The sequence below is a fragment of the Pempheris klunzingeri genome, chromosome 17 (genome assembly GCF_042242105.1).
Source record: "Pempheris klunzingeri isolate RE-2024b chromosome 17, fPemKlu1.hap1, whole genome shotgun sequence".
NCBI classification, from domain to species: domain Eukaryota; kingdom Metazoa; phylum Chordata; class Actinopteri; order Acropomatiformes; family Pempheridae; genus Pempheris; species Pempheris klunzingeri.
In genome coordinates this window covers 5,022,051-5,086,396 of record NC_092028.1, presented here as the reverse complement: position 1 = coordinate 5,086,396, position 64,346 = coordinate 5,022,051, and the positions used below count along the sequence as shown (strand labels likewise).

The 64,346-nt window shown below is 42.7% G+C and overlaps 2 protein-coding genes and 1 long non-coding RNA gene across 3 annotated transcripts; 1 reads left to right on the top strand and 2 right to left on the bottom strand.

The window, feature by feature from the left end:
• Positions 1 to 39,127: 39,127 nt before the first annotated feature.
• On the bottom strand, positions 39,128 to 42,808 carry LOC139216589 (ADP-ribosylation factor-like protein 4D). The gene is made up of 3 exons (XM_070847753.1): positions 42,670 to 42,808; positions 41,164 to 41,895; positions 39,128 to 40,143 (listed from the first exon to the last, which is right to left on the bottom strand). The coding sequence occupies exons 2-3, from the start codon at positions 41,605 to 41,607 to the stop codon at positions 39,979 to 39,981; spliced, it is 609 nt and encodes a 202-aa protein (XP_070703854.1). The 5' UTR covers positions 41,608 to 41,895; positions 42,670 to 42,808; the 3' UTR covers positions 39,128 to 39,978.
• Positions 42,809 to 46,355: 3,547 nt separating this feature from the next.
• Positions 46,356 to 49,904, top strand: LOC139216590 (uncharacterized). Its single transcript, XR_011585569.1, has 3 exons — positions 46,356 to 46,445; positions 47,662 to 47,728; positions 49,836 to 49,904. It is a non-coding gene; the product is annotated as an uncharacterized lncRNA (long non-coding RNA).
• Positions 49,905 to 54,275: 4,371 nt separating this feature from the next.
• LOC139216705 (transmembrane protein 106A-like) lies at positions 54,276 to 64,010 on the bottom strand. The gene is made up of 8 exons (XM_070847914.1): positions 63,960 to 64,010; positions 60,493 to 60,660; positions 60,051 to 60,114; positions 59,387 to 59,540; positions 59,084 to 59,224; positions 58,771 to 58,814; positions 58,246 to 58,299; positions 54,276 to 54,912 (listed from the first exon to the last, which is right to left on the bottom strand). The coding sequence occupies exons 2-8, from the start codon at positions 60,656 to 60,658 to the stop codon at positions 54,792 to 54,794; spliced, it is 744 nt and encodes a 247-aa protein (XP_070704015.1). The 5' UTR covers positions 60,659 to 60,660; positions 63,960 to 64,010; the 3' UTR covers positions 54,276 to 54,791.
• Between the last annotated feature and the right edge of the window lie 336 nt (positions 64,011 to 64,346).

The following is a 64,346-nucleotide window of genomic DNA, read 5'->3' as shown; positions in this document are numbered from 1 at the left end:
AGACATAAAAGACCTGTCTGCCCGCCCCTCTTGCTCTCTCTGTCTCTCTCTTTCTCTCTGTCCGTCTCTCTCTCTCTCTCTCTCTCTGTAGCTCCATTGGACATGCTGTCCCCAAACCTATTGACTATATCAGTCAGTTTTTTTCTCCATTCTCAGGCTACTTGCCAGAGGTTTGGTTTGGACAAAGGATTAAAACTCACAATATTTGACTGGAAAAAACAAAAATTTGAGAAAGTCTGAGAAATAAATTAAAACAATTCAATGTTTCTAGTATTTCCTAGCCAGTAATCATCTTGGGACCCACTATGGACGTCCTATCCCTGGCTGAGATAGGTGATAAGTGTATTTATACTTCACATGTTGTACGTTTCACAGAGGAGAGGAGCGAAGCCAATAGCAGAAAATGCAGCCAAGCTAAGATCCTGTGTTAAGACAAAGCAAAAAACCCTGGGAGCACTGGGAGCAGTTTGTGTGCATTCACACAGATATTGAATTGTGTTTAGCGCCAACTTCAACTTGACACGTATAGTAGGGGAGATCTTTTGGCACTCAGTACATACTAACCAGTGCTGGTAACCTACATACTAGATGCTCAGAGGAATGGGAAAATGCAGAGTGAAAGGGGACTGATTGATGCAGAGGAAGATGGGAAAAAATAAGCCCTGGAGCATCATCCTTCATACTTCATGGACCATGAAACCAGGCTGTAATTAAGCACTTTCTGACATTTCCTGTCAACATGCAAACATGTCATCATGTGACTCAACTCACTGTGAAGTGGCACCCAGTGAGTACAGCAGCAAAAAAGACATGCAAGTGTTTTTAGAGTCACTTTAGGAACAGTAAATGGTAAATGATTTGTATTTGTATAGCACCTTTCTAGTCATTTCGACTACTCAAAGCACTTTTACATCACATCCTCATTCACACATTCACACATCATTCATTCAGGAGGAATCTAAGATGGATTCTTTCACACACATTCACACACTGAAGTTGCTTCAGGGAGCAAGTTGATTTCTCAAGTTGGGCAAGATCCTGGTCCTGGTCTTGCCCAAGGAAAACTTGAGAAATCAACTTCTGCTACTGCAATCTCATTTACATGAATTACTTAAGCTGTATGACGTACCAGCAGGGACGGCTGTGGACCAGTGGTAGAGCGGGTTGTCAACCAATTGAAAGTTTGAACAGTTGATTCCTGGTTCCTCCAGTCTGCATGATGAAGTATCCTTGGCCAGAATCCCAAATGGCTCCCCATTGTGCCTGTGTGTATGACTGGTTAGACTCTGACTGATGAACAGGTTGGTACCTGCATGGTGGCCTCTGCCATCAGTGTATGAATAGGTGGGTGTGAAGGTGGTGTTACAGCACTTTGAGTGGTCGAAATGACTAGAAAGGAATATACAAGTAAAGTCTGTTTACCATTTAGAACAAGCTCGATGACACTTCAGTGTATACCAACAATATGTGAAATGACAAAAGCAACATCATTTGGTAAATGCCATCATCGCAGCCAGCCAATGTAAGAAAAGGTCTCTAATGTATAACTGCACTACTCCGTATTTTTGGCTGGCCCAAGCAGGGCTCTGTGCCTGCTGGGTGTGTGAATAGGCAACTCTTTGGTAGCATGTTAGTAATGACTTTCTAAGGGGTTAATGTCACATGTTGTCTTTACAGCTGGTCTAGCTCCGTTAAGACTCTACGTAGCACTGTGAATGAATGACCCACACAGCATAAAACACATAAAACTGGTGATTAGTTTCAGATAAATACAACAGCAGCAGCACTGGAAAATATGAGCAGAGCACTTGTTTTGTATTTATTACAGTATTTTCTTTTAATCCAGTCCAAGTGAATGTTGGGGAGGAAACCTAGTATGTATCTAAAGCTACTAATTGACAGATGACATCATGCAATAGTCATTTGTTCATAAAAGCTCGGACTTTATCACAAGCAGGTCTCCAAAAACCTCTCAAAGCCAGAAAAGAACAAATATTTAAAGGTCATAATGGGACCAGCGAGGACATGAGTCATGCTTCACCAGCATGTTCTGTAAACATGATCCTGGTGGGCTTGTCTTTCTCGATCTTTCTGGCTGTCTCATTATCCTGTTGACTTGATCATCTTGTTTAGCAGCAGAACGTTTCTTCTCCTGGGAGACCATGTGTATCTGCACACCTCGGCTCCTCTTTCCCTTTGGCTGGCACTAATGTAATCTGCTCTGCCACAGGGTCTGACTTAAATATGTACAAGAAGCACTCACACTCACACAAATAAACACAAAGATTACACCCAGCCATTATCTTGCTGCAGTGGAGCCTCGGTGTGGTCTAATCACAGGGAGACGAGGGTGACTTCCCCGCCCCAGTCTAAACACTGCAGAAAAATGACAGATATTTTTGGCATCTGTGTCAACGTTGAAGGTGAGGACACTGTTGTAGAACGAGCCACACACACAAACACAGTTATATTTTTGTCTGCTGTGCAAAGGCTCATGTGTAAGGGTGATGTAGGACTTTTTCTTCGACCTCCCTGTCATTGTTGTTCTTTTTATGGCTGTTATGCTAAATGTTAAATATTGCTTCACATACAAAGACGTGTTTAATTTATGTGATTTAATCTTTGATACAGTAAAAACAGAAACTTCCTGTGAGTTCATGTGTGTGCGTCTGGTGTGTCCTTGGAAGTATTAGGTTTAAAAGGGCTTTTATTGAAAACTTTCCAGCGAGTCAGACCCCATCAGGCCCATCAGACGTGTTCATCTAGAACATTGGGGGTGTTTGTCCCATCGGAGCCATCTGTCTGGCCTTTTCTCACTGGTCATATCAGGGAAATCTCTCTCTTCCCCACGTTTCCCTGCTTTTATCACTTCCAAAAATAGTCCATCTCTCACTTCCTCCATATTTCTCTCTCTCTCCATCTCCCCTCCAGTGCTTCTCTCTCCTTTATCTCATCTCATCTCTCTCCTTCCCTCCCCTGTGCCTTCACTGTTCCCCTACGTTCTTCCCCTCACTCTCTGTATTTGATTTTCCCCCTCCCACCCGCGTCCTCTGTCCTTTTATCACTCTACTGCTGTACATTTCACTCTCATCCTCTGTCTTTCCCTCCCTTTCTTGTTGTTTCCTCTTCCTAATTGCTGTATTAGCTATTTTTGGCATCTTACTCTCCTAATTACGACTCCCCCTCCTTCTCTCTCGCTCATTTTCCTGCACAGAAAGAAGAACTTGCCACGAATATACGAGCTTGCATTAAATCTTCACCATCTGAGTGCCATTGCCTGGAGCTAAACAAGCGAAGCCTCTCTTATTGCACATAGTCTTATGATTTATGTCTGTCTTTGCCCTTCTGTGAAGCTTTTGTAACTCAGTGTAATGTGGATGCATTCAAGCCTCATCAATGTTGTCTTCACAGGCACAGAATGAACCCCTGATTGGCTGTCACAGGCATCATGACTCTGTCTTTGTGAGTGTTTGTGTGTGAAAGTGCACTTGTGAGAAGTCGCTGTGTCTTGGTACAAGAGAGTAGTAGTTCATTAGAATAGTAAATCAGCAGTTCACCCACACATCCTTGTGTGATATAGGTGCTAGGCCCATGAGAGGCTTGATGACATACTGATACATAGTGCTTAACACCAATACAAATGCTACTACGAACAGAAAAAACTTGTGTTAACCCAGAACACAATTCTGTTCTCTGCAAGCCTTATCTCTTTTGTGGAGCCGTTTATAAGCTATTAATGCACAGATGTGCTCAATACTCTTACCTGGTTGTGTCAGGGCCTCCACCTCTGGCCTGGGCTAGTTGGTCGTTTCCCTCTTCCCCCTCCCCTTTCTCTGCCTGTGTGTGTGTCTCTGTGGCTGTGTGTTACAGGTGCGAGGAGACACACAGGTGGTCATCCTATCAACCAGCCACGTTCGCACAATAAAAGCCAGTCAGCCCACTACTCAACGCCGGACCGTAGATTTACATGCCGTCAGTCTCCCCAGCTCTGTACTTCGTGTTTCAGTGTTACCTTGAGATTAAACTAACCTTTATTTCTCTGTGCAGTGATTGACCATTCCGGGGCAGAGGAGAACTTTATTGATGGTCAGCTCGTTAAGCAACTTCAGATCCCCACACAGCCTTTGCCTTCACCCCTGGTGACTCGAGACCTAACTGGAATACCACTGACCCAGGTTATTTCCATGACCGTCCCAGTGTCGTTGGTCTTGGCCGGGAATCACCAGGAATCCATTAGCTTCCACATCCTCGACCATTCAGACCCTTCGGTGGTGCTTGGATATCCGTGGTTACTGAACCACAACCCGCACATTAGCTGGACCCGTAGCGAGGTTGTCTCTTGGAGCTCCGACTGCCACGCCCACTGCCTGCGCTCCGCCCTAACTCCATCTAACCCCCTCACTAATCCTTCTTCTGAATCCATCAACTTGGTCTCAGTTCCTACAGAATATCATGACCTGGCCCAGGTGTTTAGCAAGGACCGAGCCCTCTCACTACCACCTCACCATCCCTACGACCATCGTGCCATCGACCTGCTTCCCAGGGCCACGCCTATACAATCTTTCCAAGCCAGAGCAGGGGGCTATGGAGGATTACATCCGTGACTCTCTTGCGGCAGGGCTTATTCGGCCATCTTTGTCTCCGGTGGGAGCCGGTTTCTTTTTTGTGAGCAAGAAGGATGGTTCCCCCTGACCGTGCATCGACTACTGGGGGCTGAATAATATCACCATCAAAAACAAGTACCCACTACCCCTCATCAGTTCCGCCTTTACCCCTCTCCATGGTTCCATCGTTTTCACCAAGCTCGATCTCCGAAACGCTTATCACCTCATCCGGATCCGTGAAGGGGATGAGTGGAAAACAGCCTTCAATACCCCCCTGGGCCACTTTGAATACCTGGTCATGCCCTTTGGACTTACTAATGCCCCAGCAGTTTTCCAGGCCCTGATTAATGATGTCCTCCGGGACATGATTAACCGCTTCGTGTTTGTGTACTTGGACGACATCCTGATATATTCTCAGACCCCCGAGGAACATACCCGTCATGTCCGGTCCGTTTTGGAAAGACTGTTCAAGAACCGGCTCTTTGTGAAACCGGAGAAGTGTGAATTCCATGCCACAACTGTTTCTTTCCTGGGGTACATCATTACCAAGGGAGAGGTACAGATGGACCCTACCAAACTCTCCACGGCCCGCAGTTCACATCAGAGATCTGGAAGACGTTCTGTACCGCCCTTCGGAGCCACGGCCAGCCTGACGTCAAGATACCACCCCCAGTCTAACGGCCAGATGGAGCGTGCTAACCAGCCATTAGAAACCATGTTGAGATGTACCACCTCAGACAACCCTTCAGCATGGAGTTCCCTTCTTCCATGGGTGGAATATGCCCACAATTCCCTGGTGAACTCTTCCTCTGGACTATCACCTTTCCAGTGTTCCCTGGGTTATCAACCACCCTTGTTCTCCTCCCAGGAACAAGAACTTGCTGTGCCTTCCGTTCAGGCACATTTGAGAAGATGCGAATGGACCTGGAGACGGGCCCGGACAGCCTTGCTCAGGGCCTCTAATAGAATGGAGCATCAGGCCAACCGGCGCCGTGCCCCTGCACCCTTCTACTCAGCAGGACAGAGGAGGTTTGAGGATCTCCCCCTCAAACTCGAATCCCACAAGTTGGCTCCCCGGTTCATTGGCCCTTTCACCATAGAGCGGATCATCAACCCCAGTGCAGTTCGTCTGAAATTACCCAGGACTATGCGGATACACCCCACTTTCCACGTGTCCCAAATCAAGCCTGTGAAGGTGAGTTCTCTCCGACCCACCCTGGTTCCAGTAATCACCATCTGCTCGCTCCGAGTGTCCGTCGCCTGCCTTGCTCCTGTCCCCATCATCTGCCCGCTCCGGTCTCCGTTACCAACCTGCTCCCGCCCCCGTCGTCCGCTCTCTCCAGTCTCCGCTACCTGTCCCCGTCATCCGCTCGCTCCAGTCTCCGACACCTACCTGCTCCAGCCCCATCATCTACCCGCTCAAGTCCTCCAGGCCGTCAGTTAAGTAGCCCCTCCTTCACGACTTGGTCCCCAGCTCTCTGGACTCTATCTGTGTTTTTGTGTTGAGGCTGGTGGTATTTTTGTTGCGTCCAGTAGCGCATGTGTTTTTCTGTGCCCATATTTGTGCCTTTTCAATAAATACTCTGAAACCAGTAACTGTGCACTGTGTGTTTGTCGTATGCACTTGAGCCTCTGTCCCGCTCCATAACAGGTTGGTCAGTTACAGCATTCTGCATGTTATTTCTGTATAGCAGACCATTGCTATAGACCATATTAATCTGCAGGAAGAAGTACAATAAACTTTGTTGAGAAAAAGGTTACTCCGTCAGAAAACACGTGTCAAACTCCTGACCTCTTTAGTAAGCAGCCAGGTAACAAGTGGGATAATGTACAGCGGACTGGTCATTATTGCAAAACCTTGCAGGAAGCTTATAAGCTTCGATGGCCCCAACATGTGGTTATATCTCTGAAGAGGTGCGTGTCAGCTACATGTGAAGGCTCCACAGCTGCACCATGACACCTTAATGCACCACCATGAATTTAGCTGGATATATTTTTTTATTTCCTTCACACTGTGAAGTAAGTACTTGTGCAATGTACTATGAAACGTTAAAATGATCCAATACATTTCTAAAAGTAAGTCCATTATTATGAAATGTAATTTTATCCTGCTTCTTTTCACAACAGGCAGAGTTTCCTGCAGGTTTGCATTTCTTTCATTTTAGCAGTTTTTATTTTAACAGCTCATTGATGCTTTCGTCCATAATGTCCAATGGCATCATAAAGTTTCTGGCTGCTGCTGTGATCTGAGTGACATCCAAGCCTGTAGCTGTGTCTAGCCGGTTTGTCTCAATTCAAACTGCTGGATTTGATTCGAACTGTCTGGACACATACAGCCACATTTTGTACATATGTGTGTGTTTGAGTGTGTTATCAGCAGGACAGATGAGCTTCAGGCTACCACACATACTGTCTGACACAGTCCTTCTCAACACAACCTTATGTGACTTCCTAATGACCTTTTGCCTAGTGTGTCATTGTGTCTGTACACTGATCACTGGTCGTAATTCAACACAGATCAGATTACCTCATACCTGCCAGACTCCTGGATTAGGGAGTTCCTGGAGCCAGAAAGATCAGGAAAACCCATCCTAAATCACCATGACGTCGGACTTCCTGACTGTCCCCAGTTGATCCTGCTCCTGATGACAGTTTTAAAGTATAGCTTGAAACTGCATAGATGGAGTAACTCTATTTCCATATGTTTTAAGTTTCTGGTTCTTATAATTCAAACTCTTTCTAGTGAAAAACACACATTTGGCAGTGATGTCAGAAAACAGAAATACGTTTGCCTTTAAGCTATCCAGACTGCAGGCAGAAGCTTGCCTCTTTGGCATTAGCTGACTGTTACTTTGGGCAAGGCTTCATGACTGGTGACGCTGGTAGTTTAATACCTGGCCTGGCCTTCCAATTGGCCCTGATCTAATAAAGCACTGGAGTCACTGTCAGTAAGCCAGGTTTCCAGGATTAAAGAGACACAGGGTTCACACCTTGATTTACTAAAGGAGGGACTGGCTGAAGCCACTGTGAAGGGGTTGGGATGAGTCAGGTGAGTCTAAGGTTGTGATATTGAGCTGGAAAACAGTACATTGCTCCTTTCAGGTTGAGACTGAGTTGCTGCCCCAAGTGAAAGAGTTCAAGTATCTTAGGGTCTGGTTGAAAGTGAGCTGTATATTAAACTGGACTGTCCTGGTGAAGAGGTAGAGGAGGGGGGAGCTGAGTCTAAGATTTGGGATGAACCAGGCTACCAACATTAGTGTGGAAGCACTTCTGCAGGATTTACTTAGGCAGAAAAAGTGATTTAGCTGCTGATGTCAGTGCCACTGGCAGCTCCGTGGTGGCAAATGTTGTGTGTGACATTTCTGAACTCAGAAATATGAACGTATTCATGTTGAGTTTTAGCAGCATAGCTGTATGAATGGCACTTAGTTTGGTCAACTAGTGTTGGTGTGTACGGCTGAAGAATAAGCTCTGAAATGCAGTAGGGATGTCAAAGTCAAACAATTGGTCGGTATGTCAGTTGGTCAGTCCACCACTTTGGTCTAGACTGAAATATCTCAACAGCTGACAGATGGATCGCCATGAAATGTGGTGCAGACATCCATAGTTCTCAGAGGACACTTCCTACTGATTTTGGTGTACACCTCACTTTTCACCTACTGCCACCATCAGCCTGATATTTGTGCTTTTAAGTTGAATATATATTGAAAATGTGTCTGAATTTGAGTTTGAGTTTTTCCTTCCCGAAGAAGGAGGGTCATAAAGGGCAGGTGATGCCTCGGACTGATCCACCGGACTGATCCTTTGGCCTCATCGACTGCTGGACTCTTTATTAGATTGTTTGTTCGCTTACACTTGTTTATTTCAGTGAACTTTGTAAAGCACTATGAGACACTCTGTTGTGATATTGGGCAATACAAATAAAATTGAATTGAATTGAATTGAATTGAATTGAATTGAATTGAATTGAATTGAATTGAATTGAATTGAATCGTAATAAAGATGATCATTTGTGATCATCACTGTACTTTGTGTTTAGTACTAATTAGCATGTTTGAATGCTAACAGACACATCCAGATGATGAACTTGACATTGCACCTGCTTATTATCAGCATGTTAGCATTGTCATCGTGAACATGCTAGTATGCTAATGTTAACATTAAGCTTAAAGCACTGCTTTACGTAGTAAGTACAGTATCACACAGCGTGGCTGCAGACTAGCCTCTCTTTCTCTCACAACTTACAAATGCTCACATACGCACACATTCCTACAGAACGTTGTAAAACATTAGAATATCCAAACCATATTTTTGTGGTAAATACTGGTCTATTGTTATTGATATAAGTTAATAAGAAATGTGTATTTTTTTCTTTTGGTAGGCATGTAATAAAAGGAATATGAACATCATGCTGCAATAGTCTGCCTCATGTGTAGGAGACAGATTAATAGTTTAAGAGAGACTAACAACCTAACTTTCCAAAGTAGGTAACCACTTACTACCAGCATCAACACATGCACATACATCATCATCCACGCACATACACACACACTCATACAGGCCATACTTTGCTTTTCATCAAACACAGAACCTATTCATGTTAGTCAGACAGGTGTGTGACTGCCAGACCCTGCGCAGTCCTCTTTCCTCACCGCATTGACGTTGCAAAGTGTGTGAAGCCACGACAAAAGCTGTAGAGGCACCATGGAACCACACACACACACTAATGACATGATTACCGGGAAGGTAATTTTGGAACATAATTGGTTCTGAAACTCTGACAGGTTACGCTGGAGTACAATGGAGCTTATGTGTACAAGATTGAGTGTGTGTGTTTGTGTGTGTGCTGATGGTCAAGAATTGTGGCTTCTCCTCCTCCTCTTCTTCTTCTCCCCCAGGTGTGTCAAACAAAGGGGTCTCTGTTGCAACACAGGCAGCAGCGAATCACATCTGCAATAAAAATCATGAGCAACGGAGATGAGAGAGAGTAGAAGAGCATACATGACAGAATGTTCATTCATTTCTCAGTCACGTAGCAGTCGCATCACTCTTTCTGAAAGACCATAAAAGTTCTCTGACTATTATCCCGCTGCTATGCTAAGAAAACACACTATTTCCTCCTCTGCTATAAGTTCTTCCTCTTGCTCTCTCTTATCAATCGCTCCCTTCACTCCCGTGCCTGTCCACCACTAATACTGAATTATAATACATAAACACAACAATAATTAAGAAGTAATTTCTCCTCATTTAAGTAACACCAGCGATTGTCCATCCAATGAGAATGGTGGGATGAGAGCACATCAACCAACCGACTTCAGAGAAGAAGTCAGCCCTAGATATTTGAAATCGGGTGTTGCTAGGAGACGTGTTGTTAACTTCTGTGGCGAACGACCGAAACATGTCATCACCATGTGTAGCCTACAAACTAGGGGTGACCCCAAGCAGTTGATTATTTGGCGATTTGATCTAAGGAGCTAAGGAGAGTATATCAGCTGAAAAAACGCTGAATTTCTTCCTTCCAAATACGTTCAAAAGAGCCTGGACCTCGTCGTCCGTCCACTTCTCATAGCTTCTCTTCTTTTGCTCCATTTTCCAAATGATCAATACACAAACGAAGTGAAGCTGAAGTTTGCAGCCACACTGGCTTAAACACGGAAGTGCGGAACGCTGCAAGTGTGTTCCACCAATCAGCGTTCTTCAGCACACAGTCACGCCCCTCAAGAATTCCGGGGAATCTGAAAAGTTCTACCCCCCTACTTAGTATTTTTTTCAGGGAAAATTTGGGGTTGAGGGAAATTTTTTCCCTGGGTAGTTTCGGTGGGATCGTGCCGAGGTTCAAAATCCCGGGTAAATGAGAAAAGTTCCTGTGGTGGAAAAGGGGCTATTCAGTCGACAATAGGCAACACTTGACAACCAGATTAGACGATGAAAAATCACACAGCCAAACACTGAAAAATACAAACATAAAGTCAATGCTTCAGTCAGTTCATTAACAGCCCATTAATGAATTATTTCTGTAAAAAGAATTTGTATTTTGGAGGGGACTGGCCAGTTGTAATGATGATAGAGGTGCTAAATGATTTGATATGTGTTGTTTGGAAGGCTATGACAAACAGCACATATACCTGTATGTGTCTTATCTCAGTCTTCTAAATATGTTTTAACTGGTAATATTATTGATTGGACCGATGTTATTAATCACAGTGCACACAAAGCTCACCATCTGATGGCTGCATTTGAAAATGCAAATCCTAAGAACTGGACAAACTCTTTCATACATGATACATACAGTCGTTTTTGGGCTTCACCAGACATTACTAATAATATTTTCTCTTTTATTTTGTTAAGTGGATAACTTCTCTGATTTCAAAGTTGTTTTGATGTGCAAAGATCTGAGGTTAAAGAAATACCAAATGAAACGTGGCCTGAGGCAACACATGAGCTGAAACCCACTCAGCAGTACATCATGATTTACATACTTGGCTGCTAAGCCTTTGGTCTCTTCCACCTTAAGGCTCTATGCACTGAGCTTGGCATTCAGACATGAAAATGACATTGATCCCAGTATGTGTGTATGCCCGAATAAAATCAGTAGACCGTCCCCCACTCATTTCCTGTCATTCATTTATCATTCATGTCCAACTTTAAAGAAACATCAATCAAAACTCTGTTTTACATTTGCAAAAAAAATCATATAATCCACTGGATACAGGCAGAGAGGCTATTTACTGCACCCAGAGCAGCCTCAATACACCAGAATGCAATGCAGCTACAAGTGCTTTGATTCAGTGAAAAAAAATCAGCAGTTGCACACCTGGCACATAGCAAAGCAACGACTTAATGTGTTCTGCGGTGCACCGAAGGCATTATGGGAAACGTAGGAAATCACAAACAAGAAGTAAATGGGGGAAAGTGGAGGATTCCATTTTTTTTGAATTGGCTTTAGTAAATATCTATTCAGCAGTGAGAATAAAGTGATTCCTCTCAGTGCTGCTGTTCATTGTTTGGCTCCGTGTCTTCTTACATAAGCTCAAAGCCAAACAGAAGCCAACACTCCCACCGCTGATCCTGCACGACACACAGGGCAGCCTGTTTGTTTTCAAAGCACACAGGGAGTTTGTTCCAGTTACAGACAGGAAATGCAAAAGTGTAACAGTATCTGGCAAGGGTCACTAGTGTGTGTGTGTGTATTATGCTTGACCCTGCCTCTTAAAGATGCTGTTTCAAGACATGTAATGCTGCTGTTGAGTTCAGTTTTTATCATCATCCAGGAAGTTGTGTGCCTTTGAATATGACAGCGTCTGTTGGTTAGTATTGGACGCAGACTTTTCATCTTTGAGCATTACAGCCTCACAGAGTTGTTAGTGTACCTCTCTAAGCACAAGATTTAGGAAATGTACTTTGAAAACATCTATTTCAAAACATTAGGTTAAGGCACAGGAAAGATGGTGGTCTCAATTAAATGTGGAAAACATCAATGCTGACTTCGAGCATGGGAAGGGAAGCACTGACAGCAACTAAGTGTCCAAATGACTATGCCTCTTATTCCTGTGGAAATAATCTGTCTTTTTCTGTGTGTCTGTTCGAGTGTGTTTTCCTGCTTGTTAAATCAAGGGTGAATATGTCAGAGACAGTCTAGACTGTTTGGACAGCCGAGGCTCATTTTCCACTCTACTGATGTACAAACCAGACTGCCACTGAGCCAACAGGAAAAAGCCATCAGGCACATTACATTTTAGCATCAGTAGCTCTTCTTTGCCTTTTACATTAGCATGCCACATTTCCAAATGATGTGTAACAGTGATTTAGCAAGATTAAATGTAGATGTGGCAGAATTTAGAGGCTCAATGAGAAATGGCTTCATGCCTGCTGCTGGCATTGCAGAATAACTATTTTATGTGATGGTATCACCTTACACCATCATAAAACTAGAAAAATTTTACTATTCTGAAGAAAATGTGTGCATGCTTGCCGCTGAAAATATGAAATATGGTTTTTATAAGTAACAGTGTAGTGAAGTGGAGGTTGAAGATTCAAGTACAAGAACTGAAAGCATTTACAATGTCAGGTAAAATGTTGGTGATACATTGTGGTTGAAGTTTCAACCGAAGTGAAAGTCCTTAAAGAACCGAATGCCAGTAAGACCAAAGTATAATCTGACAGAAGATGTCAGTTAAATGGGCTGTTCTTGTAAAGCAGCTTTTGAGACATTTAGACGGCTCAAAGTGCTTTTACACTAAATTCACACAGAGGGAATCTAAGTAGGAGGACGTCATCTTTCATACACACATTTACACACCAAAGCTATGCTTTAGGGGCAGGTTGGGGTTCAGTGTCTTGCCCAAGGACACTTCGACATGCAGACTGGAGGAGCTGAGGCTCGACCTCTGAGACACAGCGGCCCAGTTGGAGTGCAAGCTCAGAAAACAGTGGAGTTAGAAGAACTGTTCTTGTTAAAGGTGAAGACTTGAGAAGTGAAAGGAATTACAGTGTCATTGGAAGGAGTAGACATTTGGAGACCAAGAGCCAGAAGCAGCTGAAATGACAGTTCACGTTGAAGCGGTAAAAATAGTTGAAATCTCAGCTGAAGCAGAGGTGCTGTAGACAGTTCTAGCGGGTGCACTGTGAGCAGTTGAAGAACTGACAGGTGAAAGCAGTTGTCAAAGTCTCAATTGCTTTCTCTACATCAGGAGAGGTTTAGCTTGTTTCTTCTGTTACTTCACACAGAGCAACTTTTAATCTGGAGGTGACTTTGTGAATGTGGCCGAACGATAAAGAGCACTTCAGTCAGTGATGGGAGACTTCAGAAAAGTACCTCTAACTGATGTATCTATACATATTCATGGTAAGCATTTAACAGCAACAAGCGAGGAGACTTCAGCTTCATTTGAAATGAATGAATCAACAAATACTTTGTGCTTCAGACATGCAAGTGAGTAGAATTTCCTCATTTAGCTGTTGCTGAGCAGATTCCACTGCATACTATTCTGGTGCCCTCCTTCCAATCATGAATGATTGATCGAGCCAGAGCCATCATGTCTCGCTGCTTTATGGTGGACAGAAATTCACACTGCTGGGATCAGCTAAAAACCTCTGTCTGACGTTTTATACCAAGTATTACACATGGTGGTGGTGGTGGTGGTGGTGGTGGTGGTGATGGTGGGGGGGGGTTGTCAGACACTGCTTCTGATTGTCAGACACTGCTTCACTCACTGGAAATAGTGCACAATGTTGCTTTGTTATCATGGATCTGTGGTTTCAAGGACTGTAAGGAGACCTGGGAGTGCTTGTGTTCACATGCACCACTGTCTCCTAAACTTGCCGTCTTGTGAGCCTGTATTCATGTACCCAAAGAGCAAAGCAATATTCTGAATCGTGCTGCCTCAGTGTTTGTGTGCATGCCTATATGCTTCATGTGCGAGTGTGTGTGTGTGATCTATTAGACCTCTGCTCCCGGTGTTCTCTCCAGTGCTGAGTGGAGCTGTGGCACGTGGGAGCTGGACTCCTCGTGACTGTTCTCGCCCGTGGCATCCTTTCAGCAAGACACAGCAATTTATGCAACCACTCTCCATATGTATTGTATGTGTGTCAGTGTGTGTGTGCCTGCATGCAGTGAAACTGTCCTATACAGCATGTCGATGTGGCACAGCAATTGTCCATCTGTTAGCTTTTACAGATAATGGTATGCATTGTCTGGGGTTGTTCAACACCTCATAAAATGTGTACATGTGTTCCTGGTGTGGAGGGAAGATAGACAGGGAGCAGGCAAGGGGGAGGTGACACAATACAGATAGAAAGAAAGAAAGAATGAAAGAAAAAGAAAGAAAGAGGCTAAATTTCACACAAATGAAACACTGGAATAGTAATGTGGCATCTGAGAGACATCTTGGTCCAGACTTCACAGAAAGATGTTTGTACTGGATGCAGAAGTCGCCTAAACTTGAATGTTGATACCGTATTTACGGGCTTCCAGTCCTACCTGGGGAAATCTAGCGATTTATGGTAATTGCAGTGTTCATCAGAGATCTTAATCTGGAGTAAATCCACCATATCTGTGGTTACTGCAAACCACCTCCTGTGAAGACTAACACCGAGCTGCTCACTTTCTTTGCCTCCTTATGAAAAATGGTGGGGGCAAATTTTTTCACAATGCACTATGTCGGCCTGACCCCAAACTCAAGAGTAACTCTTCTCATTGCAGGTTATACTGGCAGGAACAGCAGAGAGATCAAAACTGTAATTACCATGAAGAAATGTAAGCTTCATTTTTCTGCCATTGACCCCCCCTACACGTGTGTGTTCACACGCCAAGTTTAGGTTTTGGGATTAGTATATAGAGAGAGAAAGAGTTGGAGCGGTGCTTCAAATCAAATCTAATCCAATCAACTTTATTTATGTGGCACTATAGCACACAACAGTCATTCCAAAGTGCTTTACAGCACTCACTGAAACAAAAGAAGGAAACAAGCACAATAGAAGAGAAGGAAACAGGAAGAGGTCATTAGTTATTCTCAGTGGTGCAGATTGAGTATTGTGATGAGCCCTGAAACTAGATTGGAATTTTTCAAAAATGCAGTGTTTAGCCAGGAGGGATGACATTTTGTCATGCAGTGCTTTTGCGAGGATTTTTCGAAAGAAAGGTGAGTTTAGAGATTGGTATGTAATTATTGAGGACAGTTTAGTTGGAATAATGTCGAGACAACAGGTGAAGGTTTTCATAGGAATTTAGACCTGTAGGGTTTTGAGGAATAATACAGTAGAAAGGTTATTTACAGACGGACTAAAATTAGCTCTGAATAAGTTTGGAAGCACGCAGGCGGTGGAGGCAGAGGAGGTGATAGAATTTAACACACTAAAAAGTACCCTGGGTTTAAGATAGTTGTTAATAAGATAAAAAAGTATTGAGCAGTGGAATTATTATAAATCCTTCATAATTTGAAATGATATTTAGAATTTATCCTGCCTCTACCTGTACTTTTCCCTTCTGAATGCTCTCCTTATTTCTCTAATATTACTGGTTAAACAACGGTAAGGCCAAAGCCTTACCTTTTTTTTAGTTTCGATTGGTGCAAATGAGTCCAGAGTAGTGGAAACAGTTTTTGTTGAGCTCCTCTATGCTCAGGTGAGATGGTGGAGCCTCGATACCAAACCTGGTGGCAGGGGAAGAGTTTAGAATTCGGGAGCGAAGGAGAATAGGGCGAACAGCAGAAGCACGAGGCAAATCAAGGTAAGAATAATTGTCCTGTGATCAGATGGTCTATCAGTTCTATCACAGGGCTGAAGATTAAGAGACTTAAAGGAGGACTGGATTTAGGGTGTGGTCTTTTAACATGAGGTCAGCCAAATTCACAGATTGTTGAAGATCAAAGGATTCAAGCAGAGTTTAAAAAATTGCAGGCTTTAGGGGGGACAGAAAATGTGGATTTTAAAATCTCCAAGCCAATCCCAGCTGGGCCCTAACCCTAACCAGTCAATCACAGGGCCAACCATTCACACCTACGGGCAATTTAGAGTCACAAGTTAACCTGCATGTCTTTGGACTGCGGGAGGAAGCCGGAGTACCCAGAGAGAGCCCACACAAGCACAAGGAGAACATGCAAACTCCACACAGAAAGGTCCCAGGTTCAAAACACCCAATATTCTTTTTGATGTCACAATGTAGCAAATGACACTCATGGTGATGAACCTACAGAGAATTACAAATTGAATCTTCTGCTCGATGGAGCTCTATAGTGACTTTAAGCTCATTTTTTAGCTGTTGAGCTGCAACCTTCCTGCTCTGGTTCACTGTAACCATGCATGTAGCATCTCATAGCATTGTATTTGGCCACAGCCAGCTGTACACTACCTGCTTAGCAAACAGACAGACACACTTAGAGACAATCTGGGGAATGCAGCAGAGCATTTAGCAGCTAAAGAGTCAGGAGGTGGTGGAGACCAAAACTAGAGCTTGAAGAGAGAATACTGACTTTCGTCCATCAGGTGACACCAACACCATTCTAAATGAATGATAATGTTGCTCTGTAACTGCTACCTGTATGAATAAGCAACCATTGCTAACAAGTTCACCATATCAACTCAAAATGTGATTGTATGTCAATATTGTGTTCACTATTTATTTCTGCTGCCCCCAAGTGGCAAGCAAAAATCACTCATTGCAGGTTTATGACTGAAGCATCAGAGGGTGAGATATCTCGACTTTTACTCCCAAGTTTGGTTCAAGCTCCACCACTGGATCGTACAACTCCCAAAAATGCAGCTGGATACCATCCTTCAGTAGATCCCATAGGCTGTAAAAGAAGCAGCTTCCACGTCTCACAAGCGAAGCCGATGCAGAAGTCACTTAAAACTGCATTATTTCTAATGGCCAGCCTGCATGGAAGTCTATGAGAAAATTATTTTACTTCTCATTTGATTTATTACCTGGGTAAACATTTTCCTAATACGTTTATGCTGCCAAGTCTTCTTCAACCAAGAAAGGAAATTAGCATATTTCCGTCAAACTATTCTTTTAATATTGATGAAAAACATTTTTCCAGTCAGTTTTGTCTCTCTGTTTGTGTCTTAGCTCCAGGTCCTGCAGGGTTAACAGCCTCTCCTGTGTTTTTGTAAATCCTGGCATCCTGACAGGTGGAGTGGAAGCTTTTCAGTGACTGCTGATGAAGACAATACTACACATTGTGCTGCATAGTCACTTAAGTCACTTTTGTTTTTGTCTGCTGTGAACGTGTAAACCTGCTGTAGATACAATGTTGGGAGGAAAAATCAAGTAAATACCCATAAAATGTAACAGCTGCACGGTTTATTCTGGACTCAGACCAAAGTGTGACTGCCAATGTGTCACACTGCTCCACTCTATCATTTTCTAGACTGTGCACAGAGACAACCGGCAGTTACAAGCTGAAATATGATGACATTTGAAATCACAAGGCACAATGGGGCCTTTGTTAAGAATAATCAGGTTTTTGTGGCTTCAACTTGTTGCTACTTCAAACTCCAGAGGAGAAAGGATGTCAGGGGGGTCATGGCTTTGTGTGTCACCTGCTTGTTGGTTTGGAAAGTGATAGCTGAGTTGTGCTAAAGGGGCCACGTTACTGCTTTTTACTCAGTCTCCAGTGCCTTCCTTTAACTTCATTCAGACAGGATGTGCCCCATATGAGCCACAAAAAGGTTCATTTTCCAAAGTCTAAATAGCAGTTTGAGCTGGATGTGTGGCAACATGCCCACAAAGATGATGCTAACAAGCTGATGTTAAACCATGATGTTGTTTACCATGTTCATCATCTTAGTCATTAGTATTAGCGTGCTAACATTTGCTTACTAGGGTTTACCCAAGTGCAGCTGAGTGATGGACCAACCGACTGACATCTACACACACTGCTGCCTTTCCAGTCATCGACAACATGAGGGAAATCTGTGGAGCTACTCTATGTTCTATCTCTCTATCTCTTCCACTGTGTCCAAAAACTATTAAAACACATCAGTGAGCCACCCTGTTGGACTTGGTGATGTGTTCCTTCATCACCATGGACACACACACTGTAGTTTATTTTGACTCGGTGCCACACACACCGTCCAACTCCAGTGAGCAGCTGTTTGAGGAAATAACGGAGCCTTTTGTTACTAATGAAATAATATATTTGTAATCTGTTTTTAAAGATTTGCACACAGTGGGGAAGTCATAAAATATTGGCAGAGTATGATATATTGGCATATTGACACAAAAAGGGCTTGGTTTTAATTAGATTTGTTTCATGTAATGACAAGTTATTTTTGTATCATTATGAAACTCTTGTTGCTCCACAACGTTTCTTGTTAGAACATGATGAGTTGGCATGCATATAAAAAAACAAGTGACACATATGTGGTAATCTTTATTTTGTATGACAGAGGAAATACATCTCAGTTATAGTCAGGTTTTGTTTTCTGACTTTAAACAGAGCTCTCCATGCTTGTCTTGCTATGACTGTTTCTCTCTGTTTGTGTCCTCTTCTGTTTTTCTCTCCACTCTGCACTTGTTGTGTTACTCAGTCAAGGCCGTCACCTCCTGTTTGGACTGGAACAAGTAGCTGCAGAGCTGGTTTCTAAATGTGACACACTCAGTGTACTGTGCTGAGAAACAGATATCACAGGAATTTTTAAAAAAAAAGTCTGTTTGTTGTAGTTACAATACTTACAATATGAAGTTATGAGTGCACTTTATCGAAATATTACATTTGGATATCCAAAGCTGCTCCCTCAGTGGAAGGTCAGTATGATTATGATTCATCAACACAAGTGGTCGTAGAGCTGTATCAAGACAAGCAAACAGGACAAACATTCAGTATTTTTCATCCTGTTGTTGTCGACAGAGTCAGCTGTGATATATAGCTAAGCACTCAGTAGAGTCCTTTGCATTGAAACGTATGAAGGTGCTCGGCTGTTATATGGGAAATACACACTCATCATCAGCCGCTCCTGTTAACCCCTTGAAGGTCCTCAGAAATAATCACGTTAAAGATCCTTACACACATAAATGTGTATGCATAAAAACAAGCCATAAAAATGTTAAAAATCTTTCTTTTTTTTAAAATAGTTTTTTAGACCAGCATCAGCCCTAATCATACATATCAAATTTTAATTAGTTTTTTTAAAAATTAACCCTTAAATTGCCATGTTTTTGTCATGATGCGCATCATTTTATGGTCTAAAATACACAAAAAATACATGAAAAAAATTGAGAACTCTGAAAAATTCACCATCTCGCAAAATTATAAGCAATATGCATGAAAAACTGATAAAATATGCTAAAAATAAAAATCATAACACACTAGAAAGTGCTGAAGACCCTCAAAGGGTTAATAACAGAACAGAATCCCAAATAGCATGTCTGATGTCTTGTATCAGCTGTTTTCTGTTCGAAAGCAAAATAAATCCAAAACAAAGCTACAAAAAGGTTCCTTTTCCAACCTGAGCAGGGTAGAGTACCCAGCCCAGTATGCTAGAGTACTGACAACATGATGCTGACAAGCTGATTTTAAACCGCTTTGTTTACCATGTTCATCATCTTAGTCGTGTATAATGCCATGCTAATTAGCATTTAAGCCAAATACAGCTGAGTGGTGGACCAACCAAGCGACATCCATGAAGCCATCATGGCACAGACACTGCTGTCTTTCCAAATGTTAAACCACCGCCAACATTAAAGAAATCTTTGGTGCTATTCATCACTTTTGGAGGCTGTGTATTGACTGATTCAATGCTTTAGGGGGGCATTGTGGGTAGACATAAGTCTATATTGTCATTGCAGTCTGAACTAAGAATCACATCTGAGCCATTTTTTTAACTTTTAGCTTCTTTACACAAAGCTCCTCAGTGTAACTTGTTACTAAGGCTCCAATGTCAAAGTTTGGAACATGGCCCCAGTGTGCTTTTTTGAGGACATGGGAAAGTAATAGTGTGTGTAGTAGTTCAGTAGTTTGTGTTAATGCACAAAAGTTAATACCCAGGACCGGACTGAAAGGATGAAGGGTAAATGAATGAGGAGGGGATGGCAGGACAGCAGAAATATGCAGTATTTGTGTCCCCCCCAGACCTCTTCCTTCTCAGTCTGCTGCCCCCCTTCCTCCTCCTGTCCCACACATAGTGGGCACCTCCTGCTGAGACTGCAATTACTGTCGGAGATTCAATTAAGATGGCGGTGGGGTGGGAGAGGTAATGAAGTGTATAAAACACACAAACAAAAAAGGCCTCTGGCTGTGGAAAAAAGTCCTCCTCTGTGTCCTCCCTCCCTCCCTCTCTCGTCCCTCCTTACATCTCGGGCAGAGTTCTGCCTGGCTGGGTGGAGGCTAAACAAACGGCATAAAAAGTCAGCTCTCCTGCACACAATGCAGGTCGAGTGTTTATGAGCAGGCTCATTAAATGTCGGGGCTCTAATTGCAACAGAGGACAGGCACAGAGCAGAGGAGAATAGGAGGTGTTACCTCTCACTGAGTGGCCATAAAACTGTGGCGTCAGGGTCCCTCATGTTAGCACCTCTGGGATTTAAAGGTTTCAGAGGCCAATGCACACGTCTGTCACAGGAGAGGGATTAATGTGACGTCCATGCCATTTGGAGATGCATCGGGTGCAGGTGATTTAGGGTTTATCAGGGAGCGCTCGCAGAGGACGAAGCCAGCCTGCAAACCTTTTGTCTGCTGTGTTGTTAGCTGGCCTCGTAGTTCTGGGAGGAAACCAAGCTAATCACTTCCACAGGAGACAGGATGTCTCACTTAACAGCAGGAATGGCTCGGCTGAAAACAATGCAGCAACGTTTACGAATAAAGTTTCACCTCTCAAAAAATTGAAATCATAGAGTGTCTGTCTGTCTGATCACATGTTATCACTGGTCAAAAACAAGAAGAGGGCACCTACTTCATATAAGTGTGTGTGCATTAGCCAGAGATGAATAGAAACAGAGACATACACTAACATATTGCTAATGTGTAAATTATGGTTCAGTGCAGAGGCAATATAATTAGCTTAGAAGCCTCATGCTGGGATTCCCCAGATCCTCCCTGCCCCCTCCCACTGTCACATAAAATGCTTCGTTCTGCAGTTTGGCCCCAGCTCGGCTTGTTATCACAATCGAGCATTAGTTGTGTTTTAAAGACCTGCAGTCAGTTTGATATGGACTTTTCACTGTTTTTGTTTTGAAGAACAGGGTGAAAAAGTACAACTTTGTCCTAATTATGAAGTGATGTTTCTGGGATAGAAGCCAAATGGTTGTTAGTGTTTCGGGTGATGAGCTTATGAATGGATTTCATGCTTTAAGTGCTAGTGAGGATACAGACTTCATCTAGTGGTACAGTCTGAAAGGTTAAATCTTGGTCTCCACTTGGAAGTTCCCTGCACGGATCCAAGTGCATCTAAGTGCTGGTTTGGAGCTGAGGGTAAAAATAAATCTCTCGGTAAATTGTGGCAGTAGAAACATCATGAAATGATGCTTTGAATTCAAAAATAACTGTGAAATCAACCACTTGATGCTACAACTAATGGAAAAAGCCCAAGATCCGTAGAATACTTGTATAAGCACGGTGCAGCCATAAAAAACATGGGCATGTTTCATATATTCTAATATAAAAAGAATGAAACAACAACAATGAAACTTTACTTCTTATTGTTACCAAATCCCATTTGCAGACCCAAACTAATGATGAATCGATCGTACAAACAAGTATTGTGTGTGTATCAAAGGCTGATATATCTCTTCTTCTGTGTCCATCAACTATTAAACACACATTAGCGAGCCACACTGTTGCACTGGCTGACACGATCCTTCATTACCGCAAACGCACACACACACACACACTGTAGTTTAGTCACGGACACACCATCCTGCTGCCCCAAATACTCTCTAGAGCAACACTTTTGAATTCATCCACCTCTGAAAATAGTCCCCAGATGCTGTTTCGTCACTGCAGCTCTTATCAAACAAACAGGAGGAAACAGCACTTGTTGTTGTTGTTGGCTTTTCACTTCAAGTACAAAAGGTCTCCTCAGACAAATGAATTACAAAGGACGGGGGATAAGCTGAAAAGTCTGTTTTCTGCTTTGTTTCATGTTGCAGAGGAAGATCTGCACACTAAGAGCTCTGAAGCTGCTGCTCAGCCTGAACAGTTGTTCCCATGAGCATCATTCAGTTATAACCCAAGTGAACAGACATAGATGTATATTAGTAACTGTATATATTGCTATTAGATTATGAGATATTAGTGCTGGCACTGATCTGATGCGCCACAAACAGCCACTATTGTATGTTAGATGTGAGGAGAGAGCATCTTGGATCTCTGCTGTATAGTGGAGAGAGAGACAAAAAGCATGTAAAGAGGGTCAGAGAGAGCAAAACAATTGATGTGACTTTATCATCACAGAGTTCTTCTGAACTTTGTCTTGCATCCCAAACTGTTCACTGTTTAACAAAATACACCATGTACCAGACACCAAAAACAGCTACCGCAGGCACAGATTCCATCAGACACTGCTAAGTGGTTGCAGTACGATCAGTTTAGTCACTCCCTTTTAGTGCTTCATCCTGACAGGAACACTGAGGCCTACTTAGATCCCAAACTTTGATTTAACAGTTTGACAGACTGAGGAACTAAAGAGCTCCGCAGTCTGGACTCTAAATCCTCTGACTGCTGGTAAAAGCTGATATTATTTAAATAAAATGTTGTAATATTACCTGCCGGAGACAACATTCTTTAAATGAGGTGCAAAATGAGAAGACAGGGAGACAGACGGAGACTGTAGGTGGAGCTCCATAAAGCTGAGCTTTGTATCTCACAAATCAATCTCACAAATCAGTCTTACCTTTGTTTTAATCCACTCCGTGTGTGTGTGTACACAGCATATATGCGTTCATTGGATTACTGTATGTGTGTGTGTGTATGCATTAATACTTGTACAGCTTATTTCCTGTTCTCAAACACACACGTCCTGTAACACCAGTACTTTTCTTCAGCCGTGTGTTTAGTGTGTGAGCTCATTTATTTATCTACATTTTGCATAAACACACAAGTATGTCACCTGCTGTATACAGAGTACATGTATTACATCAGCCTTTGTTAGCGGGAAAACACACACACACGCACAGCTGATAATAAACTGTCTGTACAGATAGTCTAGTGCTTGTGAAACCTGTTTACTCAACAGAGAAGTGGGTAATGAGTGAAAGTGTGTGTATGTGTGTGTGTGTGTGTGACAGAAAGAGAGAGAAAGAGAGAGAGAGAGAGAGGGAGCCATACAGACACATTTATTGCGGTTTCATATCATGCTGAGTTTTGTCAGTATTCAAACAGCAGCAGAAAATATGGCACACTGAGCAAAACAGAATCAAGCTGAGGCTCATGGGACACACGAGATGAAAAACAAATGGTGCAGCTGAAAAACCAGATGTAATAGTCATATTGGACAGTGTGTCCACTGGATAGAACACAGCGTTAGGTCAGGCAGAGCTCTGACGTCGGCGCTTTTATTCGCACTCCATTAGCAGCGGCTCATTCATCCACTGCTGCAGTTGACTAGCAATGTCCAGTCATCCTGTATAGCCATTAGAAACCACCACTACTCACTGTTCCTCTGCTGTTCTGCTGATGCAGCTCCCTCCAACACGTCAGTCTCCACCTAATGCGCTAACTTCTTGTTGAGTGTGTCCACATTAAGCCGGTTACATTTGTAAGCTCATCTTTTTCACTCTGTTTCTGTAAGACTTTGTTTTTCTTCAAACCACCATACTGAAAAAACCTGGACTCCTCCAACAACTGTTATTGTCGCCTCTCAGGTCAAATCCCATCTTGAGACTTTTCAGTTGGTTTCCACAGAAAATATAACACCAACTCTGACCTGAGAGGCAACAATAACCTGCTGTTCTTCTCAGATTCTATCTAATCAGCATCTTCAACCCTTCTTGACCTCAGCACTGCCTTCAAATTGGTTAAACACGGGATAAACTTCAAGATCCTACTCGCCACCTACAAGGCTCTCAACAACCTGGCTCAGCTCCCCCCTCTCGCTCCAGCCTCCGCCGGCATGCTGATGCCTTGGGTCGGCTGATGCTCCACGAGCAAGTGCTAATCCTTTGGTTTTCAGCTGTCACCCCCTCTCTATGGAGCTCATTACTAATCCACATCAAAATCGCCCCCACACTGTCATCATTCAATAACACAGTTCAGACTTGCCCTCCCCAGCTAACTCCCCCTCCCCCCCATGTTTTATTTAATTTCATGTTTTTATTCCCTTGCCTTCCGTCTTTATTAAAGAGTTTTTGTCCTACTGCATGTAAAGCACGAGGATAAACCTTAAAAAGCGCTGTGTGAGTCTGATGTATTATCATTAGTGGTACTAGTAGCAGCAGTAATGAGAGGAATAATAGTTGTATTGGCTTAAAAGAGTCTTAAAGTTAAAGAATGACAGTGGTTAGGATTGATAGAAAAGTGGAACACATGCCCACTGACCACCTCAGCATTCACCCCCTTGCTTTCATCCTCTATACATCGAGGACGCTCTGCTCCATGCATTAGCTCTGACTTTGACATTGGATGTAAATTCAGCCAGGCTGGAAAAACATAAGCACTTTAAAGGGACTCAGCGTATTTACATGTATGACGCATTTCTGTGGTGCACAGAGCCATGAGAATAGACAACACAGGCCAACATTTACATTTTAGATTCCAGGACCTTGACAAGGAGCAGAAGCTAAAATAAGTACAGTATGATAGATGAAACGTGTACTGTGACAACACCTAGAAATTAAGAGAGTAAAACAGACATTAATGATTTAAATGTGCGGATACTTATACTCCAGGCTTTGTACAGATCAGAGAAGGCCTCAGACAGATTGAGGGCTGGTTGAGGGGCTGTGAGGAATGCAGACATATTCCACCAGTCGTGCTGCAATCCTTGAATTCCAGACATACTCCATCCACCCTCTGCTGCACACCTGCTGCTGCTCAGCAACAACAACAGTGGAGCAGGCTAAGCCCGCGGGGCCGGCTGCTGCATCAGGCTGCTGCTCACACACGGCCTGCTTGTCACATTTATTCAGAAAGGGGTTAAATGGGTGAATATTGTCTCTTCATCACTATTTACCAACTTCATTTATTGACTGCCAGAATTGATACTAATGCTTCCACCATGCTTTCCTTACGATAGCCCATCCCAGTTAGCAGTTTTTAGTATTTCTTGTTAAGAAGAAGTTTGAAACATTATGAAACAACACAACACTAATGCAAATACTTTTTATATTTCCGTTTGCGTGCAGATTAAACAAATGAGATGTGTTGAACACGGTAATCTGTGAGTTTTACAAGTATCATAGGCATATGTTTGACCTTTGGACTGAGCAAGGCAAACCATCTCATCTCATTCTTGGAACTAAAGTAAATAATTCTATCCCTGAATACCCTTATATGTGTTTCCCTATATAATCATGTGTATCTTTTGTTTATTTCCTCACATGAGGTGATAGATGCTTAAGTGAAATACACCAGTGGGTGAAATGAGACTGAGGAGAACTGAGTGGATCATCCTCTGCGACACCAGCTGCTGACTCCCATACAGCTGTATATTTAGAATATGACACACGCTCGTCCAAAACACTTCAGCCGACTCTCAGGTTTTTACATTTATCGAACTGATTCATCTGAACAAGGCACACACTCACACACTCAACACACACTGTGGTTTTGACCCCCCCAAGGCTGGATTCCCTTTGTTTTGTTCTGCTCAGGCGGTCTGACTCATCTTTTCCCTGAACAACAGACCTGCTGTCTTACCACACACACACATACAGAAACTCCTGCTTGCAAATGCCACGTTGCAAACATACACAAGCATAGCAATATCTCAATATGATGACTTGTCATGGAATAGTTTCCTGAAATTTCTCCAAATGCATGCGCACACAACACACACACACACACACACACACACTGCCACAGGGCTAACAGAAGTAAAACAAATCATCAGTCTACCTGGTAGAACAATCAAGCACACACACACACACACACACACATTACCACACACCTCATGTAAAAGTTCCAAATCAATTCTAAACAGTCACTGGCATTACATCATCACTGAGAGGTTTCAACAGCTGTTTTCCACATGAGAAACACAGACAGTGCGCAAGCATGTGTGTGTGTGTGTGTGTTTGAGTATGTCTGAGTATGAGTGTAGTTGTGACCATTTTTCCAGACAGCAGGTAAACAGAGATGAGGCCGTTTTAGAGCACATGAATACAGACTCAGTGTGCAGGCTGGTTCTACTTTTACTAATGTACAAATTCTGTTGTGAATCTGCAGAAAGCCATTGTTGTGACATTTTGGTGTTAGCCGACTTTTACTATTCACTTAGTCCTAAAATGCCTTTTGCACCTGAACATGCATCACCTCCACTGTAGACATTCATGTGCTCGTGCAAGCCAGTGCACTATGCTGTATGGCACAGTACCATACAGAGGACTGATGGAAAACTAAGAAAAAAGATGAACTACTGATTTTTTATCAGCTGATATTTTGCAAAGCTTAAAACTAGCTGTGTACGTTAACAAATGCTACAGTCTGGTTCCAATATTCTCAAATGTTGTTAGTCGTTTGAAGCTTCAAATAGGGAAAATGGTTATCAATATGACATCAATAATATAGAAACCAGAATCATAAAAGTTGTTTATTCTTCCAGATGGGATAATCAAACTCTAAAGCTGAGGTTGCACCAACCCTGCTTCTTGATTTACTCTCTGCTGAACTTAGAACTTATGAACTATGAGACTTGACTATTAGGTTCTTCTTTGTGTTTCCACTGTATTTTATAAAGCAGAAAGTGTTCGATGTGAGTGATGGCAGGTGGTTGGTGCCTTAAAGCAGCAGTAAGTGCTTTAAAACCAATCATAGTTTTCCATCTCGCTCCCATGCATGTGTCGTCTTTATTTCTAATCTATTATTTTTTCAGTTTCTCCCTGCACTGGTTGGTTGTGTGTCATATCTCCATTTCTGTCTGAGGCTCAGACATCTTCTGCTCCACATATACTAATGAGGGCATGGACACTTGTGGTTACTGTTACCTTTAAGCCATGCTCTAGGGATGGCGAGTCGTCAAATCCTTCTGACTCCCCTCACCTTTGCCCTTGCTCCATCATGAGATGACAGTTTTGTTTCATTGTTAAATGTCTCAACAGCTACTGGATGGATTGTCATTACATTTGGTACAGATAGTCCATTATTTTAGTTTGTGACCAAATACTGCAAAACTAAAACTAATCCCCTCTCACCTTGTGTTTTGTGTTCATGAGTCAAGGTTAGCATGCTAAGATGCTAAACTACAAGGGTGAACATGTTCAGATTATATTGTGCCTGCTAAATAGAAACCAGAGAAAATAGCTGATGCTTTCTACTGCAATTATCTGCAGATAGCTTCATTATGTTCATGAGTGAGGCTCATTTCTGTACATTCATTGGTGCTCAATCTGTAATTCCCAGTTCCTCCGCTGCACCTCAGCTTAAGCAGAAATGAGCCGGCTACAAATAGCTCTTTAGTGCTCCCTGAAGATTCTGATGAGTTAAGGAGGGGAGAGCTGTTTTCCTGCAGGCAGGCACTTCCACACATTCAAGCTGACACCAACTTTCTCTCCACACACCAATTAGTCCCTCCTTTCTCTCTCTCTCGTTCTCTCTCTCTCTCTTACATCACTCTCTCCATCCTGTCAGTCACTGTACCAATTACAGCACACAGTACCAGGGTAGAACTACTCTTTCTCCATCCCACTTCTTCTCTCCTGTACAGCTCTCTTCCCTCTGTCTCTCCACTCTGAGCAGAGACAGTAACTCAGGAAGACAACAATAAGAACACAGTTCTCCACGGGGGAAAACAGAGTGAGGTTGCACGAGGCACTCGTATATATATATCGATTTCTAAGTGTGTGTGTAAGCTAACTCGAAGTTCTTCATAATTAATCACCAGCTTTCCTTGTAGTAATCACTTACTTTGGTTGCATGAAGGAGTAGTTCTACATTATAACATTATATAAAAGAAGGTGTGTGTGTGTGTACATGTTCTCTCTGACACATACAGGTTAGGTTAATAGGTGACTCTAAAGCGCCCATGGGTGTGAATGTGAGCGCGACTGGTCGTTTGTCTTCATGAGATCTCCTCCTGGTGATTGTTTCTTTTTTTTTTCTCCTTTACTTCACCCGAGGATTTTCATACATCTGATGACTCCAATTTGTTAGATCACCTATGAGAATGGGTTGGGATCAGGGATGTTGCCTTCGACTGGGTTAAATAGTCCTTATCAAACAGATTTTTCTCAGTAGCCATTGGAGACCCTTCCAACCTGTGGTGTTCTTCAAGGATCCTCAGCCCCCTGTTGTTCTATATCAAATGTGTCTACTGGGACATATTATTCACAAACACAACATTTTCTTGCTGTGTTTGTAGATGTTACGTGGATGATGATGTTGTTATGTGAATGACACTCAGATTTATGTCCTTCAGGACATCAGGCTTCCTCCACCTGAGGAGCATGTCTGAACTTAGGTTCTTTCCTCCCTCACATAGAGCTTGATAAGGTCATACTTGCCTAACTGCCTCCACCCCAAAGAGAAGAGACCATGCAGTGGGAGAGCAGGACAGACGCAGGGGCTCCTCAGTTGCCCTCTGCTCCAGCCCCATCTGAACTGAACTGAGATAGTATCACACACACCCCATCCCCACCCCCATCCATCCTGGCCCTCCTCTCAGTTGTTAGGTAATCATCGCATGCCTGTGTGTTCTCCCCCAGAGGGCAAAGAGATGGGACAGGGGCAGAGTGATGGAGAGCACACTTGATCTTTTCAAATGAGATGATAAAGTACGGATGTGTCTCTCTGCACTTCATTACTCTTTCACTGCTGTGGAGGACAAATGTCCGATGTGACTGTGGATGAAATTCGCTGGCTTCATTACACAACTGTACATACGCACAGTTTACACAGTTTACACACAGTATCAGATTTATCAGTTTCTTTTTCTGCTGTGTGCACATTTAGACTCCCCCCTGACAATGAGGACCAAGGACCCCCTGTCACACAGGTGTAGTTCCAGGTAAACTCGTTGCTGTTCCTGTCATGTCGTAACATGCCATTAATGTCTTTATATCATCTTGTTTCGCTGCATCACTGATCACTTGTGATGTCTCTCTCGCTGTCTTTCTGTAAGTCTTCTGCACAAAGTCTCTACTGAGAGCTGACGGGCTGACTCATCCTATCTGGGAGTTCCAGAAACAAGCTCTTCTTCCCCACCCACCACACACACACACACACACACACACACACACACACACACAGATCTGTCATCACACACCTAACCTAACCTAACCAATCTTTAATATATATTCAAATAGAGAATTCGCCTTTCACCTTTCACCTAAAATTATGGGACACTGAACTAGAGTGTTGCCTTTATGCTGATGACCTGCTCCTGCTGGTTATAATAAACCTGGGCCCTGACAGTCAACTAACCCCAAACCAATGAACTCATTTTTCATGACTACAGGGAAGCAAAGTTCGTTGAACAAACAAATCAGTATACATGTTCAGGCTTAAACATTTCAATGAAGTAAAAGACAAAGAAAAATGGGGCTTTCTATGCCATCAAGAGATCAACAAACACTGAACTACCTGTAAGAACATGGCTCAAAATATTCAAATCGTATAGTTCCTTCAGCCAAGTTTTATTTGGTGTGCCCCCACCACCACGTCCAGTAGTTTTAGATGTGCTCGCGCTCTTCTTTTGAATGACAAGGTTCCCCCTCATAATCTGTGTAAAATGAGTCTGAGGTGAAACACTTCAACAAGTTTATCCATGCATACAGGCTCTGGTGATTCACTCCATTTCTATCTTGTTTTTTGTTATTAATTTCTTCAACACATGACAACTGGTATGATTAACAAAGGTGAGGGACAGAGTGTGGTTATGGTTTAGAACGTACAAACTAACTACAGATTAACAAATCAACCAGTCCACCAAAACCATACGTTTCACTACAGGATGATTGAATATGCATTCATAAATGAAATGAACTCGTAGATATAAATAATGAGCTATGCAGCCATCAGAATCAAGAAACTAAAGAACATGAGTGAAGAGGAGACCAAGATAAAGAGGCTGCCCTCACAGTGTGATGCACAAGCACACTGTTATCTCTGAGAGCTGACTGGGTGTGTATGAGCACATTTCCTGGAACTCAGTGGAAAAGAAGTAAGAAAGTAACCATGATAAGCAGGCACGGACATTTGAGCATCCTGTTACAGTGACAATTATTCTCAGTCTTTTCCTGTAAGCAGCAGTTTTCTCCTCCATATCAGAGCACAGAACAGAAAACTGAATTCAAAGGTCCATTATGAATAAGATTTTACTGTATTCAAAGCAGAATGAACATTATGCCAGTGCTGAAACGGATGTAGAGGCTGTAGTGAAATGTTTGATTGAACTGAATAAGCATGCTGGCACAGCTGAAGCAGGAGCATCACACTGGACTATCGTCCATAGTAAGAATGAGTGGGTTCATCAGCAGGAGCTTTGATGGTTCTCAGGAGGAGGTCTTGGTCGCACCAAATGGATTTCAGGAGCTGTGATGGCTGAGTGGTTAAAGCATTGAACTCCAAATCCCAATTCTGCTCACAGCGGAGTGCCATTCAAGCTCTTTGCTCTTTAATGATCCTGGTCTCACCCGGCGACAAACCTCTTTATATCTGTGAAGGAAGCGTTGCTGTGTGGACTGTCCTAACGTGAGCACCATGTGAGTCTCCAAAAGGTCAGAGTAACCTAGAAAGAAACTGACCATTTTGTGAGCACTTCTAATGAGAAACTTTCTTAAGTGAGTTCTCTGATGCTGTCACAGACTGAGAGGAGAGGCAGCAATCAGAGGGAACTCCACTGTGTTCCATTCAAAATCCACCATCTGCTGCTCGTTTCACACTGAAAACTGAGCAGTAAATCTGCTGCAGGCCTGTCTGCAGCACACACACACACACACACACGCCATGAGGCTGACAGCATGTGAAGGACAACCCCAGCTCAAGGGTTAAGAGCATGGTTTACGTGGCATTGGTGATAGACAGTATCAGGGGGATGATACCAGTGTTTGGAGAAAACCTTTTTTTACCCTTTTCTTCATTTTGAAACAACAAAAGATTTGCTGAAAGCAACGTGTAAGGAACATATGACCAGATTAAGTGCAGAAACCCCTCAGCATGGACTATAATCCCAGACCATCATATGAAACCTTTCTCCAGTTTTTGACTAACAAGGTGAAGAATTTGACATAGTATCTCGTAAACTTCCTACCACATCATTAACTTACCAGTAGTGTATTTATTTCTGTCCTTCCTTCACCTTCGAAGCATTTACAAGATAAGTTCATTTTATGTGTCCATCTGTCCATCTTCACGATGAATGTCACTGTCCTAAATGGTCTGGTTTTATTCCTCCCATGCCTGTTGTGCTATATTCTGTCCTCTGTAGGTCCCTCATGGAAGATAGAGAATGCATCTCTAGAGACTTCCTGGTTGAATAAAATAAATAAAACAATTCATCATTTATACACTAAGCTCAAGACTGAAAGATTTGTCCAGGCCTCTAAAAGTTCCTTGTAATACATTGGATGGTTTCTCCTAAGGAAAAGCTGATATTAGTTTATCACATGATGAGAAGGACTTTACAGAATGTGGAATACAATGTCATATATATACACAACTGCATTTTTTTATTGATTCCATTCATTTCAACATTGCTAGTTTCATGTAAAGAAAACCAGAATCAGTGGACATGTGGAACACTGCAGAACATGTATCACTGCATTTGTGTATATCAAGAGTTATGCAACTTGCTAATGTATTCAGGCTGTGTTTTATATGCAAAGTCTTCTGTAAATTCAGGCTAACTGAGTGCCAGCATGACCATAAATAGTCCCTCTTAGCACTCTGGTTATGTATGAACCCCAATTACAGGTCAACCAACACAGCACAACATGCAACCAGCAGACTACGAAGCCTTGATCTGCAGTGTTTACTCTTTGACGCCTGGAGGGATGGTGCTGTATATCCAGACTGGCCTGTTTTAACAGCTCAGGTGGGCGTGGAGCTGCAGCCCTTTGACGTCAGTTCGGTCCAGCTGTGCTCCACTCCTCCCATACTGACTACAGCCACTGAAGTGAATGACAGTAGAGAACAAGATGAGCAACGGTGGGGGTTGGACGGGTGGGGGTGGCGTGTCATGGTAGCATAGTGTTACCTGAGGAACTGGATTTTCAACCGCAGGAACTCATCACATAATCATTTGAGAGTGTCTCAAACATGCAGGGAGTTGGAGCAGAGACTGATAACAACACACACACACCAGCATCTCTAAAGCTCCCTCAGTAACATGGATCTTGTTTATTTAATCCAAAGAAAACCTGAGGCACACTGGTGGTTTTTTGAGGGTTTGTGTTTCAGACTGTTTCTTGGCTTGAAGCAGCGACTTGCTGGAGTCTGTTTGTGTGCCAACCCCACAATGATGGTGCAATTATTAGTCAAACATTTAAGAAAGACCACCAACTTTAGGCCACTTAACCAGGGGTGGGGAGAACCGCTAGACTAACCAGGACAGTTTCAGGTTGAGACTTCAAACGCACAACAGGAACCCTGCCATACAAACGAAGGCATATTGCGTTTGGAAAAAGGATGCTATTAGTTGCATTATGGGAAATGTAGGATCCAGTGTTATTGGAGCTCGACCCATACTAAGGACTAAAGATCATCTCTGCCTCCACTGCCTTCATTTTGACCATTCAGTTTTTAATCTGCCCTCAGTCCCTCATCTTTATGGAATACCCCTCTAAAGAGATTTAAATGCCTGTGTTTTTAAAGCGAGTGAAGAACCCAGTAGAAGGTTTGTGTTTTCAATAACACTGCCTGGTTACATATGAACTGGAAGAACAGCAGTAAAGTGTTTAAAATCATGTGGAACTTGTTCTAATGGAGAAAATGAAATACCGAAACCAAAGAATGTGTGGCCTTCTGAGATAAGCAGCTAGATGCCTCCCTGTGGGTGTGTGATATGTTTAGTAGTGTGTCAGGAAGGCACATAGCTGAAATCCTTGACATGTTTCACATACTGAAGAACAGCCTTCAACTTCCTGAAATAACCTCCTCTGTTCCTAACCTGTGAACTAACAGGACAGGTCAAACCTGAAGACACAGAGGAAGGTTCCACCTGTACATGAGATGATTAAAGAGATCATTCTAGTTGTTAGATTTTCTGTCAACTAGAAAAGAGCTTATGTGGGTGAAACAGTAGTGATAGTGAAACCCTTTCAAATGACACCATGCAACGGCATCAGACGTTTCTTCTACTGAGCAGCTTCTAAGTAACACAAGGAAGAAATGATACGATCAGAGATGAGATGTTACATTTTCCAGTCACACATGCTTTCTCTGCAACATAGCTACATTTTAAACATTATGTAAGAACCATATCCTGATCCTAAAATGACTGAATTGCCATTTTATTTCATTTAGGTAAAATACCACTAAACAACACATTAAATGAGAAAATTAATTAAAAACCATTAAGGGACACATTAGAATAAGTAACCGCCAGCATAACAACATAACGCAGCTTAACGTGCAGGGTCCAGCGGTGTGTTTGCTTCATGTTGGTGGCCTGCTGTCAGGACATGGATGCTGGGAGCTCTCCTGGCTGCTTCTCCACTGACGGGAGCTGAGCCAAGAGAGTCCATGGATGAGAGGAGCTCTGTTTTGTACTGCCATTAAACCCAGTGGTTCCCCCACAGCCAGAATCTGAGCTCAATACAAAAAAATCAGATGCACAGTAAAAGTTTGACTCATCATAAGACCAGCCCTGGTATGCTCATCAAAGTAAAGGGCCAGCTTGGTGTGGGCACAGTATGAGAGGGACATGGGGATGCCACTGTGTGATAGATATACTGTTATTCCCTGTATTCTGTACACCTATACGTAATGTTTTAGGATGAAACTATTTTAAATCTAAAAGACTGGTACAACCCTGGGAAGATTTGCTTTAGTAGAGAATGGAGGTTTTTTTTTTTTACTGATGGCTTAACTCCTTAGCTGTGGTAGCATTATGTTTTGGATGAACTCAGTTCTATTTTGGTAGTCATGTCTCTTCTGAAATGGCGCATGAAGCCGGAGCCTCCCTTTGACCAGCCAGGCCCGGGTGGACTGACAGACGTGTAGATACTCATCAAAAACCACAGAGCTTTCTACAATTACTGTGCTGCGGGGAGAAACAGGAAGCAGTCCACTCATTTCTGAATATGGATCGGAAAGAGATCGGGCCCAAGATCTCCGTCTTATAGTGGGAGTGGTGACTGATGGCAAACATTGTTAAAGATAGCTCCCAACTTACTCAGCACGTAAAAGCATTACGGAAACCTGCACAAGGAGATTTAGCAGAAGCAGAGAGGCTGAAGGACATGTGGTTGGGTTTGGTCCAGACCCTGTGTGTGCTAAAGAACGCTCACATCTTAGAGAGAGAGAGAGAAAGGCCTCAACCACTGATAATGGGAAACAGCTTGCCACAGAATGAGCCCTGATTAAAACTCTGTCCAGCTCATTTTGGAAGCAGAACAAGAAACATCTGTTGGTGATAAGTAAATGACCTCATGGTATAATTCATTACACTCCAAACCACACAAATGTCATTGTGACAGCGGTCAGCAGTAGTTCTATTCACTTCACTGATAGATGAATGGCATATCCAAAGTCCACAGTGGCGTTTTCAGATCCTTTTGAAGTTTGAAATTCGACACCCCATGCTATCCAAACACTAGAATCTGTTTTATATTGGTTGCTTCTGTGAGGACACAGGGAGCAGGTAAATAAAGCGGAGACCCAGTCAGATAACCGAAGAGGCAGACAGGGCCAGTCAAGGACAGACAGATAAAAGGACAGAGGTGAGAAAAGGGGCTTTATTGGCGGCGGTGTGGAGGAAAGAGACAAAGGTGCCGACGGAGGAGAAAACAACCGTAGATGAAAGACAAGAAGAACAGGAAGAGAGGAAAACGTCCCACAGACTGATGAAAAGTGAAAGATTTCTTGACGAGACAGTAATGTCGCGTCTGAGTTAATCACTGGCAGAAGACTTTTCATGTGGAGGGTTTTCCTGTCCGTTCTGCTGACTCACTAATCCTCCTACTTACTTATTGTCCCAACAGCTGAGTCGCAGCGGGAGGGAGCCTCCAATCAGGATAAGTGGATTGACTGAGCAGTAAGTGGGCACAGGAAGGTTAGACCTGTGATTTAAAGACTACAGGGAGGGTGCCACAGTCAGCTCTACGCCACCAAACATCTTCTCAGCAACGGGCCTGCAGAGACCCAATATAAAGGCATAAATTATAAAAAATATGAAAAGACATAAATTCAGCCACAGTTTACGTAACTGGCGATATGTAGAGTTTATGACAACATCTGTCATTGAATGTTAATCTACCAGGTAGAACTTGTCTTACAGCTCAAAGGCTAAAAAAAGTTTGTTTCATCAGACAGTTCTACACATCTACCAAAAATGGCTCAATAAAGAATTAATAAGCAGAATTATGGAGTGTTAAATAAAATAAATTATCTTCAAATAATGAAATGAAACAACCAGATGTTATGTGCAAAATGGACAATTTTAGTGTCATATTATTCAAGTATTCAGAGCGTCCTGTGAGAGAGAGAAAGCAGGGAGAACACCTATAGCATATGGCTCCTGATATAAAGTGCACTCAGGGATTAGGCTGCAGTTTTTAGCATATGGCAGACTTGACTGGTGGGGGTTGGGCAGTGATCTAGCCTTCAGTATCTACAGCTCTGGGAGTGGGTGGATGGTGGAGGTTTCAGCAGCTCACATTATTGGCGTGCCAACACAAAGTTATGATAGTTTTGTGGATTAGTCGGCCATGAGGAGCGGTTGGTTCCTGCTGAGGATGTCAAACTGTTAAAACTGCTCACACACCTATATACTGAGTAAGAACATCTATTCTTGAATTTGAAAAGCATAGTTTGGTTAAAAATCCATTTACTTGCATGTTCACGAGCTTTCAACTGCTTGGAGTGGTTGAAGCCCCTCTTTCAATATATAGTTTAATTCTTAAAACCACCATAAAACAGTTCCTAAAGCTGCTGTAGTTTTTAGCAAACATCACTCAAACAACATAAAATAGTGCATTCCCATGGGACTACTTTCTTTGGCAGATAAATCTCCATTTGGTGCTCTGGTGAGTATTTCTGGAAGCAGGAGAGTGTATGTGGGATTGAATAAAAAAAACTACATTATGTGTGATCACCCAGTGATTGTTGTTGTAGCCATAGTAACACAAAGACCAAACTCTCTTTCATGGAATAGCCATAACAGTTAGGACTCAATAATACATTCATTATTACATTCATTATTATTACTAGTTTTACTCAACACATTTCAGAGACACTGATCCTTTCTAAAGATGGCTCCTTTGTTGAGTTAGAATTTAATATGACCATAGAATGTTTCAGGCCTTCTCAAATAAAGTTAGTCTCTCATTATGAGAGTGAACAGAATATGTCAATCTGCCCTCCACAGACGTGGCTTCTAAGCTCACTCCCCAGTATAGCTGGTGGAAGGTTTAATGCCCCACTGATGATGACATAAAAGTTGTACCAACAGTGTGGGTGGCCCCCGGTCAGGCGGGGTCACATGCATGAGTAGGCTACTGTTGGTCTGAGTATCACTGTCAAGTGATGGGGGAGGGGGGTACCGGCGTTTGGTATCAAAGAACAGCGCGGAGGAGTCATGCGGGTGGGGGCTGGGCTGCTGAAGGAGGGCTTTAACATTCCTGTGACTGATGTTCAGTGGCTGAGGGTCACCACTGTAACATCACAGCAGCGATAGATAAGCGGACAGCCATCGCACAGGAGCTGATAAAAGACCTGTTTCCAGTCCACAGTGCTGCAGTGTAGCCAGTGGAGGGAAATACTGACTTCTAAGGCACTCCAGCAGTGTGTATTATCCCACTATTATTGATTTCTACTGTGTGTGTGTGTGTGTGTTTGAGCCTGTCTGTGTGTGCAGTGTGTTTGTTTGAAGTATACCTTGCCCACAGCCTTGCTTTGATTTCTCTCTCAAATATTCATGAAAAGCCAAACTCTTCATGTTTGGTTCTTGGTATTCTGTGCACCAATAACAAATATTACCATAAATGCACACACTGGTAGAAAACACTAAAGCAACGTGCCTCGCTGGTCACAACATGTAGGAAAACACCGTCTTCATTTTCTTATGCACAATAATCACGAGGTGCACAAAAGATTATATTACTAGCCTCATGTAACAGTCACTGCTCAATGCAGCATGGATTTACCCAAACTAATGTCAACATGACATTCTGTGCATGAGGCAGCTACATAGAAAATGAATCAATGAAAGTAATTGCTGGCTTGTTGTCTGCCTACCAGGCAGCAGTTTATGATGTATCCCATACCCAAAACATTTTCTATCCTTTTATTGTAACGTGACATGGCTACCTGGACACGTCGGGGAAATGGATCTGCTCTAATAGTGCTGCTTGAAACTGACTGTAAATGCAAAGGTACAATAGTTGAATAGATAACTTGACAAGGCCACTTTTTCTGTGCAGCTATATGAAGCGGACCGAGATGTTTGTTGTTGCTGTCTGATGCTGTGTATGAAATATGCTGTATTAATAAATCTCCTCTCCTCTCTGTTGAGTTATTCATTTCACTGTTTCCTGAGCACTCTCAGAACACGAGCCTACAGACTCCTGACTATCAAATCTGAGATAAGAAACATGTTTAATAGGAATGCATTTGTCTTCAGTGAGGAAAAAGGACTTTGCATCCCATGAACACTTCATATCCCAAAACCAAATACAAGCTGCAGCCCTGCTGTGGTATCAGTGCTAATCTGAGCTGCTCCTGACGTCACGGAAAGTGAAATATTAGCAGACAGTTGTTTCACACTGGGGGAGGATTGTTTCTGAATGGATTCTGCAAAGGTGCAAACACCTCAAACAGGCCAGTGATATGAGCCCGAGCACTTGATACCTTTATATGGCAGAAAGAGGGGGGGGGACACACAGAAAGAGAGAAGGGTAATAATAGAGAGGTGTGTGGAGGGAAAATAATGGAATAACCTACTGATGAAACTGTAGCCTGAGGACACTGACATGAAACCTGTTTGATGCCCATATAGCCACACAAACGCCCCACAGTCACTTTGCCTTCTACCTACCATCTGGAAACAGACCCAGCTGGAAAGATAAAGGAAACAACACATGATAACAGTCACTACAGTTACAGTTCTTGTACTCCAGATGGTTAATGGACAGGTAAGTCGGATCATGAACCAAAATGCAAACCTTGACGTTGACGGTGACAGAAATTCTCCTTTGACAAGGCTCCAACAATAAAATACAACACATATCACACACACAGATGACAAGTGAAATGTTAGTAGGAAACAGCAGCCAACACATGCCAAATATATGTACTGTTCAGTGTCCTATTTCATGTTGTTCAGGGTGGTTATTGCAATGGGAATAAAGGATTTTTTATAGATGTTTTTGCGGGCCAGTGGGACTTTGTTCATGGATGAAAGAAAAGACTGAAAATGACGAATACTCCTGTATACTCCTGCACACGTGGGTCGAAATTGCTAATTTGTGATACAGACGTCGTCAGGATTTTGGAGGCCCAAGGACACGTGCCTGCTCTGCCCAACAGTGACAGACACTATGACTGTTAGACAGTGGCAGGAATCAGTACAGAACCATTTAGACTAGATCACATTTGGGTTGTCACACATGGACAGTATGTGCTGTCTGAACATGTGACGCCTTAGAGGCGACTGTAGCTTCTTGTGAGTGAGTCCCACATTCACAGGCCTGCTGACGTTATAATTCAACAGCTACTTTAATCCACCATGAAAGTAGTCGATAGTGAGATATTTGAAATAAACAGACAAGTTGCCAAAGTTGCTCAATAATTTATTCATTTGTTAACATTTTACAAAACAAAATGTACACAATGTAAAAACTATTTCTTGCTTGAACTTGCCAACAAACCATTCAGCCAACCCCGAAACAAACTGACACAAGCAAAGAGCTTTGGTGAAGAGTGAAGAACAATCTGGAACTTGCATGGCTGAATTCAGGAGCAGCCTCAAACATCAGTAAATGTCACGTTGGTGGTGCATCTTAGCTGTAGTCCCAGTGGCCGAAGACCTAACTGAACACTGGGCAGCGTCTAACCTACAATAAACAGCATAATAGTCTTCTTTTGATCAACAAAAGTGTTGTCTTACTATTCCCAAGCAGGTGTTTGGGTGAACATCATGCAACATAAAAATCAAGAGTAAAGTGTGACACTGAAACGTAGTGAAAGGAACAGCAACTATGCTCAGGCCAGGCCTGCAGGTCTCTGTTGGCACTACAGTTTGTACAAGTCGTGGTACAAAACATCCTTCAAAGTTAGAGTGAGTGCATCGGTGAGTGTTGATCATATATTGCACAGGTTTTCCTCTGCGCTCCCTCTGGATCTGAATGTCGAGCTCCTTTAAGGATGGGAGGTGAGGAGAGGGAAGAGTGCTCCACGGCAGAACAATCCCAAAGGAAGAAGGTCTGCCCAAATGTCTGCTGGGTAAAGAAAGGGCTTAACATTTGGCACAGACTTCAGGGCCACAATGTCAACAGTCAGGCTTCTCTCTGCTTCCACCCTCTCAAGTTCCCAAAGTGTCACAGACATGGCTGCTGAGAAGGTCCTCATACAAGAAGTGATTCTAAAAGTCTCCTCTGTCCCCAGCATGGCCACCATCCTCCGCCTCATCTCTTCTTCTTGCTGTGTCGGAGCATCTTCTTCCTCTTTAGGATCATCTCGTAGAGCTTCTCCAGGCCAGGCTGCAGGCCCTGACCGTCCAGCGCCGAGCAGCCCTGGGTGTGGTGCAGCGTGGACGAGCTGAGCTCATGGAGGGCCAGCACCTTCTCCGCCTGAAACAAAGGGAGAGACACACCACAGGACGTCAGCCACGACCCCTCACACACAAAGCCAAACCTGCTCACCTTCAACCCACCAGCCATCGCAACCAACACTTCAATGACACTGAATTGGTTTCAACAGCACGACGACAGAAACACTCTTCCCTTGTTCCCCATATTCCTAAACTACATTTGACCAAACTTTTATTTCACCCACTGGATTTACTTTGTACTTGTTAGGAAATATTAACAAGAACATTTGAAAACTGGACAGTAAGAAACACACGGAAACAACACAGCTGGCAATGGGAGCAGGAGTCAGGTTAGAAAAGAGCCATTCATTAATTGATGGACAGAATTAATTATTGTGTCACATGGTAGTGAACTTATGTGTTTTTTGTGTGTGCCCTGTCAGACATACAGGCTATATAAACAGGCCCCCTTGGGTTTCAAGAAATTTTGATGGACACAAGTCACCAGAAAATTGTCTGCCAATTAATCAATAAGGAAAAATAATTCTCTTACACAAGTGTAGAGTTACTTTACTCTGTAAGACAACAATATACCAGCTCAGACCCCAAGAAAATATGCAATTCTTCTGTTTCTACAGGCAGAGGCAGCAGCAATATTCCTGGGCACCCATGGGTAACTGATGCTTTTCATCTCCACTGGTGCCTGATAATCAGCCACAGTGGGAAAGTCAGATGGCAGAGGGGTTTCTATAAGGGTTTTTAGGTGACCTAGCCTCGCCTGTAGATGCTGTAAAACACCAGCCATTATTTGGCATGTTCCAGCTGTTCCACTCCTGGTCCGTCTACAGGGGCCACAATCATGCAGGGGCAGATAATATCTGAGCACATATTGTACATTTTTCTTTTGTCTAACTTGTCTAACACGGTTGATTCATTAACTAAATTATTGTCCCCAATTTTCTGTCAACTGATTCATCCATTAACTGAGAAATCATTCCAGCTCTATACAACATCCAGCCAACCATAACCAAATTGTTCGCAAAATATCTACAATATTCACCTCTTGGACTGATATGGCCCCATCCAGGTCCTGTTTGTTTACCAGAACCAACACCGGCACCCCCTGGTTCTCAGCCGACCGGGTGATTCTGTGGAGCTCCACCTTGGCCTCCTCCATGCGCTCCGTCTCAGCTGCGTCAACCACAAACACGAGCCCGTCCGTCCTCCTGGTGTACGACTTCCAGAGGGGCCTCAGCTTGTCCTGACCGCCCACGTCCCACACCTGGAACGTGGTGGTGTTGGTTTTGGAGTTCCCCATCGGTACTTTAATCCGCTCCATGTTGAAGCCTTTGGTGGGGATTGTCTCAACAAACTCCCGTAGCTTGAGTCTGTACAGGAGGGAGGTTTTCCCTGCAGAGTCCAAACCAATCACCACTACATGTAGAGACTGGAAGCTGGGGAGGAATGGGGTGTTGGGGGCGATTTCTGTTAACTGGTTCCCCATGTTTAGGTGGACTAATCCCTCAAAAGATTCACAGGTATTCCTTCAAACTCCCACTATCTCGCGGTTTTTTAATCTTGCAGTGTTCCTGGGTCCTTGTCTCACTTGCTTTCTGTGTCCTTGGCAGCAAAAACAGTGTTTGAGTGTCTGGAGACTCTTTGAAGGTGGCAGGAGGGGCAGGGAGGAGCGGGTTTGGTTGGAGAGCAGTTCACACTCCTGGCCTCACTTCAAAGGCTGGTGCAGGAGGATAGTGGGGGACAGACCGCTGGGCCGGCTGCAGTCACTGAGGGCCTGAAGGAAAACAGGAGAGGGGGGAGGAAAACATGAGTCAGCTATTTCAGCAAGGGCAGTGGGCTGTCAGTAATCAGGGTAGCTAAGATTTAGTGCAGCTCCAGTACACTCACCATCTCACCATGAAATGGGCAGAATAACAACCCTCTGCCACATTTTGTGACTGTAAAATATATTAATAAGTTGAGTATAGGCTGCAGGATTGACCTGTTTTGTAAATGCAGTGTAAACCCGGTTCTATATAGAACCCAGTGTGTACCCCAAATAGAATAAAGTGGCCTCATTTACGCATCCAATTCATTAAAAAAAATAGCAGGTTTTAGCTTTTGTCCTGACAGACTGCACAGTGAATGGAGGCAGAAGGCACAGTCAGCAGCTGCAGTTTTTTCTGTTTCTAGCTGGATCCTGCACGGTGCTAGAATAACAGAGAGCCCCCGGCAGGTTCACTACTGCTCATGTTAGCTGCTGTTAGCTACTGTTAGCTCATGTTAGGTGTCCGGACAGGCAGCATATAGCAGGTCATGTTTGAAAGTCGGTTACAAACATTTTCGAGGACAAGCAAACAGCAAATGAGAAAAGGGAACTCTTGCTTTAAGGTGTTTGGTAGGCTTTTTGTAAAAAATAACACGTTACACAATAGTTAAAAAGTTACAGTCTATTCTCCGGACTGTTGTGTCCGACCGAAGAGAGCTCTCCTACGGTCTCCTTCAGTGTCCAACAGGCAGCACGCGGTGTTTCTCCGCATTCTGGAGTAAAACAGTTCAAATATCTCACCTGTCAGCACTTCCAAGCTGTTCCAATTCGTCAACATTGTTCCAGTACGACGAGTTAAGGAAAAAAATCAAGTTTTAGCGCAGAAATAATTTCGAGAGACCAGCCGTGGAAGCCGCAGTTGAAGAGCCGTGCTACGCCGCTACTGGTCCGGAGACTACTGAGCAGCAGCGGAGCAGCAGCGCCACGGGAACACTCCCAATGCGGCCCCGCCCCCTCAACGGGCAGGGGGGGGAGGGGACGTACAGAGGAGGCTGCTGGGAAATGAAGTATCTATACGGTCATTCACCTGTGAGCTCTTCTTTTTCAGTAAATTCAGGATTTGATCTTTTCTTTTTGAAGCACAACTTCAATATTTTGTTGTTGCACTTACCCTAATGTAAAAATACTCCATTACATGTAAAATAAAAAGCTTCATATGCAAAAGGACCCACACTGAGTGTTCTATAAATATGTATATTTGGTCAATGTGGGGCAAATTTGAACTGTTTTCCACACTGATTGGTGGTTCTAAATTCAAACTTACTTTCCACCACTGTTGGGGAAACCTCAGGCTGTCTCACTCTTCACAATAGTCCTAATAGGACATATAACAGTGAACTAGACTAGATCTAACTGCACTGACAAACATCACAGATCAGCAGATGGTAATAATGTTGCTTACTAAGGGTGTTGATCGCTTAGTCAGATGAAAGTCATGCTGAAAGAGAAACTGCATCTACTAACAGAAGTTAGTGTAACAGCGGCTGGCCTGGATTTGATGTCCTTTTGGTATGATCCAACGAAAAACAGCATCAACAGCAGCTGCAGAATACACAAAATGAAGCATTCTAATAAGGAAAAGTGACAGTGCTTCTGATGAAAAGCAGCTCTAATGGGAGCTCGGAGTGCCGGCAGGTCATTGTGGGTCAGTGGGAGCCATCTATGACATAATGCCTCCTCTGTACAGATTTGCATGATAATGGTTTATGTCGTTCTTTCCTTGACACCATGTACACTCATTATGATAACGACACGGGTGTGTGCAAATGTTTGCGTGTGAAACAAGTGGTGACCTATTGACTGACTGACTGGAGCCAGGCTGACTGACTGCACTCACAAAGACACTGAAACCAATCATGACAAAGGAAATTATTATTTATCATTAAATGTATTTATTTTTGTGCTGTTTGATCCCACTGTGGAAATCCTGCTGTCAGATGATATGTGGATGTGATATAAAACTGATTAGATCAGCATGATGGAACCTTCAGGTGCATGTGTGATGGGTCAGTGTGTGTAAGACAAATATAAAGGCTTTTATCAGCCAGCTGTGTCAGATGATACCAGCAAGAGGAAACATATGAGCGAGTGAAAGACCGGCATTTAAAATTCTATTAGCATCAAAATATACTTAAAGTACCGAAAGCGCTCACTATGCAGTATGGTCCATGTCAGAATAATCTAGATTATAGTTTGTAGAATTATAATTATTGATGCATTAATGAGCCTACTCAAGTACCTCAGATTTGTATGTCAGTACAGTGGCTGATTAAATGGACTTTACAGGTTACTTTCCTCCACCGCTCATGTTGTTGAAGTCCCTGTTTTTTTCACTTTTTCAAAATTCAAACAATATGAAACACTAGTCTTAGAGCAGATTAGAATCCACAGTAAAAATCTGTTTACTGCAAGAGCACGAGCAGTCAGCCTTACAGGCATCATTCCTCCCTGCACAGGGCGGTAGCGCCCTCTGTTGTCTGCAGGAGCAATGACAGCCCCAGTGCAAAGCATGTGGTGATACTTTTGTTTTTTATGTGTCTCACTTCATTCACTTTCTGGAATCCCAGAAAGAGCTGAGGAGCAGAGAGTTTATCCCTGGATAGACTGTGGCATTAAGACTGTAAAGGTCTGTCTGAAATCCATTAGCAACAACTTATATTCATTTCCTGCTCAGACCAGAGACAAACTTTGGGATTCCGTGGATATCTCTCGCTTTAGAAAATCTTTTCATCATGGCCCCACACTGATATTCACTGCAGATTATGCAGGTCCACACTTCTCATTCTGTCCTCAGATGAACTCATTGTAGATTTTGTGCCATCTCTGACCTTGCGAGTACTTCAGGAGGGGGAAATTTCACAGACAGAATGAACAAGAGGAATGATTACAGCGACTGATAACCCTTTAAATGTGCCCACTGAACACACAGTGAGGTGGGACCATTGTTAGAGAGCCACAGGAGGTGTTAAACAATGAATTATCTACCCCACCTCTCTGTTTCTCTCTTGCAAAAGCTGCCCTGGAGAGCGTTATGTTGCCTGGAAACTCCACTTAACAAGGTCAGAGGTAGGGGAGGGAGAGGGAGAGGTAAAGAGAGAGCGGCGGCTCAGCCCTCAGCAGTCCTCCACTGAGGCTGCTCCAGCTGCTTGCTCTCCAGGGCACGAATCAGGTAGGGAAACACTATTCTTTGCTTGCCTGTATTTCCTGCTGCAACATCCACCCCCTTCTTTTTATTCTGCTTTAGCACAGCAAAGCTTCACTTGTCACGGTAATTACATATATTACATAGCAGGACATACTTTATGTGCTTTAAATGGATAAAACACAACACTGGATCATCATGTGTCTACACTTGATCAAATATTTTTGTTTAATTTGGATGTTTTTAAGTTTGCCAAGAAAATTAGTTCATTAGTCTGTATTTTTATTTCCACAGGCTTCAGTCACAGGCTTTATGAGAGATATATGATCTTTGTTATAGACATAAAGGTCTAGAAATCAGAAGCCTTTGTTACTTTGTGTAGTAAAACTTGAAAATGCATGTGGTGTAATCTGTTCCTGGTATATATGAACTGAAACCCCATGCAGGATGAGAATATTTACATGCATGACGCAATAATAATCATCATCATATTAGCAAAATGGGTCAGAGCAGCGATTCGCCGTGATAGGTGTTCAGTGTGTGCCAGGTGAGAGCAGGTTAACACAGGAGAGATCAGTAATCAGAGGAGCTGGTGGCAGTGGTTGGGAGTTTAGGTGGCTCAGGTGTCACATCAGACGGATATAAAGCAGACAGACAGACAGACAGAGAGAAAGCAGGTGTAGCCTACATCTGAATATTCTGTGGAGTCAGAACCAAATATCTTGTGATCATAATGCCACAATTTGGTTTGGATGAAGATACCTGCGAACGTTTGAGTTCAGCAGTAACTTAACACCAGGCTGAAAGTGTGCCACTGCTACATCTGCCCCTTCAACAGAAGGCTACAGCCAGCAGCCACGTCGCTTAGCTTAGCATGAAGACTGGGCACATGGCTCCAGTCTTGCTCTTCCAAAACAAAAACAGACATGAAAGAAAATGAAACTTGGACTTCCACTCATCAGGTGACACAAACACGATTCTACATGAAGGATCATGTTGCTCTGTGTCTGCTGGATGTGTGAATAAGCAACTGATAATATGTCAATGTTGTGTTAATGAACCTTGTTTCCACCCCACCCCCCCAACACAAACACACACACACACTTGTTTATAATCCATACACAGTCCTGTTGCTATAGATTCTATATTCTTCTTTAGGTGACCTAACGTCTGAGCGAACCACAGAGCTGTTTTTTTCACCATCATTAACAAAACAAAAAGAAACTACAGTTGAGAGACTGTGATCCTTCCAAAGAGCATCTGGACGTGTTACTGTCCCCTCCAGCTGCTGAACATCAGGATGTCGGCCATGCACTGGGAGGCTCGACGGCGTCAGAGGGCTCTGGACCGCAGGATGGCCAGGGACAAACAGCAGGTAAAGTTGTTGAGAACAGTGCTGCCTGGTGGTGACAGTGATGGAAAGTAACTGAGAACATACTTCTAATCCATCAGTATAAATGTTGTGCTGTGACATTGTAACTGTGCAGGGGTGATGTAGTTACTGATTAAGAGTAAGACATCATCCAAAGATCTAAAGCCTCACAGTCTGTGGTGGGTGTAAGTCCTAATAAAAGTGATGTGACAGTTAACTTGAGTATATGTGGACTGTTGTGCTGACGGTGATCCAGCTGTCTGTCTGCTCTACTTTATTATTGAACAACAGCAGGGCTGACTGGAATCTGAGCAGGGACATGTGACACCCCAGCATGGGGTCAAACTCCTTTCCTGTGTGAATCTGACTGCTCATATCCTGTTGCTGATTTCCCGGATGCATTCAGACACAAATATGTTTTTGTGTTTTTAGGGGTGGGGGGTGTTCAGTTGACTTTAAGGATTTGTTATTTTCTAAAGATCCGAGTTCAGCAGCATTATCTATTAATAAGACCTAATTGAGGTTAAGACTAAAATGGGTCCCCAAGCTTAAAATAGAGAGTCATCCAAATTTTTACCAAGTCTTAAAGTTGTCTTCTGCAATTTGTTTTTGTCCCATAAGTGGAGTGGAAAAGCAAACCACTACAATGCTGCTGGTGTTACCGGGTCACTGGGACACAGGCCGACAGCTCACATATCCTGAGTGGAGTGTTTGTCTGATGGGGATCGTTAAGATGAAAGATATCCTAAAGACCTTCTGTAGAAAACAAGAGGAAGGGAGATGATAAGAGAAAGTAAAGGCATCCTGTGTAGTTTGTGACCCCCAGTAGCACCATAGAGCCATGTTTGGCTCCCCGTGTTGTTTGTATCATGTGAATGTAGGAGAGTGCTGGCAGCCTGACATCACTGTCCTCCTCTGATCAGCAGCTGGCGGCTGTAACACTCAGAGAAGCTTAGCAGCTGGTAGGCTTAGCTTAGCACAAACACTGGAAACAGGGGGAAGAGCTAGCCTGAGGGTAGCAGTCAGCACGCCTGAGTAACTAATCCCCCTGAGTCCTGTACCATGGGTGGTTGTATACTGACCCTGGATTAATGAAATAATTGCTCTTCTAATATGTTAGCACGGAGCAGTGGTGACAATGGTCTCAGTGATTTAGTCTCATATTCTTTGTTTTCTCTGGATTTGGAGTGTTCGTGTCATTTTACCTCTCTCTCCACAGATGCTGCAGAGAGCTTCTGAGACCAACTGCAGTCCAACTGAATCAAACCCAGCACAAGAGCAAACAGGTATCATTATTCTTGGGTACATTCAGAATAACCAGGTTGGACGGCGTCCATCAACAAAACTAAACTGTCCCACGGCCTCTTACTTCACTGACGTGCTAAAGCAGCTGCTCCTGCTGGACATGTATCTGCAACATCCTGCTTTGTAAAGTACGGTGGAAACTCACAGTCATGTTTTATTAAATTATGAGAAGCCCCATGTTTAGCTTGTTGTGATCCTGCAGTGAAAAGGCCCACTGATATGACACTACGATAAAGCCGAGGTATTTGTCAGTAAAAGAAGTCTTTTTATTGTCAATCCAATGGCTCCCTGATAGGTAGGAAACATACATTCAACCATTTGAAAGATACCAGCACAGCCTGTAAACAGTCAACAAGAACGCTGCCATGAACAGTTTAGGAGCTACAATCTAAAAACACTGAAAACATGTCACCATTTCCACAGTGGGAATAGTAATACTATACCTCAAAAGACTGAGTCACACAATACAGGAATAAATGATCTATTTCCTGAGAAACAGCTGTTAACATGTCCAAACACCACAGTATAGCACACACACACACACACACACACGATGGTGTCATTGTTGATTCTGTTGATGCTTCATGAATATCTTAGTGGTCTTTGATGGTCTTTAACACTTGGGGATACTAAGTGGTCTCATCATGAAGTCAGTCACAGAACACATACAGTGCTGACAACACATCTGCATACATCTGGTGAATGGAAACACACACACACACACACACACACACACACACACACACACACACACACACACACACACACACACAGGGTTCAGCTTCAGGGTTTTTTACCACTATGATACACAGTGTACATATCAGCAAGATATGAGACTGAACTGTACAAATGTCATTTCCACCTGGTTCCGATCTGACCACAGTGTGAACCACCTCCAGATGTGGTCTGCCCTATCTATTTCATTCTACATGCATTTACATGTGTTCTTCCTGATTCAGATAAGGTGTCCACATGCAGATCTCATATCAGCACCAGAGTGAAATGAGGTCTACAGCTCAGCACAATGATCAGGAGTCACTGATGTTAACTGTTCGTTTGTGAATCTGTCTCTTCAAAGTCCACCAGCGTACATACGCTAGAGTGTCAGCATCTAGTGGTGGCCTGTCCTGCTGGTTCCTGCTTTGTTCACACATCTCAATTCCCGCATACACTATAGACTGTATAAAAGAAGTGGACGTAGCTTCTGGGTCTGAAAAATGAAGTGGAAGTGCCTTGAACCTGTGTTCTTTCTGCTGGCCAACAAGGGTGGTTGCAAAAAGTGTCAATGTATGGAAGTCTATGAGAAAATGAGCCTTGAATTATTACCTTCAGTACGATGTAGAATGATTTAGAGTAAAATCGACCAGTGGGGGGTGCTTTAGGGCGGGACTCTCTTGTGACTAACAAATCAGAGGCGTGAATAAAATCAGTACTAGCTCCAAAAAGATGCCCTTAAAGCCAAACTCAAGGCTTCAGAATGGCGACCCACAAATCAGTGGGTGACATCGCGGTGGTTATGTCCACTTCTTAGACACAGTCCATGGGTTCACACAGATGGTGGGACAGAAGTAACAGAAGTGCAACATTCCCACCCAAAGCAGTGTGAAAAGGGCTACAGACAAACTATGTTTATCCTGCTCACCGTCATCACTTCGGTGAAGAGTGAAGTTCATACACATGTACACAAACGTTCAACCTTTCACTGTAAAAACTGTCATCACACACACACACACACACACACACACACACACACACACACACACACACACAACAGCAGGTGAGCCGTCACGGTCCACAGTGTTCTCATTAGTGGGAGGTCTGCTGAAGGATTCATGAAGGGCCACACAGGCTGCTCCACACTGTGTGTCTCACATATCACAGGCCACAGATTTATTGTTTTCCAGGCAACAACCTGGAAATGACTGATGTGAGTAAAGGATACACTGAAAGGATATACTGCTGCTGGAGAGCAGAGCTGAAAACACAGAGCTGAAAGAGGTTAAAAAGCTCACACACTCTTTGACCCACTGTTAATGTAAAACTGTTCGTTAGTGTAAGGAAATAATGCTCTTCCTGTGCCGTCTCCAGCTGGGGGCCAGTGTCCCAACTGTAAGGGCGACATAAAGACACCTGTCCACCACAGTGCCAAGATCCCCAACAGATACTCAGTAAGTATGATGATTTTGGAGTCTCGTATCCATGACTGACAAATATCTGAATCAGCTTTTAATGATCGTCTCTTAGAAGAAAAGTGGCTTGTAAAAGCAGAGCACATTTTGGGGATTTCCAGAGGAATAATGGCGCCTGCTTGTCTTCCAGTCTTTACAGTACACTCAGCAGTGGTGAGGAAGCGGAGCAGCAGTACTGTTCTCTGATAAGCTCGCTGGATGACTGGAAGCTCTGAACAGCAGCTCTGCATCGTGTTGGCTCTGTAAAAGCTGACTGTGAATTCAAACATGTTTCTTCTCCAGTCACAACCGAGCTCATGCTTATGTGGAATATGTGTCTGTCTTTGATTTGTCTGTTTACAGCTGCGTGGGTTCTGCTCTAATCACATTTTCAAAAAAAAGGGAAACGGGGGAGAATAAATTCACCAACAAGTGCATCAGTGCTTCCAAAATGACACTTTGACCCTTAGTCACTTAAGACAGGTCAGTCAGACAGTCACATGTCTGAGGGGCTGTGTCAGTGTTTCCTTGTGTCATGTCTCTCTGAAGGTTACACACAGTGGCCCAGACATAAAAATCTAATGTCCACAACAGTTGACTGAATAAACTTACATCAAACAAACACCTGCTTCAGCGGTTTATTCAACAGTTTACAGAAGAAGTTATGATAATAATAATAGATAACGTCTTCGTACAACAACTTCATGTACATAAGAAATAAAAAAAAAAACACGTCAAAGTCCATATAAAGACTCCTGTGCTGCTCAGTTTTCTCCTTTTATTCGTCATCACATTAGGTACGTCTTGGCGCTGTGCAGCCCTCCCTGGAAGGTCTTAAAATCTAGATATACATGTAAAGATAGCTACTATTACAGTAATGCTGTGCTATGTTAGGTTTATTTTTAGCAGACTGTTAGTAATAGTGTTTTGGTGATGGTGTTTGAATGAGAAAATTTGTAAGATGTGGTCACTGAATGCATTTTGTGTCAAAGCAACAAAAACTGGTCGATAGCTGAGTTCACATTGAGTTCTCCTGTGGCGAATGTGTGAAGTTTGAGTTTTAAAAGACTGAAAAAGCACTTTTGCTGTACAGTCCTGGTCATCATTATTGGCACCCATGAACTTTAAGTACATAATGTAGAATATCACCTGACAAAAATGAATCTAGTGCAACAGCTTTGGTCTATACACCACTCATGTTTGATACAGAACAGCAAATGATAAAACAACAATAAAAAAAAAACAATAGGAGGAAAAAATAGAAAAACTGAAAGATTGCTGTGACACTGGTATTGGCACCCTTTAAATCAGTGTAGGAAAAAAACCCATTTAGACTCACCTGTGACAAATCAGGAATTAGAATCAGAAAAACAATTTGTTTACAGGCGGCGAAATGAAGCTCAAGGGAAGGGAAAAGAACACCCTCCCAACAGTAAAGCATGGTGGAGGATCCATAATGTTTTGGAGCTGCTTTGCTGCATCTGGTACTGGAGACGTTCACCGTATCACATGAAGTCAGAGGATTACCAAGGGATTTTAAAACAAAATGTGCTACCCAGTATAAGAAAACTAGGCTTGAGTTGAAGGTCATGGGTTCTCCAGCAAGATAAAGACCCAAAGCACACATCCAAAAGCACGCAGGAATGGTTGAAAAGGAAAAAATGGACGGTTTTAAACTGGCCAGCAGTCCTGATCTTGAAATTTCCCCATTGTGGGATAAATAAAGGAATATCTTATCTCAATCCGATCGAAAATCAATCAATCAATCAATCTTTATTTATATAGCGCCAATTCACAACAGTGTTATCTCAAGACGCTTTCCATAAAGAGCAGGTCTAGACCAAACTCTTTAATTAGAGAGAGACCCAACGATTCAGGAATTCAAAATTAAGGATTCAAGAATCCCCACATGAGCAGCATCAGATATTATATTGAGCAACAGTGGCAGGAAGAACTCCCCTTTAACAGGAAGAAACCTAGAACAGAACCAGGCTCAATGTGGGCGGCTTCTGTAGGGGTCTGCGTTGGGTGGAGGTTGGACAGAGAGAGAGAGAGAGGGAGAGAGAGAGAGAGAGAGAAAGAGAGACAATACAAACAGCAACCAACGTACTAGCAGAGACTATAGCACTAACAATAGGAATGTGACTAACAGATTAGCAGTATGATATTTTCTATTATATTATATTATTATTAAAATCTATGGTGTGAGCTGAAATCTGCCATTGGGGAAAGGAATGCTGCAAACGTTCAAGAGCTTGAAAAACTGGGGAGAAAATACCAGCTGAGAAGTGCAAGAAGCTTATAGATGGCTACAGGAAAACGTTTGGAGGCAGTCATCGCTGCCAAAGGGTGTGCAACCAAATATTAAGGATGTCATTACTGTCCATGTCATTTTTCATGTTTCCTTTTTGAAATTAGAACATGTAAGATGTAAAAATAATGTTTTTTGTTAAATTACTTTGGAAATCCAACAATAAAATTCTGATGATATTAATTTGGTACATTTTCATTTATTTCTGAAGATATTGTAGAGGTTCTGCAAAAAATAAAAGGGTGCCAATAATGGTGACCAGGACTGTATAGCACAGGATTTCGACTTAGCAGTGTAGACCAGAAAAACAGAGCTAGACCAAAATGAAAAAATGGTATCCTGAGGGTATGACAGGCTGACAGGCCACCAGGATGACACCTACATTTCAACGCGGAACACATAATAAAAATAATTCTTAAAAATGACTTTCATTTACCTGTATTTGTAACGCGACTGCATCCTATTGACAGAACTATAGTGCAATTTTCACTCACATAATACTATCACCACACATCTACTGTAGCAAATTCATCCATTTGCAATTGTTAAATTCTGATCATTCTGACGAGCCCATTCAAAAGTGTCAAAACACACGCAGTCATCACATGCCCAGCTTTGGCTGAAGCTGTATGACCCCTCCACTGTCACACCTTTCTTGTTTGATTATTCCACATAAAGCAATTTCCTGTTCCGATGCTGAGAAGGGGATTCGGCCCCGTCCACACTGTGTGTGCAAATTCTGGGACCACAGTCATCCAAATTAGAAAAGAAACAAAAATGTTGCCATCTGGCCTTTGAATGGAGTAGTGAGGGTTCACATTGGAACATCCCACCATGTCAGTGATGTTCCCGGTTGTTACTGTGGTAACCAGCTTAACCTTTTGGTGTCTTTGATACTAAGCTTAAATGTTTTACAGCATTTCTTCACATCTGGCTGAAACCTTTGCACAGTACTGCATGTTTTTACTTCTCAGGTCTAGAAGTTCGTTTAGTAAATGTCAGCACGATGTTTTCTGTGTGGTTGTCTGAATAAATATTTTTTACTGTTTTAATCACAGCAGTGTCCTGCCTATTCATTTTAACTGACGCCCATAATGCATTCAATCAATATATATATCACATGTATTGTATATAACATATGAACTTATTGTTATGAAAGTGAATATGTAGCATAATAGAGGGATGCTGACCAACTTCCTGCCATGTCAAAAGTGTTCCTGTTCGCCTGTGGCTACATTTACATGCACACTAATATTCCACTATTATTCTGAATATGACAATATTCCAAACTTTAAACGAGCCAATTTATGGGTGTAAACAGCATATTATGTTCTTCAACTCAGAATCAGGCCTTATTACGAATTGTGCATTTGCAGATATTATTTGGGTTTTAGGATTATTTCTTTGGACATGTATACGTGTAGATAGAGTCTCAGTCGAGGTTATTACAGCAGGTTGCGACACACGGCTGTGTACACCTCTTTACGGTTACGTCTGTGTGCTGTAAACAAATCAATAGTTTGCAAGACTGGGGTGGAGATGCAAACCAAAAGAAAAGCCCACATTTCTCAATGGAAGGAGAAACACACACTTTTAAACATTTTGAAAGACTTGGATATCAACTGGATTTTAGGTGTGTGCAAAAATTGCACAGCAGACCTTTTCAAGAAGGCAGCTGAAGGAATGAAAGAGGGAGGCTGTGCTCACGCACCAGTCTGCCACTGGTGGAAACCTTTGAAAATCCTGTTTTGACGTCCTACATCAAACATGGCTGAGAGCTTCAGTGTGGACAGCTGCATGCAAACAAGATACTCTGTGGATATCCTGACATTCGGCAAACTTTTGAATGGAGTGGTTCCTGTTCCCTGATGGTCAAAGTGACAAATGGGAAAATTCTTGACACAGGTGCTCCAGGATTTCACATGGACTCTCTGATATTTTGGCATTCTGTTGAATGGGATGGTCAGGATGACAGTGGACAATTGCATATGACAGAAATGTTTTCCAATGTCAACCCAATTGGCAAAAAATAGCACTTAGTGATCAAGTTCTACAGTAACACAAACAATCACAATATTTCACTACACCTTTCATAACAACAGTTCAGAAGTGAAATCATAATCATTCCTCAGGTGGAATTTCAGTACCTAGTTCATGCTGTCACAATGACAGTGACTAACCCCAGTCCTTAATTGTTGGCCTTGACCTCTTATCAACATCTACTCAATGTCAAAAGGTTCTCAGGGTTCTCTCTACTGTGCAGTTTCAACTGTCGAACTGTAGAGTGGTGCATTTGTACTCATGTATTCAGATACAGGGAAGGGTAGAAAGAGGCAGTTTTTCATTTAGTCACTCATATTTATCTTATCCTTCCAGGACCCTTCATCCATCCATTCAGGATGAGGGTTCATAGCTCCCTGGTATCACATTATAGCTTGCCTAACATTTAGGGACACAATGGCGAGAAAGAAAACACTGCCGGTCCAACAATTCCACCTCACCAACAGTATGTCCACAGTATTGTCCTCTAAGCATCCATTCATCCACCATCCATCCACCCATCCATCAGGGTGGTGGGGGTTGCACACTGTGTGGTATGGTGCTGTTAGCTCCACAGTCGATGTACTCGTACGTCTCCAGGGAGAGCTGCTCATAGTGCACCAGGTAGTACACTGTCATAGACATCCTGCAGTAAAGGAAGACAAACCAGAACAGAATGTCACTGAGAGGAACTTGAAAACATGAGCGTTAAAGCTAAAACCCACCCGATCGTGTCCTCTCTAGTCAATTCTTTAAAACCCACCGGGAGCAAGCCGGCCTGACCGTGTCAAGCAGCACAGAGCAGATGAGTCGGGCAGGAAGTCAGACGAACAAACAGCAAAGAGCATCCAGCCAGTTTAAAAAATAACTTTCAATCATATATTCCACCAGCTCATCATTTTATTATCAGTGGCACCAGGCCAGATAGAAACCGGTCAGATGGGTTTTCAACACCATGTTCAACAAAAGGTTTGCGTTGGATGTGGTAAAAATATTTTCACTTTCACTTGAGCTGCTGTCGGTAGGCTACAGCACAACAAAGCAGTACATACATACAAGAAACACATTTATAACAGACAAAATACAAAATGTAGCTTGTTTGGTCACTTAAAATCACAGGAAAACGACTAAATCAACAAAATCTCAGCAAGTGAGACAGGCAACAAGCTCCGCGCCTGAAAGCACTTCTGAAACTTGTTTGTTCGCTTACACTTCTTGTTTATTTCAGTGAACTCTGTAAAGCACTGTGAGACAACTCTGTTGTGATATTGGGCTATACAAAATAAATTGAATTAAATTGAATTGAATTGAATTGAAACGCTCCCAGGGGGTTTTTACAACCACACTGGGGACGGAGCAAAACTGCACCGCACCAGGAACACGACGCAGACGTGCCCACTGCGTTTTCAGGGTTACAGTTCAACATTTTGGGGAATACACTTACTTGCTTTCTTTTTGAGTGTTAGATAAAAGGAAGAATATTAATCTCTTGTCTGTGTGAGAGCCAGTGACAGAGAATTAAATCAGAGACAGACCCAGTTCAGAGCAAAGGTTCACAACCAGACAAGATGAAACTTACAAGTACTTACAACGTTCAGAAACCAGTTTACACCAATATGACTAGATGAGACGGTGCATCTGTTCTTCCTGGCTGGTTTTTATAATTCTGATCTATATTTTGTAGCATTTTAGAATATGAATAGTGATACTGAGTTTTGCTACAGTGTCATTTTTAGTGTTGATGTTCTTAAAAAAGTCTATTTTAAGGCTCTGCCCAAAACTCTGCCATTTCAAAAAGCTAACAGTTTGATGGCTCGACCAGAATACTGGTCACTTTGCTACAAGCTGTTGAAACAGGTGACAAGCCTTACGTTCTAAAACCAGCCAATGGCGAGTTGACAAGCTGAGCTGCAGAGGAAGGCATCAGCGAGCTTGAGCTGAGCTGAGCTGAGCTGAGCTGAGCTGAGCTGAGCTGAGCTGAGCTGAGCTGAGCTGAGATGGGCCAGGTTACACCACTGCTACTTTTGCCTGAGACATTCTAAAATGGTTTCATCTCATCGTGAATAGTCGGACTGAACTGGATGTAACATGTTGTTGGTTTTGGTCTATTTGTGGGAATTGCTAACAGAGCTAACCATTTTTTTAACAAGGCATTTCTAAAGAAAGTTTGTGTTTGCATACAGTCTGCACAAGGCAAAAAGAAGAGCCATTCTCAGTAATACAACAAGTACAGTGTAACACTGCTCTCTCTCTTTACAATCAAATCAACGAAGGAGCGGCAGTGAATTTGGAGGAAATGAAATGGACCACATTTTTCAAACTGTTCCTGGATGTTACATTGAATAACTGAGATGTCTTTCTTCCCAATCCAGTCTGAACTATGTGGCTGATGCATTGTGGGAGATTGTTTAATCCGTTCACTGAGAGTCATGTGAGCGCTCACAGCACAAACTAGGGCAGAAGTCAGCACAGATACTATTAGTGGTTATTGCTCTGTTCTCTGGCATTCCTCTGGCTCAGCACTGCTAACAGTCACACTGTCCTTACAGTGCTGCTGAGACACCTCTGTTTAAAGACTTATGCAGAGAAATCAACGCAAGTACAGAGTATTGATTGATTGATTTTGTTATCAACAGTTGTGACTGCACAAAATATCAATGAATTCATTCATTTTTTGGACATTGCTTTGGTCATTTAAAAGTCCCTACAAACCTATTTTTAAGTACTTCTCTATAGCAAGTGTTGTTAAACTGGCTGGTGCATGAAAATTCAAAATCTTGCACACTTTAAACCTGTGAGAAAAGCAAGTAATTATACAATCCTTTAAAATATCTGTTGTGTTCATGTAGGATCCATCCCTCGTAGTAGAAAGACGTCTAGACAGCCTTGAAAATAAAGGCTTGATTTGTTCTAGGGTTAAAAATGCTCCTTCATTTGATCTAATACATATACATGTCAGTCGTGTAGCCTTGTGTAGAACCATTACATTGGCATGAAAATGTTAGAAAACAAGTCAAAGGTGCCATGAGGAACAAATAAGTGAGAGTTTCATTCAGCGCAAAGAGAGCTGCTAATCTGGAGGAAACTAAGTCTTAGATGTCTCAGAGCCACATGTGTTTCAAGAGCAATGTCAGTCTGTGATGACTTTACCAGCCAGAGCAACCTGAATACTGGCTAGACATAAGGCAATACTAATGAAGGGAACATAACTATTTTCCAAACAATAGGTGGTTAGATGGTCATACAAAAAATAATAAGCTTGTAATAATGAAAATCAAATGATATCAAATGATATGACACACACACCTCTACAGACCTCAGACTGTCTATGAAGGAGGCATCAGATCACTGGAGCTCGTTAATCCTCCTTTACAATGTTTTAGAAAACCCCCATAAAGACCATTAACACTGTACTGTAAATGAAATGTAGAATGTCTCAGGCTGTGGAATGCTGATGCTGTGTCATACTGATGATTCTGAATGTATGTTTATTATAATACTGAAGTTCTTTCACAGTATTGAAAGAACTTTTATATCATAAGGCTGAATTAAACTGTTACAGGGACCCAGGCCCCCTGTCCTCTACTAGCCTCACACTTCTAGATCCAGAGGCCACCAGAACACTGCAATGACAATACCTGCTCCGAGTTTTACATTAGTCCGTTAATAGTTATTAGTTTGAGAATGCAATCTCATAGAACTTTACTCAAAAGTTTGTATCAGGAGTACAATTTAAAACTAACAAGACTGGGCTGCTAGGTTTTGGGGGTAATGCAACGCATCTTTCATTTCTGTGATGCAAACTCCTAAACAGATGTGCACTTAACCAAGTGACACACAAAATCATAAAAGTAAGAGCAGCTGTCCACTCTGCCCAATAATCTTTAAAAACCTTTGTCTCTCTCACAATTCCACATTTGAAAGAAAATTTTTAAGACAGTGTTAGACACATTGACACACTACTGAACATCACACTTACTGTAGGTGCAGATACAGAATGTGGACGGGCAAGGAAGCTTTCCTACAGTAGTCACTGCAGAGAGACAGAGGAGTAATCATGACATGTACAGGAGTTATACTGCTATCATAACAATGATCAAAAATGTTTTGAATTAATTTTGCAGACTTGAAGCACACAGACAGACTGACAGAAACACACCATATCCCAGTAACAGCTCTGACTAGTGGCAGCATACATTCTGTGTAACCATATGGGGGGGGGGGGGGGGGGGGGTACAACACACAACATTTAATTCTGTTTTTTTCCCTTTGAATTCCAGGTTGACAAAAAAGCTCTCCTCTACATAGTTCTCAGGCCAAAGATAGCGAGGATGGCGCTCAGGATGAGTGATGACCTTTACTTACAGACAAAGTTCACTGTGTGAATACACACTGACTAAAACAGTTAGCAACAGCTTAACACCAATCATTCCCACATGTCTGTAGTTTAAGAGGCTCTCAGACTCTCAGTAAGTCAAAGTCAGCAACACTGGCAGCAGCTCACCTCAGTTCAGGGTCTGTGAGCTTGATGGGGATCACAAAGGAGTACTGGAAGGAAGGACAGAGTCACAGCAATTCATTCTCACTATTCACACTGTCCACAAGTCATGCTCACCAATATCACAGTGACGTAATATTCTGATATCGAGATATATCAATCATTTTGTATAACAATGGCAGCTGTCCTGTCTTTGCTGGCACTTGACATCAACAATTAATACTATTCTAAACCATCCATTTCACTAAGACAGAGCCTACCGTGTAGTGGCCCATCCCCAGATGGTACTATCTGTCCCTGTGAGGCCTGGGTGTCTCACCTTTTTGATGGAGAGAGGTTTGACAGAAGTGACATGCTTCAAGGAAACTGTTCCCACCACCATGTCAAAGTTCAGGGCCTGCACGGTCAGATTGTAGGCCTGCACCGGAGCAAAGTTGTTGTTGGTGATGTTCAGGACGTTCTACAAAGAAAGACAGTTGTGATTTTTAGAAGACAGAAAAGAGTAATGACTGACAACAATCATGACTCATCTTATCTGTTCTTCTGTCAACAGCATTCACTTTTCTTTCTTAATCCATCACACCATTCCATTCTCTCTTTCACTCTCTCTGACTCTACCCACCGTGATGTTAATTTTGACATCTTCATCAGTGAAGTAAACAAAGGTTGACCTGACGGCTACTGGAGAAAGAAGGACGGAGCGAGGGAACAGGAAGAACAACACCAGGGAGCTGACCAGGAGGCACACACCAACGGACACAGCCACGTACAGCTTCCTGTGAGAGGAGGAAGCAGATCCAAAGACTACATCAGCACACCGTCCGTCCATGCTGACACTCCCGCTCCCTTCAACAGTGGAAACCACCTACAGTGATCACGTATGTCCGGGAACAAGATGATAATTATTATGACTGATTGGGCAGTTTCGCTATAAATTATGCAATGCATTATGTTAGCAGGCATTATCAGTCCACTTGGCAAGGGCAGCTTCAGCCACAGGTGATTTCCCTGCACACATTCATTTTCTGTCTCCCTCTCTAGCAGCCGTGACGGTCTCTTCTTATTCCAGTAGACAGGTAGGCCAGGGGTGTGCTGGGAAATTCAGAGAGAAGTTCAGCCCTGGAGAACCACAGGGACCAGCCCGGGGCACACCATCGCTGAGGTAGCCTGAGGAACACCATGTCTCTGCATCCTGTCGTCATACGCTTCAAGGAAACTACGTTTTTCATTGAGAGAAAGGGTGAATTGTGCGATTCAGTGCGTATTTGTAGTATTTGTGTCCTTACGTGTGTCTGGGTCTCAGCCTCTGGTCGGTACAGGGGATGACAGCCACCAGCTTGCTCTCCTGGCCTGTAACAAACACGAACATGGTTTCATAGCCCAACATTTTCCAGTGTAAAAATAAAGTTGTCAGTGCTCTCAGATGTCAGTGCTCAGAGCTCTGTTTTACATAAAGCATCAGGGGATGAAATGTGCCTATTCAGAGCACAGTGTGAGGTAAGGGCTGCAGGCCATGCAGACTGTAGTCACTTCAAGCACTGACTTACTTTTTAGTTTACATGCATGAAATGCGTCTGTGTACACAGCTTAGTTTCAAAAGGAATGCGCTTATAGGTCTGGTAATAGACCAATAACTCTCTAAATCATAAATAAATAAGTAATAATAAGTAAGAGAAGACTTCAAAAATGAAATGAATAACAGAAAAAAGAAATTGTTAGCTGACTTACCTCTGGGGATACGTCCAGTACCCTGGCAGGTGGGACAGTGTGCTGTCTCTCCTGAGCTGTGTCTCTGGCTGGAACTCCGCCTCTTGACGTCTTCGTTCTCGGTGATTGGCTGGTCGTCACCGTCATGGCCACTGCCACTATCACACCTGCTGGGAGCCGCCCCCATACCTGAACAGACACCGACACACACACACGAACAGTATTACAGTTTGCAACCTTCATCGATCTCTTCTCAACATGTAACTGTGGATTCTTCTTAAATAACAATACTCCTTTATGATCATCATACACTTCCAGTCTTTAGTACAAATAGTGCATTACATTATAGCAGCTGATTAAAGGACAGGTCCACACTTTTTCCTGTCTATCCTCAAAAACACTCACATGCTCCAATGTACACTGAAACAGTTACCATTCCTCATGTTCACACTGGCCCTGGAGATATCTCTTCCCAATGCTTTTCTAATGTAAGTCAAGGGGGACAAAACACACACACACACCTTCTTCCATGCAAAAAAACCTACGTTTATCTGAAGCTACTATGATGTTTCAGCTGTCCTGTGTACGACAAATATCAAGGGTATCTTCTGCTGTTACAGCCTCTTTAGTGCCAAGTGACCTCTCTTTGGTTATTACCAGGCTTTCCATGCTGAGTCACAGCAGAGAGGCAGTAACACAAAGAGGGTATTTGATACAGAAAAGACAAGAGCACTCTGACTTGTGAACCATCCTATTAGCTTCAGTTAAACTTTGGAAAGTGTTTTTACAGAGAACAAGACTGTGGATTTTGTCCTCATCACCTCCATTAAGGTCGCTTTTAGAAGGCCAGTAAGGACCAGGACCAGGAGGAGGAACACGTTCTGTCTCAGTCCTCATACGGGCACCTGGCTATTGCTTTAAGAAGAAAAACATGAACCTATAAACTTAGGTATAGGTTATAAACCTATAACCTTTAAAGTCCAGCAATCACATATGGGTAAAACGTTTGGCTATGTAATATGTAGTGTATCCTCTCACTGCCCAGCGTCTTTAGAAGTGGGAATCACACTTTGGGTGTGCTCCACCTTTAACTTCACTAACTTAATAAAGTAATCAGCGTAAGAGAAAGATGGTGGGCATCTCGGTCAATTCATTCTACAGCCTATGTTGAGACAAAAGTGAACAAGGTACAAAACCAATCAGATTTTATGGCTGAAACTTGTTCATTTATTCTAGATAGCATCTGCAGTTTGACATGACATACACAGGACAGGAAAAAGTGTGGACCTGTCCTTTAATCACCTGCTATAGTAGTAGTAGCTAGAGTTGGTATTGTTCAGGCAAAACTGAAGTGAAACATTGCATGTGGGGGAAACCAAAAGTTTACAAGAGCATAAATAGTTCTTGCATGTGCAACAAATTATTAGATTTTTTTCCCTTATGTGATACATTTACATGTTGTCTGCCAAGAGCAGGACTGAGGGATGCATAAGAAACGCTGACGCTATTCATCTGATTCACTGTTCAGGCACCGCGATAAACAATTACATACTTTGTTCAACACTAATGATTCCATGGTGTTATACATGGTAAATGGTAAATGGTCTGTATTTGTAAAGAGCCTTTCTAGTCATTTTGACTACTCAAAGTGCTTTTACATCACATCCTCACTCACCCATTCACACATCATTCATATGGGAGGAATCTAAGATGGAGGAGACTATTCTCTCACACATATTCACACACTGATGCTATGCTTGCCCAAGGACACTTCGACATGCTGACTCATAGGAGCCGGGGATCGAACCGGCGACCTTCCGATCGATCGACAACCCACTCTACCTCTGACCCACAGCTGCTCTATACAGTGAAATAAACCCATTGTCCATATATGATGACATACCTTTTTTTTCCTGTTAAAACATGGTGCTTAGTTTTTATACTTATCAGGTCCTGCTAATCCCAAATACCTATGAAAAGTAAAAATGCATGCCAAATAAAAGTGCGTGTCTCTGGAGGGTATGTTCACTAAACCAAAAAGAAAACTGAAACAGGAACTGTGTGCAGCGTCTGTGTGTGTGAAGAAAGTGAGGTGAGGAAACAGTGGTCTTTACCAAAGGAAAGAGGAAGGAGGACATTAAGATGTAAAATCTGTAGTGGTCAGAGGTGTCTGACAGAAACAGAATGCTGTAGATTAAAATAGAGCCACTGTGTGTGAGTCCAGGTGGAGAAAGGAGGAAACAGTCCCTCTGGTAACAACAAATACTAATCAACTGCACTTCCAAAACAGGTTCTAGTTAGCTGTAATGCCACAATCATGGTGTTTTAAACTAATGAGGCAGCGGAGTGATTAGTCCACTCTTACATATAAGACCAAAGACAACTGTAACTTCAGCATCATTACACCATTGAAAGAAGAAAACATGTGATCTATAAGGTCACAATAATGCCAGTTGATGTCATTACTACCTCAACACAGTGGTGCTATTGGGAGGGCTATTTATTTGAAATGATGACATTATAAGATAATGATTCAATTTAATTGCTACAAGCCCTCCGGTAGTATGTTGACTTGTAGCAGCTTTGTGTGTGCGGAATAATATGTCCATGATAATAATGTTTGATCAATCAATTCTTTTTAAAAAGCTTTATAAGTTGATAAAATCTAAAAGCATCAATGCAGTGTTTTAATAAACTTGATGTAAAAGCTAAATGATCTAATCAGTAAATTAATCAATTCCCTTGTTCTGTCTTTGGAGGATTTACTCATGGTGTAATAGTTTTGACACAGCTTTAATATTTCACTTTTTGACATGCACTTGTGTGGCCTCAAATGAAAACATATATAAAAGAAAGTTGAGCCCACAGAAAATGTCCCTTTAATCTTTGCATAGTAAAGGGGAGTTGTGGTAACTTCAGCCTGGTACATTAAAGCTGGTATAACCCAAAGTAAAGCACACAGTCACACCTCCACACTCATGGGACATAAAGTAGAGCTTCCCAGAGCACACAGGATGTGCTGTTAGAGACACTCTGGGTAGATCAATAAGAAAGGTGGCCTCATTCCTTCATCTATAATAACAGGCTTCATTCAGCACAATTCAACAATGTCGACGTATAATTATGCTTCGTAATAATCTTACTTTCAAAGCTGGCACTCACACACCACACAGAGGTGATACGACGCTAAATAAATAAATGGCACGATAAATGGATTAATGTGCCATTAAATGCAGCAAAAATGATATTCAAATGAATAATAATTACTCTATTAGCACCAACAGACCAGAGGCGCTAACGCTAAGCTAACAGTACTTTGAGCAGGTTAGCTAATGTATCATCGCTACAAGCTGTCTAAAGCATGTCGTAGTCTAGCCTGCTCCGCCTGCCTCCTCCAGGTGTCCCGGTGCTCTGTGCAATCTTACCCCGGGGGTGACAGCCCACCCGCCGGGGAGCGAGCTGCCTCGGGCCGCGAGAAGAGTCCCTACCTTCGGTTCTAGCGGAGAAGACAAGGTTTTCCTCTTGTTGACTTGTCTGAATGTTTGTTTGGTGACAGACACTCCGACACACGGTCAGTGTGCACACGGCACACAGCACTTCCGCTCATGACTTTCAAAGTAAAAGTACCTATTTCAACATGTTTAGACTCTCCATACACACATATACAGTTAAATTAGTCATACCCCTGGCAAATTTTGACTTAAAGTTACTTTTATTCAACCAGCAAGTTTTTTCTTGATTGGAAATGGCACAGGTGTCTCCCAGAAGATTATAAGACGATGTACAAGAGGCATCATTGTGGAAAAAAAATATTTCTCAGCTTTTATTTACATTTGAACAAAAAGTGGCATGTCCAAAATTATTCATACCCTTCT

Bases quoted from the DNA above. Each gene is read 5' to 3' on its own strand.
- LOC139216589 (XM_070847753.1), bottom strand. From the start codon at position 41,607: ATGGGGAACCAGTTAACAGAAATCGCCCCCAACACCCCATTCCTCCCC. The intron at 40,144-41,163 runs GTGAATATTGTA...CCTTTGTTTCAG, and splicing joins GGGCCATATCAGTCCAAGAG to GCGGAGAAGGTGCTGGCCCT.
- LOC139216705 (XM_070847914.1), bottom strand. From the start codon at position 60,658: ATGGGGGCGGCTCCCAGCAGGTGTGATAGTGGCAGTGGCCATGACGGT. The intron at 60,115-60,492 runs GTAAGTCAGCTA...TGTTTGTTACAG, and splicing joins TACTGGACGTATCCCCAGAG to GCCAGGAGAGCAAGCTGGTG. The intron at 54,913-58,245 runs GTAAGTGTGATG...CCTTTACTGCAG, and splicing joins ATTCTGTATCTGCACCTACA to GATGTCTATGACAGTGTACT.